This window comes from Sprattus sprattus (assembly GCF_963457725.1).
Source record: "Sprattus sprattus genome assembly, chromosome: 18".
In the NCBI taxonomy this organism is placed as follows: domain Eukaryota; kingdom Metazoa; phylum Chordata; class Actinopteri; order Clupeiformes; family Clupeidae; genus Sprattus; species Sprattus sprattus.
Window position 1 is genome coordinate 25992812 of NC_137916.1, and position 71384 is coordinate 26064195.

Here is a 71384-nt window from a genome sequence, read left to right on the forward strand (position 1 = left end):
GCTTCATTGCTCTGCCTATCCTTATAATAGTCATCTTATGGGGACACTTTATACCCACTAAGCTGTTCTACAACCAACACTTCAAATGCTGGCTCAATAACCTCTATTAATTATTCTGTGTATTTCATGTAGCCTATTTATCTTACTCTATGTGTCTTGGAAATTGGAATCATATGTCTTGTACATTTGCCACTTATGTGCTTATATGTTATATCCTCGGATACGAGTATGAATCCATCCGCTTGCTTCTCTTTTCCTTCTCTGCCCCCCACCCTCCCCTCTTTCTCTCCACCTGGCCGGCCCCAAGCAGACCCCCCTTTAAGCTGAGATTCTGCTCAAAGCTTCTTCCTTTTCAAAGGGAGTTTTATCTTACCCCAGTCGGCTAGTGCTTGCTCTCTAGGGTTCAGGCTCTGAGCACTGTAAATCGCCTAGAGACAATTTCAGTTGTTATTGGCGCTATATAAATACACTTTCATTAAATTGAATTGACATACGGATGAATTGGCAGTATTTTTGAATACTTTGACAAATAAACTGGATTCTTATGAATGTCATGAATGTGTTATTATGAAAATGGCTTTTCAACTTCTAATACAGCATTCAGGAAATATACTCTGACTGCCTGTGTTTTTAAGTCAGTATAGAGAAGTTTAAAACACTGTGTCTGTTAATAAAGAAGAACATGGGAAATCAAGTCAGTCACAAGTCAGTCATAAATTATTCATAAAAGATTAATAACAGTTTATCTTATCTTATACAACCTTGTGTCTTGATCCATCAGTACACCGTTATTTATCAAGTATTCAATCCATCTACTTCCCATGATTTAACTGCTGAAATAAGTATCAAATATTAGTGTGACACCAATCACCTTTACTGTTAATTAATCAGTTGTTAGATTATTTAAGCATTCTATTTGTATATCTATTTCTCTTTGAGGAATTTATTTGTTTCTTTTCTTTTTTTTTAAAGAGAGGAAACGCAGAGCTACCTCTTCAATCAACCAGTTAACAGCCACAGTTGTGTGCTGGTATTTAGAGCTCTCTAAACTAATATCCACAAACATAATATAGTGTTTTGGTCATTTCAGCTTCTGTTGGCTGTGTGTGAGCTGTTTTGAAAAAGTAAACAGTGAATGGTAAAATGTGCCAAAGCAACTGAGAATAAACTGTCCACAGTGCCACAGTGTGTTACCAGCTATTTAGAGCTCTTTAAACTAATATCCACACACGTGTGGCATATGGCCAGTCCTGGCTGAGCCATGTTCAGACTACTTTTAATGAATGGGAACATGTCATTCAAGTTCCCGATAACGAGGTTGGTGCCGGATGCAGACTCCAGCTCCTGCAAATCAGGGTTGCTCTGTATTTGGCCCCTGATGCCTCGCCTCGTTGTACAAAGGCCTGTGCTGTTTTCTGCAGCTGGTCGTAATGTGATCTGTGCCGAAAGGCTGACTCAAACACGGTCAATCACATTTTAACTGCCGCGGGGGAATTAGCCGTAAGCAGGTTAAAGAGACGCCCTCCAGTCTTCAGCAGGGACGTCACATCTATTATTTCTCATCAGGGGCGGAGTGGCCATCGGGAACACCGGGATTTTTCCCGGTGGGCCTGTCGGCCAATTATCTCTCGAGAACCAGCCTGCAGGCCGGCCTTCACAGCCGTTGAGTCAACGCCATGAGCGGCCCATCGAATTTGAATGTGCGTCGATTCATGGTCCCGTGAAAATCTCTAAATTCTCCGAAAGTTACAGGATTTGGCCGTCCAACCACTATTTATAGCACTATTTGTCTCTGTACATCACACCTATGGTGGCGTCTGTCAAACTCCCATTAATCCAACCTTCTGATTTTTGTTTAGCCTCCTATATTGATGTAATTCTTTTTATTCAGACGCTCCATTACTTTCATGACCACAAATATAAATTGGCCAGCGATTTAATTCGTTTTTTTGTTGAATGTAGAATGATCGAGCAAAGCATCATGGGAAATGTGTATCGTTCTGCCTTTATCAAGTGAACCTAGGGAGATAAATTAGCGGCTATCAGGGAGAGAGAGCAGGTGAAGCGTACCTGATGGAGGGACATAAGAGAAAGGAGAAAGGAGGGGGCAAAAAGGCCAGACTGAAAAAGAGGCGGATGCAGGAGGAAAGTGCATCAAAATGTACAAGAATTACGGATTTATTCAACCAGCCGTCAACTATGCGAGTGAGTTGACAGGACACATTGTTGCGAATTAGCACAACATTTGAGCCAATACGGGAGTCGATTTGTTCCGTATTTCCATAAATGTACTTATACAAATACACTGTCACTGTCACTGTCATGTCTGTCACCCACACATCAACTCTAAATCTAACAATAATGATCAAAAGCCGCCCGTTTGTTTCTGTAGTTGATATATGGGAGGTGGAGGGGATGCGGGTTGGGCCAGTTGTGGGCACGTTGTGGGCCGGTGGTGGGCCGGTGCAGTTAGAATTGTCCCGGTGGATTTTTGTGTCCCACTCCGCCCCTGCTTCTCATTCACATGATGTGAGACAGCAACTTAAATGGACAGGTTTTGCCAACATCTTTGGACATTTAACTCCACAATAAAACTATTCACTCAAATATAAGCCTGTGATGGACTTACCTTGCCATTTTCATGTGCTTACACTGCCTGGACAATTCATAAACAGTTTCTTTAAAAAAAAAAAAAAAAAGTATGATAAAATTCAATCCTTCTAATAAAACGCGTTTAAACACACAACCCATTTTCACCCCATCAGGATACCATTTAAATAATTGTACCTTTTGAGTGCTGTAATAACAAATACACCAAAGACACAACAATTGCAAAGTTAAGATGGAATTTCATTCCACTGTTTCCACAAGAGGTGTGTAGTTTGCACCTGACTGTCTTATTGTCTGGCTTTTTGTCACTACATTCATTCATCATTTAATGCCTGGTCTCTATGTTACAAAGTAATTCACAGTAGGTTGTGCCACAGGTGGCATATCGGTCCATTGATCAGGATATCGGTCCATTGATCAGGATTTATGAATGCACCTGGGGTAGTTGTGCTGTGAGGCTGTGTGGTCTAATCACAGGGTCTGCTTAAGGTCAAGAAGAGAGTTCACAAACTGGCCTGGTTTGGCATCTTCTGAGATCCGACACAGAGCTGAGCCGACCTTGACTGCACACTCCGCTCCGCTCCGCTCCCACCTCACAGCAGCTTCACCATGCTCCCCTTGGTCTAGGTCCCACATCTACCGACAGACAGACGTGATAGCCCAGGCCCTTTCTCTAGTCACAGAACACACAGGGGAGATGCACATCTACCGACAGACAGACGTGATAGCCCAGGCTCTTTCTCTAGTCACAGAACACACATGGGAGATGCACATGCAACGACAGACCTATGTGATAGCCCAGGCTCTTTCTCTAGTCACGGAACTCATAAGGAGGTGCACATGCAACGACGCAGTCACAGAATACACAGGGGTCCCACATATACCCACAGACATACGTGATAGCCCAGGCTCTTTCTCTAGTCACAGAACACACGAGGAGGTGCACATCCTGATCACGCCGCTCATCACACTTCTTGTACACTCTGAGGAAATTGTAAGCTCAATATAAATAATGCTGGATAGACAACCCATGATGCCATTGTTGAGCCATAACAAAAGCACCCAAGCAAGTGTGTGTGTGTGTGTGTGTGTGTGTGTGTGTGTGTGTGTGTGTCTGTGTGTGTCTGTGTGTGCATTACAGCAAGTCTTTATCACATCTGGTATCTGGAATATCAGATGCTTTCTTCCTATTACAACTCCAGACCAGTGTCCCTGCGTAGCCTACTCATTCATTCTGTGTTCTCCCTATTTTAACTGGCCTGATGTTTAACATACGCCCTTCAACCTCGAACGTGTATGTGATATTTGTAAACATGATTGATAAGAAAGGGGTGATGACTTTTGTGAGCCGGAGTAGGATTGATTTGCCATTTTATTACCGCCAATCTACTACCTCTCTTGAAATATAGGACTTTTTTTAACCTTTGTGCTGGTCTAAGATAAACTAATCATACTAGATTATGCTTTGACTTGATGGATGAATAGTATTTCCATTCAAGGTACACTGGTGTTTCTAACTCAAGGAAAACTAACATTTCTAAATTACTTTTGTGCAATAAAGATATAAAAAATGTATACATATGTTTATGCCTCTGTTCTTTACATTCTAAACAAGCGCACGTTCACATAAACGGAGCACCCAAGGGCACTGTGTTTTCCTTCTTACGGCAGTGTTCCTCACACCTTCGCTCGGCCCTACACAGTGACGTCACCTGTGTGGACCTGTCTGCCGGCACGTAGAGTAGATTGGAGTGCACTGGACAGGCTTTTAGCCCTAAAGAGATTAGCCGGTTTACGCTAACACTGAGTGGATTAGGGGGACAGATTACCCCTCATGCTGTTAGCAGCCTAGACACCTGCAGTGCAGATGCTGATACCGTTATCAAGGCCAAAACAGACAGCAACAATTAAACAGTAGTGGCCGCTGCCAGTGTGCTCCATTAGGCTGTAGAAATGAATTTAACCTTAATTTATGCTGATGTGGAACATTTTGATGAATGTATCATTATCACTCTACTGAATTACATATTTCAGTTACAGTTTGATAGCAGGACATATTACATAAAAAATGATATATATGAAACAATCTTATACAATTTATCCATAGCTTTATTAGTTCACAAATGTCCAAATGATTATAAAATACAGCATATCGTCACTTTTCATTCAACATCTACAACTGTACAAAAAGATCCACGTAGAAACAAAGCGCGAATTATGTGACTGCTGTAAAAACAATTTTCAATGACTGAGAGGGGAAACCAGTTAGGCCTCAATACCCAAACAATGTCAAGGGCAAAACTATCTTTTGTTCAGAAGGGCATTATGTCGGTTAATGTCAGTCTTCTTCAGTTTAACATGATTTCACCGCTTTTTTTTTCTTCAAATGTTATATTAACACCTGAATACGGTCATTTACATTAATTTAAAATCCCCATGAAAGGATCCTCATGATTTTTTTTTTATACACATCATTCAAATTTTACATTCCTTGTTTTAATTTGAAGTACCTTCATAAAATTTCTGAAAATGTAAATGTGTTTCTAACTGCATAAAGATATATTTAAGTTAACAAACCTTATGGCCAAAATGTTACATTCACTTACCAGCTTGTAAACTCCCCACAGAATATAGATAGTCTGTGAGTCTAAACCAGTGTATTGTGCAGGTCAGTGTAGGCGTCACGCAAACTAAAACAGTACCACTTGGAAGCCTTCCCCTCAACAAAGTGCAAAGCGGCCGACACAAACACACCCACAAACCATCCCAGCATGCACCCCGCATGAACACACACGGCAAACATCTATAGGTGCTCCTTGTGAAGGCTTTCATCACCAGGATTTCACATCTCATCCCCCTATGCAGCTAACAATGTCAAAGGACGGAGACCCATGAATTCCATATAAAGGGCATACAAAGGACTCATGAATCCCATATGAAGGGCATACAAAAGGATTGAATGAGCTGTGGCTTGGGAGTGGTTTTTGCTGTCCCTGTATTTTGCTTCTGGTGAAAAATATGGCTCCATGGTGTTTGGCCACTGCAAATGTACGGCAAATAAATGCTAAATATAATATTTTAAACGTACAACAAAGTCCACAGCAACTTCCTCGGGGGGTCGCTGAAGACGAATACTTAAATGAAAACTACTCAAGGTGGTTTAAATACTCGGAGAGGGTGATTCCATGTTGTATTGATATGATCTTCACCACCTTTGTCACCTGTATGAACTCCCTAGCCCTCTCGAAAGGTACAAATAATAATAAAGTGACAAAAACAACCTGAGAGTCTTGCGTGCTGCACTTACAGCCAGACTCTGCAGTAACTCAGTGACTGATCCTTCAGATGTGGCTAATCAATATGTCTGGGAAGTAACTGGATTTGTTCGCCCCCCCCCCAGGCTATCAGGCTACATTACAGCAGAATAAATAAACAAAATGATCACAAAGTGCAAAAATGTCAAATGTGTGAGTCTCTAAGGTATGCAAGGTGAGGAAACCTAAACATGTGTATCTTTACTGAACAAAGTGTTTGTTTCAACCTTGCTCAACAAGAGAGAGCCCTTGCTAATATCGGACAAAAGGTAATAAAAAAGAAGAGAAATAGTGCACGTTTGTCCACCGATTTTGGCTACTATGACACTACCGAGACACTGGGTCGTCGTCAGGAGTGCATTGGCGGTGCATAGCTGGCGGTCGGGTGGGTAGGTAGGCATCGGGGTGAGGCGTGCCGGGACTCGGCAGGGACCGCAGGGCCGTCATGTCTGTGCCAGCTGGAGCTCCTCCAGCCCGTGTTTGCCCATGTGGTACCGTGCCAGGTCCTTACGAGTCACCAGGCCCACCACCTATCCACATGAAGGACAGGCAGGGAGGGAGAGAGAGAGAGAGAGAGAAAGAGAGAGAGAGAGAAAGAGAGAGAAAGACAGAATGATGGAGAGAGAGAGAGAGACAGAATGATGGAGAGAGAGAGAGACAGAATGATGGAGAGAGAGAGAGCATGAAAGAAACATTATTTGAGTCTCAATGTAAGAGAATCAGCCGGGTCACAAACAGAAGGTCATCTTATTATGTCAAACATTCTCTCCAGTTCCTAATTGTAATCATTCCACGAGGCCTCAGTTCTCATTACCTTGATTCTGCTACTACACATTATTTTGTGCATCACAATCAATTTCTGCAAAGACACAAAACTGACTGGACTGTCAGCTGTGTTTTAAAGAGAAGCAGTGTTCTGGCCACAGTGGACTCCACGTACCCTGTTCTCACTGTCCACCTCTCCTCACACGCACACACGCACACACACACACACACACACACACACACTCCACCTACCCTGTTCTCACTGTCCACCACCAACAGATGCCTCAGGCCCAGGGCTCGGAACAGCTTAAACACTCGGGGAAGAGAGGTCTCCTGTAACGGGCACACACACACACACACACACACACACACACACACACACACACACACACACACACACACACACACACACACACACACACACACACACACACACACACACACACACACACACACACACACACACACACACAGACACAGACACAGACACAGACACAGACACAGACACAGACACACACACACACACACACACACACAACACAGAAACAGGAAGGAAGGTTCACAGGATGCAGATGATGCACTGACCTAAACTGTTTACTAATAAATAAATAAAAACACCAGACCGGACAGGGATGTACATGTGTCTTTCCATGGGTGCTGAGATCTGCCACGCATAATCGACTTGAAACTGGATAACTATGTGAGTAATGCAAAGATGTGTGTGTTCTACATGGGGAGCATGTTCATGTTGGTGGTCAAGGGACTGGTCAGCTGAGGCTAGCCTACACACAGGTTAGTGTGGGCTGATGGGAGTGGTCAGCCTTGGCTGCCTACACACAGGTCAGTGTGGTTATGGGAGAGGTAACCTTTGGCACGGTATAGGTTAGTGTGGTTATGGGACTGGTTACCTGTGGCACGATATAGGTTAGTGTGGTTATAGGACTGGTCACCTGTGGCACGGTATAGGTTAGTGTGGTTATGGGACTGGTCACCTGTGGCACGGTATAGGTTAGTGTGGTTATGGGACTGGTCACCTGTGGCACGGTATAGGTTAGTGTGGTTATGGGACTGGTTACCTGTGGCACGATATAGGTTAGTTTGGTTATAGGACTGGTCACCTGTGGCACGGTATAGGTTAGTGTGGTTATAGGACTGGTCACCTGTGGCACGGTATAGGTTAGTGTGGTTATGGGACTGGTCACCTGTGGCACGGTATAGGTTAGTGTGGTTATGGGACTGGTAACCTGTGGTACGGTATAGGTTAGTGTGGGCTGAGGGCACTGGTCACCTGTGGCACGGTATAAGGCGTGGGGTTCATGAACTCGCTGAGGTCCATCATGCACTCGCGCTCGTCCTGTGACACGTGGATGGACTGGATCGGGGGGAAGCGCGGGTATGCGTCACGGAAGTCCTTCAGCTGCAGCTTCCTCTGGCTGAGGCGCGTGCGTGCCCGCTCCACAAAAACCTACATACACAACACAAACAAAGACCAAGAAGGTGGACACGATACACACACACACACACACACACACACACAAGTGCGTTTCAATAATAGTTCTATTAGCGTAGCTATGTCAGTTATCGGAGAGTGTCAAACATAGGCCATTCTGTTAAAACAATTAAAATGCTAAGTTTAATAATGGATTAACAATCTATAACTTCAGTTTAATAATGGATTCTCATGACAACGCAAACATTTGCTGATAACACGCGCCGTCCGCCAATTTACACCGTTACGATAAGTTTAATAAATTATGATAATAAGTAATAGTTATAAATAATCAGTTAACTATAGTGTGTGACACTAAATGTTACCTGCACAGTATTCTTCTTAGAGACCATGCTGGCTAATGAGCCATACTAGTGATAATGCCACTACAGACCCAGAATGCACCTCACCTTGTGCTTCAGCAGCACTATTAGCTGGGAGCGCAGAATCAAGCCACAGACCTTCCCAGGCTACGGGGAACAGGGACAGGGAGAGAGAAGACAACATTAACTGACAGAATCAGAGGGCAGAACTACCCGGTCAACTGACCACGACTGGCACAGTTCAATTAGACGGCCACAGACATCTGACTTCTAAGAGGAACTGTGCATTCTGACCAGTCAGTCAGGAGAGCTCAACATGCTTTCACTACGGTTAAGTGCTCTTTGCTCAGCCAAAATCCTCCAGTTAAGGGTTCAAATTTTTTTTTTAAACACAGAAATAACATTTTCAAATGTTCTCTAAAAGTCTACTGTTGTAAAAACAGACAACTACTAGCAGCGCAAGAATTGCAGTACAAAACTAACAGAGCAGAGTAATGCTACTGAATTGACTCCAATTATATCCAGTTGTAACATATTGCATACCTCATCACTGTCTGGGATCTGAATGACTACAGGGAAGCCGTTGTGATTGGTGGAGGTGTTGCTCAGGGTGTTCACGATGGTGCCAACCTTCTCCACCCTGTTGAAGCAGGTGACTGGCGAGCTCATCACCTCCCTGGGGGAATGAACCATCAAACATCAGAGCATCAGTCTCACACACACACACACACACACACACACACACACACACACACACACACACACACACAGACGACACACACACACAGACAGACGACACAGACGGCACACACACACACACACACACACACACACACACACACACACACACACACACAGACACGACAGTCTTCTACACAAGTGACACAGTACCTCGCAGTTAGCCAGTGAGAGGTGGCGGGAGCTTCATAATGAAGGAAGGGAACACTCTGTAGCTTGATGTGGATATCATATAAGCCCTGTGGAACAATTGCAGACAGACGACACACAGACAAATTCAGACCCCCATATTGTGTACAAATATATAACACAAAGTAAGTAAGCCTCACAGTGGTATAAACAGCACTACAACTGCATCCTCCACTGTTGTGTGCTCATATGTGGTGTACCCTGAGGTACGCCCCTGGTTTCATATAGAAGATGTTATGCAGAGTAATGTTTGAATACATTAAGGATCAGAGGCCAATTTAGGAACAGAAGCAGCCATTTAACAAGCAATGGAAGTGTTTCTGGAATGGAAGACCAGTTCACCTCTGCAAAGTAATCTCCCACGATCTTGGCCGTCATGAGCACGAGCATGATGGGAAGACCGAAGGTGACGTTGCCAGTCGCCTCCACCATGATGACGGTGAGACTCAGGGTCATCCTGACGATGCCACCTGTGTTTGGAAGCAAACAGAAGATTCACATGAACAACCACGTTTCAACAGCAAACCAACGATGACAACAATTCCACCGTCAAAAACCAGTGCTGGAAATAATAATATTAATAATAATAATAATTCATTTTATTTTTAACGCACTTTTCATTCAAAAGAATCTCAGAGTGCCTACATATTAGAAATGACTGGTGAACAAGAGCAATAGTGAATCAATATATGAACATAAAAAAAGGTGTTGCATTGCCACATCACTACGGCTGATCCTTTGTTCCTCAGGGTGGGAGGATCTGTTACAACAAACACGTACACATTTATCACCTCCTCCAATGGATCTGGACCACAGTACAACAAACACGTACACAGCACTTATCACCTCCTCCAGTGGATTTGGACAAGTGTTACAACAAACATGTACACAGCACTTCTCACCCCCTCCAGTGTATCTGGGTTGGTGCTGTGAAGTGACTCATCCCGACAAACATTATGCAAACAAAAAAAGGAGGAATACTATTTTTTTATTTTTTTTTAAGAACACACACACACTACACTCACCCACCCACTCACCCACTCACCCACTCACTCACTCACCCAGCTGTGCTGCGGCTCCTATCAAAGCGTACTTGCCAGGACCTGCCCATATCTGCTGAGGAGAGACGAAACATGGGGACATTAGGGGAGCAGAGATGCCTTTATTCATCACAGTGTGAGGACTCTGCATTTAACCCACAGAGGAGACGCTGGTGTGGGATCAAACGGAGACCTTCAGAGTATAATGCACCATGTTTACGTGTCAAAGTAGGGCTCTTCCAAACGACCTTTAGAGTATAGTGAACCATGTTTACGTGTCAGAGTAGGGCTCTCCCCAATGAGACCTTCAGAGTATAGTGCGATAGTTTACGTGTCAGAGTAGCACTCTCCTAAATAAACCCTTCAGAGTATAGTGCACCATTACGTGTCAGAGTAGCACTCTCCCAAATGCAGCTCTGTTGGGGAGGCTCAGTGTTGTGGTGTTTGGAGGTTTACCCAATAACCCAAAGTGTGTGTGTGTGTGTGTTTGCATGCATGTTTGAGTGAGCGCGTGTGCGTGTGTGTGTGTGAGTGAGTGCGTGCGTATGCGTGTGTGTTTGGAGGTTTACCCTGTGAACTCCTTAGCAATAACCCAAAGTGTGTGTGTGTGTGTGTTTGCGTGCCTGTGTGTGTGTGTATGAGTGAGTGAGAATGCTTTCCTGTTTTATTCAGGTTAAGCCTTGGGATTAATTAACTTCACAGAGATTTCACTGTTGATTAACAATGAGGCCTCTATAGGGCTCCTAATTCCATAGCAGAGAACTGAACACTGGATGTGTGAGGGGAATCTGGCATATGAGCTTATATTTCCTCAATGTGGGGTCAGTGTGAGTGTGCGCGCTCACATGTGTGCTGCATGTATGCGTGCTGCATGTATGCGTGCATTGTGTGTGTTTGCTTGCAGAATGCACCCGGTCAGGTCAGAAAAAGAATCAAACTTGGTTGGCTGGACACCAACATTTACAGTAAGACTTCTGAACATGTCTGCTTTCCTCATAATGTAATGTAAGTCTGCTCAAGGCTAGGAGTAGGTAACATGCATATGTCTGAATATGAGGGGAAGTGTGTGTGTGAGAGAGAATGTGTGAGTGTGTGAGTGTGAGTGTGAGTGTGAGAGAAAGTGTGTGAGTGTGAGTGTGAGTGTGAGTGTGAGTGTGAGTGTGAGTGTGAGTGTGAGTGTGTGTGTGTGTGTGTGTGTGTGTGTGAGCGTGAGCGTGTGCGAGTGTGTGTGTGTGTGTGACGCACCGAGCTGCCTGAGGTGAAATAGGACAGCAGGATGCCGAAGAGGCGCCCCCATGCCGCCCCGATCAGCAGCGAGGGGATGAAGACCCCCGCCGACACGGTCAGCCCATAGGTCCAGCAGGCCAGGAAGAAGTAGGTCAGAGTAAACAACCCCAGTGTCAGTGGGTTGTAGGAGCCTGAGAGAGAGAGAGAGACAGAGACAGAGAGAGAATTAATTAGAAAAATAGAGGAAACAAGAATGGGAGCATTCAGAGAATGCAAACCTCCGCCTTGTGACCTTGACCTTTGACCTTGACATCTGAAAATCTAATCAATTATTTCCATTATATTACCCAATCTCCCCACAAAGTTTGATGGAAATCGGTCCATGCGTTTCTGCGTAATCCTGCTAACAAACAGACAAACAAACATACAGGGGCGAAAACATAACATCCTTGGCGGAGGTAATAACAAGACCCTGACAGGCAGTAGAAGAGAAGGAATATGGGTATGATAGAGAGAGAGAGAGAGAGAAAGAAAGAGAGCGAGAGAGAGAGGAAGAGAGAGAGCGCGAGAGAGAGAGAGAGAACAACATGTGAGCCACACTGTGGGTAGCACAGGAAAAAGCACAAGCTGTGTAGGCAGCAGTACGCAGCACATGGTCGGACAGGGCAGGAACTGTGCAAAGCAACCTTCCTTCTGATTGCAGTCACTTCTCACCTAGACAAACGCAGACAACTATATAAGACTAGTCAAGTTTCTTTCCCTCTGTCAGATGAAAACAGTCACTTTCTAAATGAGAACTACCTCTGTGTGCAACAGACTAGGCCCTTAAGAGCGGAGAGCTCTCCAAACGACTTCATGCTAAGCAGACACAGGATAGCGACACGGTTCACCATCCATGTAGAGCACCTTTAAGAGTCAGAACTGCAGTGAGCTATAGCCTCTTCAAGTGGTCCCACCTTCTGCACTCTCAAGGATCTCATCAATGTGCAAAAAAGCAGCAGTGATCCCTGTGATATGAGTGATAAGGGATGCTGTCATAAGGACTTTAGGGGTAGGGTGAGCAGTCCATCCAGTGTCCACAAGAGGGCAGAGTGTCTGTGATCCATGACCTGAGCAGCCATGTAAGAGATGGAACATGGGCCACATTGACAGCGCAAACTCGAAATAGGACATTTATTTATGATAACGGGTAAAAACATTCATTCAGGCGGACATGTTATGATAGTCATTCCCACGACCTTTATGTGGGAATTTATCTACTGGTTTACAGGCAACGCAGAAAGATACTGGGCCTGATGGCGGAGCTCCACCGTGGGGACCTATCCCGAGCCTGATGGCGGAGCTCCACCGTGGGCCTCTGGCAAAGCCATCAGGGTCTCTCCTGCTCCCTGCCGTGGGAGCTCCTGAGCGCTCTGGCATCGGCCCCACTTCCTCCTGCTCTAAACCAGCTGGAGTGTGTGTGTGTGTGTGTGTGTGTGTGTGTGTGTGTGAGAGTGTGTGTGAGAGTGTGTGTGTGTGGCATCCACTTTTTGTTGAGCATCAGCGTCTGGTGGTTTACACTTTTTCTTCCCCTTTGCATCTCACTTACAAACACAGCCTAACTCCCCCAACACAAGCATGCTGACATACAACATGAGCACTAACGCAGATACACCAGTGCACACACACAATCCTACTCATACAGACAGGCAAGCAGAAGATGCACCCTGCACATAGGCAACCAGACCAACACTCATAGACATAACGCTTCACATAACTCACATACTAATAACACTTCACAACTAAAGCAATACACTCCAGTGAAAGTTCCGGAAGTAGAGCGTGGCAGTCTGATGAGTCCACAATGCCTTGGACCAGCAGAGCCAGACTTCATCCTGACACTGACGTGATGACAGACAGACAAACTCATAAACAAACAAGCACACACACACACACGCGTGCATGCACACACGGTCCAAACACGCACACACACAGTCAGACACACACACACAGTCAGACACACACACACAGTCACACACACACACAAACGCACACACACCTGGTGGGTTGTGGAACAGGCTGCGGACGCTCCTCTCCGGTGTGTTGAAGAATGCTGTGGCCATGGAGTTGTACTCGCCATCTGCACAGAACAGCTGCAGCAGACAGACACAAGGGGAGTCAGGGCTATCCAGTCTGCTGAAGGACTCCCAGACTGATCGGAAATTCCCCTCAACCCCCCCACACACACACACACACACACACACACACACACACACACACACACACACACACACACACACACACACACACACACACACACACACACACACACACACACACACACACACACACACACACACACACACACACACACACACACACACAGACAACTCAGTGACTTGTGCCGGACTCACTGACCTGTAGAGGGTAGTCGTCTTTGGTCTGGTCCTGACCCAGGGGCTGGCAGTCGTTGGAGAAGTAGATCATGGTGAAGGAGACGGTGGCGGTGACGGCAGCCACAAGCATGGCCTCGATCACCTGAAAGCACGGCCGGTGAACGTACCTGCAACACAGGGGAGCTTCAGACAACACCCCTGAGGAGCACGTTGGGACAGCTGAGAGAGAGAGAGAGAGAGAGAGAGAGAGAGAGAGAGAGAGAGAGAGAGAGGGAGAGGGAGAGAGAGAGAGGTAGGGAGAGAGAGAGAGAGAGAAAGAGAGAGAGAGAGAGAGATACTCCTTGCCTCTGAGGGGGAACTATGATGCCTCTACTTCAAGAGGAACCCTCCTCACCTGATTCTGAAGATTGTAAGCCAGTAGTTAAGGAAGTTAAACAGCGCCCCCAGCAACCCTCCTGTGTCACAAGAAAAGTCATTAAACCATTATGGGAGATTATGGCTCATTGTATTTTCTAAAACGCTTGACAGAATGTATTACTTTGTGTAAATAGTCATGTAATAGAAACACAACTGTTGTTTATCTGTTGTGCCTGTGCACTTTATATGTTTCACTGTGGGGAGAGTGGGAAACGTTCTTTCGACTGGTTTGTATGTTCACATATGAAGTAGTTGACAATAAAGCTACTTTGACTTGACTTTGACTTTGACAACTCTGTGTGGAAGCATTTCTAACATTTGATTGAATAAACACAAAGGCCTCTTACCGATGGCTCCCATAATGATGAACAGAGGAATCTCATAGAGGTTATAGGCCACAGTCTGTGGAGGGGAACACAGAGAGGACACACACAGAAGGCACACATCACATCCAACTGGGTGTTATTTTTCAATATGTAACAATCTGGCTCGCTTCAAATAAAGATAAAACAATGGACTCAGATGATAGGTGTATACGTAGAATGATAGAAAGAAAGACATGAGGAGTAAATTAGAGAGAGAGGGAGAGAGAGAGGGAGGGAGGGAGGGAGAGAGAGAGAGAAATGGGAGAGGGTTAGATCACAAGTCTGAGCAGGGAGGATGAGAGAGATGAAGAGAGAGAGAGAGAGAGAGAGAGGGAGGGAGAGAGAGAGAGAGAGAAATGGGAGAGGGTTAGATCACAAGTCTGAGCAGGGAGGATGAGAGAGATGAAGAGAGAGAGAGAGAGAGGGAGGGAGAGAGAGAGAGAAAGAGAGAAATGGGAGAGGGTTAGATCACAAGAACTGAACAGGGGGGATGAGAGAGATAAAGAGAGAGAGAGAGGGAGGGAGAGAGAGAGAGAGAGAGAAATGGGAGAGGGTTAGATCACAAGAACTGAACAGGGGGGATGAGAGAGATGAAGAGAGAGAGAGAGAGAGAGGGAGAGAGAGAGAGAGAGAGAGAAATGGGAGAGGGTTAGATCACAAGAACTGAACAGGGGGGATGAGAGAGATGAAGAGAGAGAGAGAGGGAGGGAGAGAGAGAGAGAGAGAGAGAGAAATGGGAGAGGGTTAGATCACAAGAACTGAACAGGGGGGATGAGAGAGATGAAGAGAGAGAGAGAGAGAGAGAGAGAAATGGGAGAGGGTTAGATCACAAGTCTGAGCAGGGAGGATGAGAGAGATGAAGAGAGAGAGAGAGAGAGAGAGAGGGAGGGAGAGGGAGAGAGAGAGAGAAATGGGAGAGGGTTAGATCACAAGTCTGAGCAGGGAGGATGAGAGAGATGAAGAGAGAGAGAGAGAGAGAGAGAGGGAGGGAGAGGGAGAGAGAGAGAGAAATGGGAGAGGGTTAGATCACAAGAACTGAACAGGGGGGATGAGAGAGATGAAGAGAGAGAGAGAGAGAGAGGGAGGGAGGGAGAGAGAGAGAGAAATGGGAGAGGGTTAGATCACAAGAACTGAACAGGGGGGATAAGAGAGAGAGAGAGAGAGAGAGAAATGGGAGGGAGAGAGAGAGAGAGAGAAATGGGAGAGGGTTAGATCACAAGAACTGAACAGGGAGGATAAGAGAGATGAAGAGAGAGAGAGAGGGAGGGAGAGAGAGAGAGAGAGAAATGGGAGAGGGTTAGATTACAAGAACTGAACAGGGGGGATGAGAGAGATAAAGAGAGAGAGAGAGAGAGAGAGATAAAGAGAGAGAAATGATGACGCTGGAGAGAAAGGCACCACTCACATCACTGTCAAAGCGTCCGAAGTTAATAAGGCCAGGGTTCGAGAGGTCTCCAGTCTTGTTATTGTAGATGCTCAGGAAGAAATTCAAGGTGAAGGTGGAGATCATTGAGGCAAAGAACTGAAATACAAGGAAGAGATAGACAATGTAAACAACAACCCCAACTTCATTCATTCTTCCAAAAGATCAAAAGTGACTCCCACCCTCTGAACTGGCGACAGTGGTACAGGAGGTAGAGAAGTCGTTTAGTAATCAGAAGGTTGCTAGTTCGAAGTGTCCTTGAGGAAGTCACTGAGCCCATAATTTCTGCTGATGTGCAGTGGGCCATCAGTGTAAATGTAAGTCGCTTTGGATTACAGCGTCTGCTAAATGACTAAATGTAAATGCAAATGTAACTCACTATTCTCCACGTCAACATCTGGTTCCAGAAGGAGGCCCCCTCTTCTAAACTGAAAAGCACTCCACCTTGAAATGAAGCAGGGAGCACACACACAGAGAGTCAGAGAACCGGACCCATCCGTGAGCAACAACCACAGCACACCATCAGCCCTGAGGCTTCTACTGATTTAAAGCTGTTGGCAGATCTCTGGTCAGTCTGAGCCAACTCTGCACCTCAATCAATCACATATAGGCAGTTTGATATCCAGCCAACCATGCTGTGATGAAGGCCAGCTTCCTGGAGTCGGTTCTGTCCCGATCCCTGGGGGAAAACATTTCGGAGAGGTGCCCATTTCCCCCAAACAGAGCTCCGCAAAACCGAATGGTTCATAGTGAAACTATTTAGAAACTATTGAGACATCAACTTCTGGAAGCAGTTCTTGCGTCCGCACATTTTTGTGGTGGGGTTTGGGGGGCTCGATGTTTGCAATCTAACATCTATGTTGTGGTTTGGGCAGATTTCCGATGCTTACCGACGGGGGCTCCGAAGGCAGCCGACACACCAGCAGCGGCGCCGGCTGAGACAAAGTCTCTCTTCTCCGTGTCTCTGCGGAAGTACTCGAAGATCTGCAGACACAAAAACAAATAAAACAAATAATCACAACTCTCTCTGACCCTCATCACTTTTCTCACCCAATACTTCCCATATCACCACCTGCACCTCAATAATTTTACTTCAATGAAAAGGTAAGCTTTTTGTGAATATTCTGAGTAAAAGACCAAGAGGCTAAACAGCAAAGACATATTTTATCATAGCCTGTTTTGGTCACATTCACTAAGGGTGCCAATAATTGTGGAGGGCATTGTACTTCCCATATTACCATCTGTGCCTCAGTGTGAAGCCTGTGTGTGAGGCTTTGTTTGCAATGCAGTTGCACTAGAGGAGGTGGTGGTACTGACCTTGAAGTCTTTCTTGAGGGACGTGCTCCTGCCCTGGGACACCCCAGCCGCTACCACAGCCCCTGAGTGGATCATGGGTCCTTCCTGCGAGGAGGAGACACAAGACGAACATCACAGATAAATCACATCATTACTTGATCTCACGCTACAGAAAGTACATTTTAAGCCATTTTGAAAAAAATAAAAAAATCAATAGTGAATGGCAATTCTTTTGTATCTTTACCTTTAAATTATCAATAAAACAAATTGATAAAAAATGTAAAAATAGTGAATGGCAATGACATCCTCTGCTCCTATGCAAATAAAGGAACGGCTGCACTACCATGTTCAAACCACTGTCCCTCTCCGACTTAAACCATCACAAGGTTTTGGATTTGTTTAGAATTTCAGAATACGTGTCCGGCACTACAAAATATGAAATCAGACCCGGAACAAGGGAGCAAAAGGGAACTTATATTGTAAACATGTTTTTCTTACCTTTCCGACCGCCAGTCCTCCAGCCACAGAGCAAATCACTCCAAACACTTTCACCAACAGGGTCTACCGAACACAGAAAAGCAGCAGGGATTGAGCCTACACAAGCATTCTCCTTATGCGTGTTTATGGTGAAATACTTTTCACTTTCAGTTCACTTGTGATTCACTGACAGTCTCTCTTAAGAGTCAGCTGAGCTTAATGCCTATGAGACACTGCAGTCAGGGAGCAGTGGGAGTTGGTCTCTTACGTGTCGAGAGCCAGTGGACTGTGTGTGTGATTAAGATAGAGGAGGGGGGGGGGACACACACTACCTTCAGCCGCACCACCCGTGGGATCTTCACTCCGTTCAGGTAGCACTTAATCTGAGGGATGCCACTGCCTGCAGCGATGGGCTGAGGAAAATACATGGAAAGAAAGAGAGTGTCAGAGAGAGAGAGAGAGAGAGAGACAGAGCAAATTTAAATACAGAAAGGTAGATTCTGTTCTAAAAAAAAAGATTCTGTTCCAAATATAGACAAAGATGTTCAGTATGACATTCACCTTCTGAGATGTGAGTCTTTGCAATCTTGACATGAAAAGATACATTTAAGAAATAAAAAAAAAAGTCAGTACATAACATTAGAGGAGAGTGCATAATTACCTCGATAAAAGCCACTACGATGGCTCCTATCATTACTAGCGATGAGTTTAGCACAGCCCATAATATCAGCGAGATGGAGAGCCCACCGACCTCAGTGTATTTCTCAATGTCTACAGGAGGAGAGTCAAAGGAGTGCTTCCATGGCAACCAGAAGACAGGGACAGGTGGCGTGTAGGTATACGAACCAAGCATTCAAGTCTTACAAAACAAATTGACATATAATGAACCTAATATACATTACAGAGAACACATCAAACTGACTATCCTTTTGTTGAACAAACTATCAGGGTTATAAAGTTTAATATCATCTAGGCCAGAGGTCTCAAACTGAGGCCCATGGGCCAATTCCGGCCCCCCAAGCGATTTTATCCGGCCCGCAAAGTTCCATTAATAAAAAAAAAAAATAGGAAAGTTCCATTGATTTAAATGGACCACCCCAACGTTAACCATAAGAATCTGGCCACCCAATGACCAGACTGGACGCTTATCGGTCCCCGGGTTATTTGAGTTTGAGACCCCTGATCTAGGCTAATAGCTAACTGTAAGTCACAAAGCATTCTTTGCAAAGGATACTCTGTTTGACAACAATGTATTTCATCCCAGCCAATTTCTCCACAACAATGTCAATAAAGCAAGCGATGAGTCCAGTGAGAAAACCAATGAGCCCACAGATGACCCAGCGACTGATCTCCAGACATCTGAAGCCCTGTGGATGAACACAACAGCACTCATCACTAGGAACTAAACACATCTGAAGCCCTGAAAAAACAGAAGTGAAGGAGTCACAGAGTTGTACTGACCATGTGGCTCATCCGCCTCTCTTCTTCTAGAAACAGCTGGTTCTCAATGTTATCATAGTCAAGACTCTGGAACGCAAACACAAAAAGGAAATGAGTCTACTTTTCTTCAGCAAAACAAAATGGTTTACTTATTATCAAATGCTATTTATTATGAAATGATCGTCAAGCCTTTCACAGCTTGTGAAAGAGTTGTGTGAGATGTGTGAGAGTTCTGGGCTTAAACTTTCCTTGGTAATGTTGAGACAGAACACAATTATCAACAGTCATGGAATCATTACTAATGTCTCTGTTTAAACCAATAAAACCCTTTCAGACAAAATCCCTGTCTGACTCGTGGGACAGGAAATGATTAGGGTTGGCGTGTGCAGGGGGTGGTGGGTGTCATGCCTCTTTCATTACCTCGTATTTGAGCGAGAGCAGCTTCTCATTGTGGGGGATCATATTGGGTCTGGTCCTCACAGAGTCCTGCTCACAGCGTTGAAAGACAAGGCATAGGTCACTCACAAACATAAGCACTCTGGGCAGCCAAAGGCATCTCCAAGGTGCAGATGTGCTCCAACACATGCCCATGCACATATTACTGCACACATATCATATCTGCACACATCAACATTCTGCTAACAAGGGTAACAGATTTTGACTGTAAATGTCAGAGAATATGCTTCATGTACATGCACTGGGGAACCGAAAATTCAACCCAGAGAAAACAAAGGGACTGTGTCTACTTAAAGAGATAGGCCTGTAATTGAGTGAAGTCGTTGTTCTGTCCTACATGGCATGAGGAAAAAGGGTTGTACGGGTTGTATTGAACACGACAACAAGAGTTCCATCATGAAAGATGACCTCTAAGGAATTACCTCTTCTGATGTGATTTCTTCTTCCAGGTCCACCGTACTGAGTCTACTTATGTGAAATAATCCCCCGGATGGCTATGGACCAAAAACATCAAATGGTTGACAGAATCTACTCTTTGTCTATGATAACATTGATATCAGACAGCTCTCATTTTGGGTTAAATTCGGCTACATGAAAATGTTGCTGTCTGTCTGTCTGTGGAATACTAACTGTGGACAAAAATATTTACCTAAAAATGTAACGGGAATCAGTCAGTTTGGCTAGAATAGGAAGTTGGAAATCCCAATGCTTGAATAATGCAAGACCGGACAGATGACTAATAGAAGACTCTAGTAACGTCTTATTTGCAATACTAAAGGCTAGAAATGCAGTGTTATATTTAACAAATATTTCAACATTGGTTAATGCTATTCACTCTATTACTGAGTAAAGGATTTGGAGTCTGCAAGAAATACTAAATCCTTCAGAATCTAATTGTACATTGTGGGAACACCTGTGGGTAGCACAGACGATGCTACTACTCATATCTATAGTTACTTGCGTTATAAGGCAATGTTATATAGTTACAAAAATGTATAACGTTAGTTAATACTACAAGACAGGTTTTTCCAAACTTCAGTGCAGTATGCCAAAATAAAGTCAAGAGTACATAACTGCTATATCCTTCTCGTGCCTCAATTCACAATTAGCGTGTGTTCATGTTCATTACGAGCTATCTGGTCAATTACATTTAGGGCTTAATTATCTTCAATAAACTGTTGTTTGCAAGCGGTCTCAGTCTATTAGAAACATTATTCCACACTCATTCACATCATTCAGTTGCATGCCAATTCAAGAAGTTCCTCATGCACAATGGAAAATGGTACGCACAATTCTATATGTTATGATTTCCTATTGATGCAATTCAAGCATAAAGTCTATTGCAATACCAAATGCATTATCAAATAGCTTACCAGCCATCACAGCCTGCTAGCTGGCTAACTTACCTGTCTTGTGTATCTGACTTCCTCGGATCCGTTGAGTAACGGGGTAGCCTCTCCACGAGCACTGTCATCGCCCCGGCTAGACCAAGAGACTTTTTTTGTGATGTTTGCCATATTCATAGACAATAATTTAACACTTTTACAACTGAAATATTTGTAAAAACCTACAATTGTAGCTGGCAAACTACCCCGGACAGCTTGTACCCATGACTAACAATCATAAAAATCTCGTGACGATATCTACGGAAAGGACAAGAGACCAAAAAGTGTACCATGCTCGAAAGGGATTATGGGCAACGTAGTCTTTTGAGCGGGAATGCCCAGTTGTTTACTTCATCAGAGCAATTGTTCCTCTCAGTTATTCAGACTATTTGTTTTAGCCTAAGTTATTTTTATTTGACAATGATTTATAGCTCCTAGATACAATTTTAGTCTTTTAATGTTAACAATACAATCTAGATAGATTGCATAGACACAGAATAATTCTGTACATTTAGCCTAATGTTACAATACAAAATTGATATTAAACAAATTAAAGAAAAATAGGCCTTCTACAAATATTAAATCCATCAAAACTATGATATGAAAGTGACAGTAATAACCTGTTATCATAGACTTTGAAATGACCCACACCAAGTCCATAAAGTATTGGTCCTCAGTCATGTAAGACAGTCAACATTAAATATATCAGAGCTTTATATCGTATCAACATTTCATATATTATCAATAGAAGCTTTTCAGGAATATTATCAAACAGTAATAACTTCATCATTTCTTGTTATGAAAACAGCTGCAAGAAGCCATTTTCAAGCTGGGAAGGACGTGTAGTATGGAAATTCAGGACTGAAAGAAATATTACATGTGGAATGAAAGGTTAATTTACTGTAGGGCCTACATGAAAGAACATTGAAAGCAGGTACATTTTATAATATTGACTTTATGGGTTTAAACTTGTGGGGGCATGTTCCTTAGTGTATTAGTATCAGGGACAGTGCTCCAGACATTCACACATGACTCGTTGTACAGATCCTCTCAGTTTGCCCACATCATCAAGGCTCAGAATAGCACCTCTGGGAATCCCTTTCCCTGTAGCGATCCAGGAGATCTCACCTGGGCTCAGGACCCGTGGCCACATGGTAAAGCCAGCCAGCCTGCCCACAAAAGCCTCAGCCGGGTCAAAGTCTCCACCCACGGAGTCCTGCTCTTGACCCAAGATCAGAGTGCCTCCTGGTGGTATCTCGTAACCATTTTGGAACCTGGAGCCCGTAGAGATCAGGCGCCGGTCGACGTAATGCCAAAAACGGCCCTCGATGGAGGACCATATGACACACATGTGATGCCACCGGTTGTCCAGGATGCTGGCCACAGGTAACTCCCGGAATGCCGGGTCCCCGATCACGAAGTCCACACTGCCCGCTGAGCTTGTGTTGCGGCCGTAGAGAACCAGCTTGTTGTCGTTGTCCTCGGTGGCGTAAGAGAAGAGCGTCCCCATGTACCTGGTCTCAACTCTCACCCAGGTGCAGATGGTCAGCTCATACACACTGGTGGTGAAGCCCTTGGTGAATGTCACGTAGTTCTCAGTGGACGCAGAGGGAAACACTAGCATGGAATTCACATTGCAAACTGTAAATGAAATCAAACAGAGGCATTAATCCATGACAAGAAATGAGCTAGAGTAAACATTTCACCTTTTATAAATACTTAAAACATACAAACATAAAACATTGAAAATATGGACAATGTAGATGTCATGTGGAAGCTTGAATTTAAATGGCAGCTATAACTTTTTAGTGTCACACCCTGCATTGTTAAAAAGTAAAACTGTCAACCTCATTATTTGTAAGGTGATGAATGTATTATAAGATGTGCTCATGTTTAGTTGTATAACCAAACTCAAGATCAGATGCATTCATTTCCCAGATGTCGTAACTAACTTAAAGTGTCATGGCGAATGTGCACAGCTGCCTTGGAGACTATACATACTTGTGGCTTGCGCCCTGGGAATGTGATGGTGCGGAATCTTGTGTCTCAGTGGCAGTTGGAGAGCTGCTTTCTGAACCAGCAGCTCTTCTCCCGCTGTATCCTCCTTCTCCTCCTCCTCTTTTGGAGGCACTTGAGGTTCCTCCAGGAAGTCAGAACGCCTGGCCCCCTGCCTCCTCCTGTCCCCGGCCTTCCTGCTCCTCTGAGTGGGCCTGGGGGGCGGGGGGCTGTTCCTCATCTTCCCCTGTTTGGGGGGTTTGGGTTGGGGTTTCACGTTCCGCTCAGCAGTCTGATTGAACCCTGAACCCTGAGGGGTCTGATTGGAGATGAGTGGTTCTCCAGGGAAGGATAACCCCCTCGTGGAGAGGGAGCTAGGCTGCCCTACGCGTTCCCTCGTGCGCTCCTCCAGTCGCGTTGTATGGATCTGCTGCTCCCTAAGCAGGCCCTGCAGGCTCCTGAGCCCGTCTCGGACCTCCTCCTGGTGGGCCTTGACAGAGTCGATGTGGCTCATGTGCTCCTGGAGGTCATCTGTGAGTTTGGACAGAGCCTCCCGCTGCTGCTGCACCTGCTTCTGAGAGCCTCTGTTGTTGTCCCGCAGGGATCTCTCCAGACTGGTCATCCTCAGGTCCAGCCTCTTTGTCTTCTTCTGCAGCTTCTTGGTCCAGGCCTTCAGCGAGTTCAGGTCAGCATTTGTGGCTGCTTTGAAGGCCTTCAGATCTTTGGACAGGCCCTCATATTGCCTGGTCAGTATCTGGAAGCGTGTGTCTATGCTTTGGGAAACGTTAAAATTATCCGCAATGCTTTGAAGGTGGTTTAATGTCCTCTCCTGGAACTTTCTGAACTTTAGAGTAATCGGAGAAAAAAAGATTGTCAACATTAGTCAGCACAAAGAATGGAATGTAGTGGACAGACAAGGGCCATTGCGTATACAATTCTCCATCAGACCTATCTATTCTGTTTTATCCTGTAACATGGTGGTTACTTCATTAGTTAGCTTGAAGAGATGTGTCCACAAAATGCTACGCATGCAAATATAGACCATAAGAATTTGCCCAAACCTGTGCATCCAGCTGCCGCAGCCTCTGTGACAAAAGCTTGTCGGATTGCCTCGTGCCTTCTTCCCAGGTAAGACTAATCAAGAGGAAGATTATAACGAGGATCAGGCCTGGCCTAGCCTTTCTGCCGTCCATGTCGGAGACGACTCTGGTAGAGTCCGTTGTGGAAGGGGCTTTTAGACATCTGATGACTTGGTTTAGTGTGATGTTTTTTTTTGTTGGTTTTTTTAGACACAGGAGCGATGTCCCTCCCTCTGTCATAGTTTCCAGTTAAATCCTCTGCGCTTGAGGCTGTGCTGTTGCCAACAGGGAGAGCAAGCTTGCGAACAAAATGATGACTTTAGCAGACCTCATGTTAAGTCGCACACATGCAGGCACACACCAACACACACACCAACACACACACCAACACACACACCAACACACATTCAAGAAGTCAGTGACTTTACATCTTTATGAGCATGTGTGATAAAAAAACTTTCAATTTAAAGTGATAAAGGGCATAATACTCATGAAGTATAAACATTTACACACTGTAAATATACACAAAAGTGACATGGACTAAAGACCTGTGAGACTTTAACTGGATAGTGGTTGGTCCATACCACACAAAGATATCTTCTGTTTCTGTCCTATCCCTGAAAATAGCTACAAAGAACCTTAATTTACCAACATATTAGCTAGTAATACAGCAAGTTTGAGATCAGTTTGTGAAGTGTCTGAATTAAATTGTTACATTACAATATTTGACTGTATTTAGCCTGATCATACTGAGGTTACTCTAGTGATCTACAATTCACTTCTTCTAACCCCCCCTAGAGGTGAAAAGGAGGAAATCAATCACTTTTATTAAACTAAACTAAGTAAACTATTATTGAAATGTAAAGTCCTTAGGTACACTTAGTGACTGTGTCACAGCTACTTTTATTAAACTAAACTAAGTAAACTATTATTGAAATGTAATGTCCTTAGGTACACTTAGTGACTGTGTCACTGTAACTTAATTTTGCAGGCTTGTTAACATGCACATGCTTCCCTAGTGAGTAGAGGAAGCACCGACAGCCTAGCCTGGAACAGGGCCATGCATAGAGAACAGATCCACTTTCACTAGATTGACAGTGTTGTCATACTACACAGCCCAGTCTGGAACAGGTTCAAATATAGCATAGTTCCAGTTGATTGTCACTGCAGTCATACTACTCATTGTGCATAAAAAAAAGTTTCATGAGAGTGCACTGTCTGTGTCATGCAGTTGTGTGGATGCCGCCCAGTGGAATGCTGTTGGAATTGCACTGACTGCAAAATCTATTGCTATCAAACAACTTTCTTTGTCAACCTGCCTCAAACAGAAGACAAGTTGGCCTTACACTCCAGAGGGCATTGCTTTCCTCACTCACCTCTTGCCACGCTGAAAACCACTTTCTGTGCATTGTTAAGAAATAAGACTAGACTGCTGTTGTTTTCATATAACAATGCATGGTATAATTTCTTATAATTTTTTTCCAGTTGTGCTCAAGACATATACCACATATCAGTATCCTGTGTGTTTGTATTTGTACTTGGAAAAACAATAAACAAACTAAGGAGAAAGAAAAAAAAGAAATGAGACTAGACTGAGAAGAGACTGATGGCACACTGGTACACTGAAGTGCGGATGTTAAGGGATCGCTGACCAATAAACTATGGGTCAGCGCCTGCCCCAGTCCGTGCACACACCATACTGTATTCCTACACCTGGGACAATGCAGACATTATTTAAGTCATAATGCAAAGGATCATGCAAAGCAAACCTGAGCTGCAGGATCTAAAATCTCAGGCGCTGAAGAGCCGGGCGGCTTTTTCTGTAATTACAAGGGAGTGGTGGGGCCCATGTCTGCCTTAGCCCATGTCTGTCATCATGACTGTCTTTACCAGCAGGTTCAAGAACAGCTTCATCCCTGCGGCTGTCACCCTGTTAAACTGTGCTCCGCGGGGATAGCCCCCCCCCCCCCCCCCACCCCTTCATACACCTCCCCCTGTGACTGTTCTTTCCCCCTCCAGCAACTGAACATTTGTACTATACTCACTTCCCCCCCCCCCCCCCCCACCCCCACCCTGGCTTGACTGCCACACACCCTCCTCCAGCCACTGGACATTTGCACTATACCTCACTCTCCTCCCCCCCCTAAACCTGGCTTGACTGCCACACACCCTCCTCCAGCCACTGAACATTTGCACCATAATGTCTTTTTACTACTGTATCCACTTTACTGCATTACCTGTATTGATTGTACTTTTCTACCTCATTCACTTGATTTCACTTGTTACCACCTGTATACTGCACCTGCACTTTATATACTTATCATACCTCACTCCTACCTCAATTGCTGCTAGTCTCAATTCAGTTTATATTACAATTCTGTGTCATATTCTAACTCTTACTGTACATATCATATTTATTCACTTATTCCAATTTACATTTGCACATACTCTGCACTTTTATTGCTATTTTGCACTTCTGGTTAGATGCTAAACTGCATTTCGTTGTCTCAGTACTTGTACTCTGTGCAATGACAATAAAGTTGAATCTAATCTAATCTAATCTAATCTTTACCTTTCTACTCGTCTTCGCCACTCTTCATCTTCTAATGTCCCCTCTTCCCTCTCCGTAGTTACCCAGTCTGTACATACATACATCAAAGACTCCGGTGTAGTTATTCACCTTTTGAGGAGCAGTACATGTGTCAGAGAAAGATAAAGCAATAGTAGAGTGTTAATATCAGATGTAGCAAGATGTCAGTGGCAGTGAGTAGGCTACTGTGTGAAGTGGTTAATCTTCTCATTCAGTAGCCCTGGCATCGGTGATCCACAGGTGATGCCAGTTAAATCATGCAGGTCAAATCAGATGACACAGATTACATTCCTGAGAACATTACTTTTGGATGAGATCAGTGAGTATCCCTTTGTAAACTATTGATGGCTACCTTGCGTGTCTGGATCAAAGTAAATGAATGACCTGTTTAAACGGCCATCAGGCCACATCAATAAGCAACCACTCTAAACACTGGACAAATATTTGGCACAGTGTATCCTCCCCTATTACTGCCATTGATATAGACAATAGTATTCACCTGACGACCAGCCAGACTGAAAAAGGAAGTATCCAATGACAACGCCAAAACATGATGTTGCTGAGACCAGACAGTCCCAAAGCCATTCCCTTGGGCTGGGCATGGACATACTGTATGTGTACGTTCATGTGGTTAGCATGTTGTTTGGCCAGTGCAAACATGGCAACAGAACACATCGGAGATGAGATGAGTCATTTCAGGTGTGAACCTCTGGCTCTCATCTCCATCATGAGGTGACCAGAGGGACTCTCCTCGCTTGGCTGCTGCTAGAAACTGGGCTGCCGCGAGATGGAATGCAGAGCTGAAGGGAGAGGGAAGGGTTTGGTCTGAGGAGCTGAGGAATGTTGTGGAGCCGGTTCAGCAGTCAAGGGGGTACATTGGTGTCAAGCCTACTGCCACAGCTGACAAGACCTGCCAGCTGTGACACACACACACACACACACACATGTCGGCGGCGTCACCACACCCAGACACACCTTTCTCAGGCCCAGCCATGTCCCACGTCCAAAGGGTGGACACCCTCCATAGTCTGTGCCCCAGGCCCTTATTACCACCCTCCAAGCTCTGGCCACTGCCTGGTCTCATCACCAACCCATATGGTCTAAGTATTGCATGGAGATATTCAAAAGTACTGCAGATATTTAAAGGATACTATGGAGAGGCAGTGAACCATGAAGACAAACAACATTTCCGTCTGATGCTGTCTTGATTGTCAGTGTAGTGGCTTTAATGACTTGCCTTTGGCACGAAAGCTGAGGCCCAGGGCGAGGCAAAGGGGAATGATAATGTGAGGACTGCTTAGGGCTACTGCTTCTGTTACCTATTTGTGAACTATGCGAACTACACCAGTTCTCAGATGTTTGTCAGTTCTGAATTTCAGTTTAATTTTTTTTTTTTATTCTGATCAAGAAAAATATTTGAACAAATTATTAAAAAATAATGCCCATCTTTGTTCCTAAATGACCTTAAAAAAAAATCCCAGTGTTTGGAGCATCAAGGCTGCTGTGTAAATCTCCCCTCTCAAGTCTGCTGAGAGAAATTTGGTATTTCGATCACATCTACTCTCCGACATGCTGCTACATTTAGCACCAAGACTGCGATATCTGATGATATCTTACCTTTGGGGAAATGACAGTGGCCTTGGGGCAAGACGAGAGAATGCAGTATCAGTTCCTCGTGCTGTGGTCAGCTCAAAATCTACCTCACTGCTTGAGATTTTACCGTACAATCAAACTAAATCTGGTACCAACTCTGAGCTTTGAAAAAACAGGTTTATGAGGTTATTAATGTACACACTAAGGACAGGATTGCATCTTTTGTGAAAAATATAATAAACCATGTTTGGTGTGTGGAATGCTACACTTCATGATTCTGAGGAGCAGGTTTAGGCCCTTGTTCATGAGCAACCGGACGAGAATGTGCTGCTAAGAGAGAGAAACAGGTTCAGCAGAGGAAAAGAGGCAGAGACTAACGCATACAGATCTAATGCTTACTGGTAACATCTGCTTCCTGTTGTATCCCATGAATATATATGGGGACAGGTCTGGGTGGGGCCCGTGAGAAGCCTAAGTGCACCTGGTCTTCAGGCTCAGTCTAGTACGGACGCTGACGGAGAACAGGTAAGACACTTGAATTCTTGCATTTAAGGGATCTGGGCCCTCGATGTGTTGATACTTCTGATAAGTCTTTCTATTCATGTTGATGTTTGTCTTTTGCGATAATCTCCTCTCCTCTCAAAGTTGTTTAAGTGTGGTTGAGCATTTGGCATCACCTAATGGGGTCTTATGTAGCTTTGATTTAGTCTGATGTGATTCATTCAGTGGATGGTTAGGTTAGGGGAATCTTTTATTTCTTTGTGCTGTCTCTGAGACTGACAGAGCAAGTAAGTAGTTTTAGTGTAAAAGGACAAAACACACAAAGACACTAAAGACGCTCCGCTGGAACTAATATACAAATGTGTAAATATTGACGATAGCATCAGGGAGCTGAGGTAAATATTCATCAGCAGAGGGAAATATTAATTTTTAATTCATTTTGTATTGGTCTTTTATTAAGTGTCAAAGAAAATTGTCTTGAAGTAGGCATTGAGTAAGGATTGCTCAACTCTCTATAGAGGCTCGCTCAGGTACAGTGATACAGGGCCGCACCCCACTCAAGGGGCAGGTGATGAATTCCTCTAACACTGGACATTTTTGTCTCAGATTGCTGTCATTTCATTCTCCCCCAGCCTCAGATAACATAGTGACATGGCTCAAAAGGGTGTTCTTTATAGTTAAGGTCACCACAATGTTATGTGTTACTGCCCCTTGTCTTTAAATCACAAAAGCTCTGGTATCCTCAGTATGTAGTCTGTAGTCTGCCATTTTCATGGCAAATATTTATTTTGGAATTGGGAATGGGAATATTGTTGTATATCCATCCAAATCAAAAGGAGGTTCCAAAGTCCGCAAAGGATAAATCACTGAAGGTGTGGCTAAGTTCAAAGGCGTTAGGCTGGACCCAGGCCTTCAAGACTGGAGACATCCACCGTCCCTCAGGGCTCAGGGCTCAGGGACAGGGACAGAGACAGAGACAGGGCTAAGGGACAGCACTGTGAGCTCTGCTGGTATGATTCACAGCACAGGAGAGTATTTAAGTTTTAAATGGCTGTAATGGACTTGGGGGGTAATAAAGCTGAGAACAGGAAAGGGAATTTTGATGGAGACATGGAGACATGTGGTACTGCCACATTCCACCTTCAGGAGGAAAACGCCTGCTTCAGACAAGGGCGAGGCCTGTGCTGCTTTTGTCTTCAAGTGTGTCATCAAGTGTTTTCATGAACAATGGAGCATGATAGATTAATTGGGGTGAAGTCTTAAATGACCTTAAAAAAAAAAAAAAAAAAACAGCAACGTCATAACTGAACATTAACAAACGGCATTCACCAAAGTAATCCTGTTTTGAAACTAATACAGGAAATGTGTGATAATGCAAAACTTGACCCATTTCACTTTCTTTATCAATAATGAAATGATCATAAATGCTTTTGACTTGACTTGAATGGAAACCATTTTAAGAGACCACTGCCCTCTGGTGGTGAAGTTTCTGAGCCACCTTGTGCTCTTTTGCTTCTGATAACTCAACAGTTATCCAGTTGGTATGCCCACGATTTAACCCAGATATAAGGAGCCACCAATTGTTTACCAGCAGCAGGGGACACCTTCAAAATTGTCCCTACTGCACTAAACAATACGGAACAAAGTCACGGTTGTATGCAGGGCTTCTCACATCTACAAACACTGACGCCCCCATGTTACATTAACAGGCACTTGCTCATTAGATGCAGGTGGAGACTGTTAGGGGAGACCCCGCCTTGTTTCACAGCCACATGACACATGAAGATGATTCATTGTCCTAATGTGAATGTGCCTTAACACATATCTCTTTATTTTCCAGTTCTGGTTATAAACAATGAGCACAGGAGGCAGAGGGGATCCGCCTCCCTATATCATCCCAGGTAGGCCTGTCTGTCACAGAGCAGCATATCCATCTTGTCATCAGTATTCAAGATGATATACATGATTTTGGTGGTGCAGTGGTCCCTGGAGAAGTGGGTATACTCTTAATTTTGCAATTTTTTTAAGCAGCCCATACAGCACAGGATAAACGCCCTGTTTTGAGAAGAGGGTATACCCAATGCTGACTGAAAAATAAGTGGATGCGTATACACTGGACTACACCACTGAGCTTGTCATCAGTATTCAAAATGATATACATGCTTTATTTAAACCAATGTATTCCAGTTCAAAGCAATGTGGCGTCATCAGTGGTGTAGTCCAGGGCATACGCAGGTATACGGAGTATACCCACTTATCTTTCAGTCAGCATTGCGTATACCAGCTTCTCAAAACAGGGCTTTTATCCTATGCTATGTATGGGCTGATTAAACAAATTAAGAGTATACCCACTTCTCCAGGGACCACTACACCACTGGGCGTCATGTTATGAGAAACGTGTTAATATGCAGTTACCACAGACACATACTTTGGTCAGCTTTGGTGTGTGTTGACACAGTACAAACAAATCCAATGTCCACCGCACATTTTAAAGCCTGTTGTTTGTGCCCTTAGTTGAAGGGTCTGGAGGAGATGATGGCGTTAAGGTGTATCACCTGCACACGCCTTTCACACCAGGGTCAAGTACAATCGAGCGGTTCCAGCCACCTGGAGAAGACCCTTATGCCGCCATAACCCAGGCCGAAAATGGTAAGTCCATGGATAGGCCCGTCTTTTCGCCATGTAGATATTCTGGAATGGACACAAACATGCGCATTTGTTTTAACACACTCTATTAACCTAAGTGTGTGTGAAATGTGTAAAACCCATTATCAGGACAACTCTCCTTCAACCCCAAACCAACCAAATGTGTGTGTGTGTGTGTGTGTGTGTGTGTGTGTGTGTGTGTGTGTGGTGGGTGTTCGGTGTGTGTGTGTGTGTGTGTGTGTGGGGGTGGGGGGGCCTCATGTAAACCATAATCTCTAATGATGTATCCACGCTGGCCGTCACCTTATTGCAGTCAGCTCGACTCAGGCTGGAGCACCACCACAGGAGGAGGGGGTGAAGAGGTTTGTTAGTGAGGATCGCCAACTAGGCAGCAGCCCAGGAATGGTCACATGCCCAACCTGTCAACAGCAGGTGCTCACTGAGGTCACGTACAAAGTCGGAGCGTACGCTTGGATCATGTGTTTCGTCTTCATTCTGTGCGGGTAAGAGCCACTAGGGCGTGTGCGGTGCAGAAACAAAATGGCCGCCTTTCTCCTCCATGGGCCGGCGGGTTGAGTGACCACTTGTGTCCATTCGTTCTAGGCTGGTGGTCTGCTGCTGTCTGATCCCCCTGTTCCACAAGCACTTCAAAGACGCCTACCACTCCTGCCCCAGGTGCCAACGGGTTCTACACGTGGAGAAGAAGAAATGCTGCCCTTGACCCCCCATCTTGGCTCCTGGGCCTCTTGGCAGAAGCAGCGCGGTGTCCTTGAAGCCTTTGGTTCACTGAAGGCTGAAAGACCTCTGTTGCTGCCAGTTGATTTCTTATATAGGTAAATTAATTGAAGATGGTTATGGGTTATGAAGGACTGTGACTATTGTTCTAGAGTAGTCCACTGCATCAGTGTCTCTGATTTAACCTTGTCAAGGGAAGGCTTGCTATGCATAAGCGTTACAACACATACACTTCATGATCTTTGACCCGGTGATGCTTCAGACCTTGCTTACAATGACAAACTATAGAGCACTAAGATTTGCAGACTGTGCAATAGGAACTAATGAAGTAATGTATTAATATATTGACATTAAAAAAAATCAATGTGTATTTGGTATTGTGTACAATCTGAAGGATGCGAATTTGATTGCCATTTCTTTTCTACGTATAAAGTGCTTCCTGTAAAACGGTCTTCTCATTAATTTCCAGGCTCTGCTGAAGGGTGGGGTTTTTATTATTATTTTTTTTCCTCTGGATCCAAAGATCCTTCCTGTAGGACGTTATGCTTTAAGTTCATAAACCCTGACGCAATACTGAACAAAAACACCTGCCCTTTTACTAAGAGACATTTAGGCTTATGCCAATTAATGCACTCATTTTTATAGAAAATTTTATTCAACATACATTTTCCAGCAAAAAGGCAATATACAGGAATAGTTGTCGTACACTGCTGCTACAAGGAGGAATTAAACTGGAAAAACTCCAAGATGTGATCTGCAGGTCATCTTCGTACTGCACTTAAACAAGACAAAACTGTTGCAATTGGTTAAAGAAAAACAAAATAAAAAATAAAACGGAAAAGTCAGGATCCAAAATAAAACTACACACAATGAATATGAACATCTGAATCAATCTGTACCCAACAAAATGTTTTTTTTTTTCTTTAACTTTTTTTTAATTTTACAGGTTTTTCATTCTTTAAATATACAATTTCATCGTTGTCTTTACAAAGCCAACTATGCACTAGGGCACCTTTCTGCACTTGGAAAAAAAAGAAAAAAAGGGTGTTTGTATTGGTTATTGGTGCTGGTTTGATATTTCTATGGCCTCCACCAGTCCTATGTGCCTGCAGATTCCCTGTACAGTGAATGTGTAGCGTACGAAGGGGCCGGGTGGGGCCCTAATCCTCTGATAAAAGCCAAACACAGCAGAGAGTCAGAGGCAGACGAGGGGACACAGAGGAGTCCGGACAGGCAGAATGAGTATGGAGGGCAAGAAAGAAAGGGGGGAAACCCAAACAAGAAAAAATTTAAAACAAAAAGCTTAAGACCGAGTGGGGGGAGCAACCCAAAGGGATATGCAAATCATACTACAACCAAAGTTTACATTTGACAGTGCTGAAAAATGTAAACCCTTTGATAATAAGTGCCAACGTGCAAGATGAAGTACAGACAAATTTATTTATTTTCTTTTTTTTTTTTCCATTTATTTAAAACAGATGCTGTGGATCTTTATTGTTATTTTTTGTTTGTTTTATTTATTATACAAGTTTTGCAGAAAAAAAAAACTGAACTAAACTGAATTCCTCCAACCAAACTAAGTGAGAAAGAGTTGTGTAAACATGAAAATTGACTAGTTGCACTAAGGGACCAGGAAAAAAAAAAAATGACAACCAGTTCAGGGCAACTAGCAAGCTTCGACCATCCGCAGTGAATTTGTTTTTGAAGGATCAGCGTCCTTGTTTTCACGAATGGCAAACATCTCTTCCCTCCAACGCTATGCACCAGCCTTATCACCATAACAATTCTTTAAAAAAGGAAAAACAAAAACAAAAACAAATCTACAAGTTCAAACCATCCTCCCATTTTTGTTAAAATCCAATTCATTCTTCCAGACCCAATAGGCAGCCAATAGTTAAAGAGAAGCCAAATTGAACAGCCTCAGAAGGAGGAACAAGGGGGAGAAAACCAAAAGAAAAAACGCATCAGCAGCAAATTCATTTGCTGAAGACTTCCTACATGGTGCCTGTGTACCCTGTCAGCAGGTGTTAAAACGTGGTGCACACAAGAGAGGTTTGGTTAAAGTCTTTAGTATGGGTGGAGCTGTGGCGTTAGCGTGGAATCTGCTCAGTTGTGGATCTTGATCGCTTTTTCCAGGTATGTGTAGCGGCCTCTCTTTGGAGCTTTGTTGAAATGGTCTAGTCCTAACCAAGGCCTTGGGTGTGACATGTTTCCTATGAGGACAGAGAGAGACAGACAGAGAGAGACAGAGGGAGAAAGAGACAGACAGAGACAGACAGAGATAGACAGACAGACAGACACAGACAGACAGACAGACAGAGATTGACAGAGACAGACAGACAGCGAGAGAGACAGACAACAGAAACAGCAACCATTACTTCCACTGTCTTTTAGCATTAGAAGGGACACAGAGCAGAACTAACCCCAGGGCCCCCCTCATGGCCTGGGCCAGTTATCCATTTGCAAACGGTGCATCTGATCGGAGCAGAGATTTATAAAAAAAATTAAACAACAACAATAATAATAATACCTGGCTGAGGCTCGAAGTCCTTCAGGTTGACCTCGTACTCATCCTCGTTGATGTACTGATGTCGGCCCATCATGACAATCGCGAATTTAAACTGCAGGGAAGGAGAAATCAGGGACAGATCAGACAGATGATTCAAAGATGCAGCCGGCTACGTGAGCCAAAGGATGCTTTGGGCTTTCGTCTGGCAAGGTTGCATCAGACAGTCAGACACTATCTGGGGCAAGGAGAAATGTCACATGATCCACATCTATTTTACCTTCTCAAACTCCTTCTCTTGGATGTCGAGCATGGTCTGAATCCTCCTCATGACGTCTCTGAAGCACTCACCCTACAGAAAAGCAGACACACACAAACAGGCTCATACTTTGATTTCCATTACTTGCTGGCATGCACTGTGATCAATGAGCAAGACTGTAAAGAGTTGTACTGGAGGAACTGTGGAGGGATTTGAGGAGAGATCCTTCCACCACTAGAACCAACCCGATGCTTCCACCGATCACACACACACACACACACAAACTGTCAGATAGGTCCACACATATGTAGAGACATGCTCACACACACACCTGTCGGATTTTCAGCAAGAAGGGAATGCCGAATGTCCCAAAGACTTCTTTGTGGAAATGTGCAACAGGAATCAGCATCTCGGTCTCTTTGTCCAGGTCCACCTGGTCCAGGGGGAGCTCCTGCAAACAGGCAGACACAGGGCATGTTAGTAGGAAGCTAGCGAGGGCCGATTCAACAAGCGGGTTTAGACCCCGTGGTGACCCTGACGCATACACAAATGCAACACAAAGGCACGCCATTGACAGGAGCTTGTTTCACAATGGCAGAGATGGTAAACAATGGAAGGGCACGGACAGCAGCTGAGCCACGGGCTGCGCTCACCTCTATTCTGAACGTTCGGCTGGCCGCGGGAGATAAACATTCTAGCAGTTCGTCCTCTTGGTGAACGCCGATTATTTTGTAGCTTACGATTTCTAAGAGCCTGAGAGAGAGAGAGAGAGAGAGACAGACAGACAGACAGACAGACAGACAGACCGAGAGGAGAGAAAGAAAGAAAGAAAGACAAAAATAAATAAAAACTGTCAGGAAGGTCGGACCAGAGGGGCAAGGAAAGGTCGCCTTTCTGGAGAGGCGAAGCGAGTCCTTGACCAAGCTGTGTAATGAAGTGAGTCAGAGGCAGATAGAGAGCCTTGCTGTTGTGAGGAGGCGTGTGGCAGTTACCTCAGCTTCTCCGAGCCTTTGTCAGAGAGCTCCACAGCTTTTTTACATTCCTCCAACAGGTCCCTCACACAGCCATGCTTGTCAGGGTATAGTGTTATCTCCTGAGGGTGGAAGACCAAACAAGGATGGAGAGAAGAATGGCATCAATGTGAGGTCATGTAAAAGAAGGCTGTATTTACACACACACACACATCTGCAAACCAACTTAGGTATTGGTATGTTGTTTTTACCTCTTCACGAAACTGTGTGTTGAGCCATATGGATTTGAAACTCCGCCTGTTCTCGAAGTCTGTGATCTTCATCTTCAGCTGAGGGGAGAGAGAGAGAGGAAAGACGGTCAGTCAGTGGCACAAACCAAAGAGAGTCCCTAGAAGCTGAACACCAAACCATGTAGACACACACACACACACACACACACACACACACACACGCTCCTTCTAGAGGCACTCACCTGCTGGTAGTAGAGCTTCTTGGGCTGCCGGGGCTTGAAGAACTGCAGCAGGTCTCGGAGAGTGCCTTCATAGTTGTGCCTGAGAGGGTTTCCTGGGCCATCTCTGTACCTGCCAGAGACGTGGGCAATTGATCAGTACGGCAGAGGGAAAGGTGGAGAGAAAGCAATTGCATTGTAGAGAGATATCGATAACTAGACAGAAGAATGAAGAATGCAGCACTGTTGCAGATAGAGAAAGACGGGCCAATACACCCACAGAAAGACTGAAAGACAAACAGACAGCAAGAAAGAGGTAGAGGCAGAGATGTGTGACAAACGCACCCCTGGGACTTGAAGAACTGCAGGAGCATAGGGTCAGTGTTTAACCTCTGTGCTACAGTCTTAGCCACCTGCAAGACAAAACCATGACGACCAGTGAGATCACACACACACACACACACACACACACACACACACACACACACACACACACACACACACACATCAACATTCAATTGCACCAGACAAAAACAACTATTTGAACCGTTTAAACCCTACACTTTACCTGGAAGTAGTTCATTCTGTTTGACAGTGTGACGACAAAGCCAGGGTCATTGTGGATGGTTTTGTCGCAGAAGATAACGTCCACGCGGTGGTACAGGTCTCTGAAGTAGTCCTTCGCTGTGGGAAGCTCACTGGTGTCATTCTCAGGGTCATCCCTGTAAATCAAAAGTGAAAAGTGTAAGTGCGCGCCCCAGGCAAGTCTTGTCAAACTCGTTCTTGTAACAGGGAAGAAGGCCATCCTTACTTCTGGAACACAATGATGTCTCCGTCCATCAATTCATCCAGAGCCTTGTCCAAGGAGACGTCATAGTCTTGTATGCGTTCTGTTAAATTCGGTTTAACTTCCTGTAAAGGACACGCACACACTTTAGGCTTAGCTGACACTGGACCAAAAGTTTCAATCATTTATACACTACAATTCTCAAACTGCTTAGCATAGCAGAAGAACTGCTGTCGCCAATTCCTTTCCTTTTTACATCATTTCAAATATGCACATACATATCCCTGGCAGCATGCACAAAAAGTAAGACAATTCCCGTATGCATTCTCCCACAAATGAACCCCTGAAGTGCAAGCCATGGATGCGTACCTCATAGAGGATAAGACTGGTTCCCTGCTGGAACCCTGCTCTCTCACACATGACGGGCAGCAAGTCTCCTGTAATCAGGCAAAACAGTCATGGTTAAAATCATTTGCAATCTGCAATCATTAAAGAAAGCTGGCTGGGTGTGAAAACTATTTTAACTTGGGTCGACCGACTTACGTATTTTACAGGATATAGGTGTGTAGATATGTCCACAATAATTTAAGCTTCTGGTTTTTGGATCATACATCTTCAAGAACAACATGACATCATCTGGAAAGGAAGAGAGTGGCCAACATTAGAGAGGTAAGTTATGGTGAGATGTGCTACGGTTAACAGACCTCAGTTTGACAAGAGGAGGGAGATATGTGACGCATGACAATGTGGATGTGTATATAATCAACATCAAAATCCAGAAAATCCAAGTGGAATGTGAACAAGGTGGTGGGTCAGCTTGGAACAAACCACTTTCTTAACCACTGAATAAACAGTTAAATACTGAATGAATACTGCACACTCCTTTTGGCACACCACACTCTCATATATCAGATGCAAGGAATGACCAGGGACTTCATGAAGGAGGACTGGCTCTGGGCGGAAATGAGAAAAATAGCACAGCAGAGTTGGTCACAAACACTTACGGTCTTTGTCGAACTTCGGTAACGTGGCACCACTGGCAGCCATCTCTGGATCTACTGTTTCCAGAAATATTGTCCACGGGTTTTCATTGTCACTCAAGTCAATCATCTGTATGAGCAAATAGCAAGTGTTAGCGTCCATCTGTTTTTAGTGACGGGAAACATCTCGTGTATGCTAACCACAAAAATAAAGTGACACTAAACAGCGAACATGAAGGGCTTTAGTAGCCGACGCAGCGAGGAACAAACGAATGGACGGGATTATTTATAAAAGGTTAATGTCGTCGCCATGATCGCAGGATATGTAAACAGGATTGGGTGGAACAGAAAGGATGGGTGATGGGCACGTGCTATTCCAAAGTACAAAACTCCTGCTTGACAATAAGTTATTCAGACAAGCTAGCACAAGGGTGACCAGAGGCTGCTGCACTCACAGACTTGTTGCAGTCGGCCTCGTAGTCGAGCATGGCGGGCCTCTTGGTGCCGTTGCTCCGGGCCTGCATGGGCCACAGCCTCATCTGGTCCTGTGGGAAGCCCTGCAGAAGATCAATACAACAGTAAAGCACCTCAGCAACAACAGTATGCAGCGCACAGAGCTTCAGACTGACTGCACATTACTGCATCAAACACCACAATCCAGACTGAAATGTAAATGATTCTTATGATAAACAATTCATTTAAAATCAGAAACTAAAAATACAAGGGACATGGGATGATTAACAACAGAAATGTTTAAACTATGAAGCATGTTAAAAGGAAATGAGTATGCTTCAATATCATTTGCACACCTTATCTGTGGAATGAAGCCAAAACACTATGTGTGCATTTACCACAGTTTATGCAATGTTATGTCAAACTTTGCTCCAACGGTGAAGGGAAACAGTCTTTCCTGGTTGCTATGGTGTTACAGCTGCTATGCTAGTTAACTAGCTAGCTAAGGACACTTTTAAATAACCTAAAGTTTAAATGGCCCATTTGCATGAAACGATAGCTATGTATACAGCTGATGTAACAGTCTCCTCAATCTAATAATACTAATAATATTATAATGGGAAAAGATAGAACCCCTTAGAGTGCCTGTGCACTGCAGCTTCATATAAACATGAGTTAATTTCCACTAAGCTAGATATAGCTTGGGTAGTTCATAGCTAGGTAAACTTGACTGTTTTGCACGCCGGTTCATCCCGTTAAATACAGTCAGGTGGGAATACACAACACCTTTAACTCTATCATTATGGAAGACGGAGTTAAATGAAAATGTGTTATCCGTCCCATGTTTTTACCGGATACAGTAATGGGATTCGTATGTGAAAGAGGGAGACCCAGTCACTCTTTACCAGACTCGCTTACTGTTCATGGTACTATCTACCAAGCGAAAAAAGATGCATTTCCATGTGCGGTGAATAGTCGGCTAAATATAATGAGCAGAGGTACTTACCATGGTCTGTGACAAGTTTTGGACAAACTCAGCCAGGGTGGAGCTCTTGAGCACCTTGAACACGGTGTACTTGACCTTCTCTTCGTCGTACATGTCATTGCCCTGGTGACCACAGAACTGGTCCTCAGTCACTATCTGGGAAGATCCAAAAAAAAAAAAAGTTGTCAAAACACGGGGCCAGTACATCAACACGTGGTTCAAATCTGCTTGACCCAGAACTCCAGAGCTGATCCAAGAGTGGGGCTAGTCACTTGCCTATACTGCTTTAGATTTCCCTTCGTCCTTCAAGGCCCAGGCTCAAAAAGCCCCCCTCTGGCTAGAGACTATTGATACTGGGCCAGAGACAAGGTCACATTGACCTTCAGACCCTTAAATGCCTTCAGTCTTCCTGCCCAGTTCATAATCCTAAACCAGGTTTCATACCCATCGTCACTGACATTTCTTTTCCAGGATCCTTAATTTAATTTTCATGACCTTCCAGTAATCTACAAATACACACAATTGTAAACTTTACTCCGCAGGCTGGGCCTGTTTACTGAATGAAAATAAAAACAACATTTTCCATTCCCTTTCTAATAGAATAGTTAGGCCGTGTCAAATCAAGTGTATACCGTATGACACAGCAGCAATGTATACAACGAAACATTATCCACAGAAGAGTACCATAACCATTTATTTCATTATACCAGCATACGGCAAAATCAAATGTAATGGCTCTAAACGTTTCCCAGGCTTTCCATGAGCGTGGGAACCCTACTACACACTGCACCATGAGTCATATAGCTGAGTATTTGGCATACCCACAGCATAGAAACCTTTTGAGGATCATTTTTGATAAACATCAGGTACCAAGTCCTTCGTAATAGAGTAGCCTCAGCACTGGTCAACCAGCACGGCTCTCACACACACACACACACACACACACACACACACAATCAGAGGCAAAGAAAAGAACTGTTAGCACGTCTGCTTCCCCTCACTGACCTGCACTTGCATGTAGAGATGCGCCTCTTGTCTCTCCTTCCTCTTCTGGGCCTCCACACGCTTCTCCTCCTGCAGCCGCTCCACCAGCTGCTGGGGAATGTCCACGTCTGTCACCGGCAGCAGCACCTCACCTGGGACACACACACACACACAATTAAAACACAGAATCAGCCAGGGGCAACACACACACACACACACACACACACACACACACACAATCAAAACACAGAATCAGCCAGGGGCAACACCCACACACAGAACACCAATCTGTTCCCCCTCGAAAGAATAACATATTTCAGCCTCTCTCTCGCACACACACACACAGAGATAAGAGTCACACAACACTACACTACACAGGACAACAGCCTGTTTAATCTTCGAGTAGTATCATTTATAGCAGCACTCATGCATACAATTATGCGAGTTGTATGCTAAATTCATGTAATGTCATTTGTTTGACAGATATCACACGAATATTGTCCCTTGCAAGGATGGACGGAAGAAAAGATCCAATCCATTATTGATACAGAATGTCAAAGCTTAATTACTTAATAATGACTGACAGAACATGCTGCCATCTAAGGAGTCGATGTTACAAAGGCAGGATAAATATGATTGGGGACACACAACACAAACATTCAAGATATTCTGAGCGGCCTACGCTACTAGTTCTCAACATTCATCATGACCTTATGAACGTCAATTAAGGGATTCTGCTGATATGATTCGTAGATATACCAGGCCGCAACGAGTCTATGCGGACAATAGAAGTCACACACATAAGGCAACAGTCTTACTCACACACACACACACACAAAAACACCACTTGTCTGTCTAACTAATGCTAAAAGAACTCATGAATCCACCCCAACCAGTAAACAGAGCTCTCAACTCAAGACACACACCATGAAGGCAACATGAACATGAGAACACTATGACAAAATGTACCATTAAAATCACCAACGCTGCTAGCCGTGTACGGGTTCTAAAGCCCTGACGCATTAACACCACCACAGAGAGCATTACAGAGAGAAGCCCAAATACACTCTCCTAAAATCTGACTAACCTATTTGCCATGACTCAGCTGGGAGTAATGGAAAACTAAAATATCATTTGTGTCACGAGAATCCCGGGCCTGAGAGCCGCTAGAATGTGTCAAGGGCACGAGAGAGAGAGAGAGAGAGAGAGAGAGAGAGAGAGAGAGAGAGAGAGAGAGAGAGAGAGAGAGAGAGAGAGAGAAGGGGGTGTAGAGAGAGAGGTGCACTCACTGAGCTTGGACTCCCGGATGTACACCAGCATGTAGGCGTTGGTGCAGTGGCGCACGGACAGGTCGTCGTCGTGGCCTCCGTAGTTGTGCTCGATGGCCTCCTCCTTGGTGCACCGGGACACCACGTCGTCGTCGAACTTACACCACTGAGGCAGGGACAGATGAAGGGGGTGTCATTTTTTTAAACAACATAAACAACACGATGAGCCCAGCATGATCAGTTCCCACACCAGTGCAGTAGACATCTTATCTAGGCACAGGTCAATGAAAATGTGGCAACTACATATTTGGTAGACTCGATAAAACATGTTTTTATTAGATGTAGCTTCACACCTAAATCAAGCCGTACAAATAGACTTCAGTTCCCCCCCTCATTAAAGTTACAGAAATCCAACAACTGACCAGTGTATATATAAGCAGATTCATTCTATAATTTGTCTTATTTTAAAAGGCAAACAAGAAAAGATAACAATTTCAAATATAGCTGCAAGCAGCGATGGCGGTTTCCTCCTAAAAACATTGCGAACCAGGGGGAAATGTACTTTTGTGACAATTTGTAACTGTATAGAAAAATTGTCCCTTCTTTATTCACACAAAGTGTCATGTCTGTCAATAGATTCATGCTATCAATGCTTGCCAATACTGTAACTTGCTTAAGTGAATGGCAAATAGAACATAACATTTCATAATTATTTCAGTTAATTAAACAACTGCAATACCCAGTGAAATATTAAATACAACTAACTGACGTTAGTTATCAACAAAATGGCTAGCTCACAATTGATGGGCTGTCGTTACAACCATAGATATATAGAATTACTAGATAACTCACGGCGGAGTCTAGAACGTCCGCAGAGGTCGGCCATCTTACCCCGGGCAGATCGCTCACCGTAACATTGTGGTGGTAGTGAAAAATGTACTTTTTAAATAACCATAGCTTGCTCAATTTTCAACCGATTTTTAAACGGGTTGGTTTGTTATAAACGTCAGAGATGTAGCTATGACATTTTATACGTATGAATAAGCATTTAATGTTCTAAACAATAGAATAATTATTCTAAGTATGTACAATATACGACAATTCAGCATGATGTCACAATAACAAATATCTTACTTCCGGGTGGCAAACTTCGCCCCTGCCCATAGTAAACCTTAACAAACCAATAGGATTTTCCATGTAATTTAACAAAGGTACGAACGAGTTTAATCATAATTATGAATATGATTACAACACGTTTTATGCGGATGATCTTGTCAACTGAAAAAAATAGACGTTCCTGATTTCGTTGCTGTTGATATTTGTTAGCGAATAACGGTAATATTGCATCGACCAAGTCATTGAAGAACATTGAAGTAAAGTCGTAGTGACTGAGATCGCTACAATATCCAACTTAACATGAACGATTTTCAGGACTGTTTGTAGCTTTCCAGCTATTTGTGTGGACACAAGAATTTGTCCATACAGATATAAATAAAAGTAGGCTACCTATCTATTTCACAATAAATTATCGTATTATAACTTTACATACTTTAACTGTAATAATCACAATATCATGTTGTAATGTAGAATTTACTGTGAAATCAATAGACACAGTAAGTTACTGTGAAAAAAAATGATACAGTGATTTCACAGCATTTTGTTATTCCACAGTAATATACTCTATTCAAATCCTCCTTTGAGATAACCCAATACATTACTGTAAATTTGAACAACTGCGCTGCATTGTGGGCTGAAGAAGAGACAGTTGAACTTGGATCCACGGAGGATGATAGAAGAGCTCGAAGGTAAGTTTGACAGACAGCTTGTCACAACTTTATAATATTGTTTGTTGTCTGGGTTAGTAAATGAACGATGTTTTGGATCAAGTGTGCGAGTTATTCGATGAAGAATACGCGAATTAGCGTGAAAGTTAAAGTTAGCTAACGTTGGCCACCAGCTGCAGTAACCAGCTAAGTCATTTTAAAGGCGTTTCCCCCCGCGAAGCTTTGCCTCATATCTTTGGAAAGCTCAAATTACGTGTTTTCGTAATGGTCCCCTGATGTCTTTAAGAAGCATAGCGTGCCAGTTATTTGGTCGAGAATACGCAGTTATTAGTGCAAATATGCGCAAATATGCGCAAAAGTGAGCTAATGTTAGCCTCCAGCTGCAGCAACTAAGTAATTTCAAAGCTGTGTTTCTCCAAAAAGCTCGCATCACAGACAATACAGTATTTTATATCTTAGGAAGGTGCAAACTATGTGTTTTCATTTGGTGGTCTTTACATGTCAATAGGAAGGATATGCATGAGTATTTGCTAGACTACTATCTCTCAGTATCTGTCAGTAATTGCTCTCCATTCTTTTTCAGAGGCAGTTAACAAGAGTGGAGCAGGCTGTTGAGGTAAAAAGAACACCTTGCCAAAGGGGCAAAAAACCGATTTCATCTGATGGGGAAAATAAGTGTTTCTCTTTTTACTATTGTACTTTGATCCGTCATTGAATGTTTCATCAAACTAGCCAATTACATTTTGATCAAATTAAGCTTATATTCATGAATCACTACAAAGTTGCTATAGTTGATATTTATATTTAAGGATGATATTTTCTTAAAATATATTTATGAACTGTATTTTAAGGTCTTTGCCCTACGATGGAAGCCAATTTCTTATATCAATCTGGCTTGGCTTTCAATACTAATTTATTTGGTGTACGATTTGGTTAAAGGGGAAGGGGCACCACTGCATGTGCCTTTAAAAACAATGCAATATAAAATCTGTAAAACTGAAAGTTGTCTTTGCTTATTGTTTACAGGTGCATCTTGGGCATTTACTCAGAACAAGGCTCGAAGGAGAGGCGTGGACTTTGAGTGGTCTTTGTAAATGTGAATTTGTCGTGTGCATTTTTATAAATCACAGTTTACAAGTCAAATTTGCAGTATTTTGCAGAGTTATTTAAATTGTAAATGTACAGTACATTTCTGGCTACTAGTTGCATTACCTTTACAGTAAAAAGCATAACATAACAGACAAATACTGTAATTTATATACAGCAAGACGATGTAATTCCACAGCTACATACCGCTATATCACAGTAATCCAATGGCATGACAACTGTGAAGTTACAATATACCGCTGTAGTTGCATTGCATTTTGCTGTGAAATGTTTACATGTAATTACTGTGAAACATGTACAGTACTTTACTGTGAAATATTTAAAATAAATAACTGTGAAATTACTGTGAAAGCAATGCAACTAGTAGCCAGTAATTTACTGTAAAAGTACAGTACCCACAACCTCTCCGGTCAGCCAGGTCTGCCTGTGTCTGCCTCTTTCGATGGCGAGGCGGTGCTTGTACATTGTCATGGTTTTCCTGAGTTTTTGTGTTTTGTTAACTGTCTTTTACTGTATTCAGGTAATAAAAACACCTTGTGCATGTGTGTATTTATTACACCTATCTGTTCTGTTTAATGTTATTTTCACATGAAAACCCATGGTTATAATTATAATTATTCATAAGTATGCAGTGTCATAAATACATCTCTGTACAGGGTGGGGATTTCAACATGCATCATTTCTTGATGTATATTTGTATAGGGAAATATTGTACCTACTTTATATCATTATTGTCAGTGAAGCACAGTTGCAAGCCAGTTTAAAGACATATTATGACGTCATGATGTCCCAATGTAAGTCAATGGGAAACATTTTATTAGTTTTTCTTTAATGTTTTAAAAAGTAACGTTTAAAAATATGAGAAATACATAATCCTAGTGTCCTTTACAAGACCTACACAACACATTTTGAATGAAGTTTCTACGTTAAGGTGTTCGAGCTGAATTAAGCACAGAAGTCTGTACAAAGAATAATAAGTATAAGAAACGAAGGAATAACAATACGGGGCATTTCATGCACTGTAAGTATTTATATTTATATAGTGTCATAGCTACATCTCTGACGTTTATAACAAACCAACCCGTTTAAAAATCGGTTGAAAATTGAGCAAGCTATGGTTATTTAAAAAGTACATTTTTCACTACCACCACAATGTTACGGTGAGCGATCTGCCCGGGGTAAGATGGCCGACCTCTGCGGACGTTCGACTCCGTTGGCCGGCAACGCGGATAATGTATCTAGTAATTCTATATGTCTATGGTTACAACCTTCAAGCTGCCCATAAAACCAAAATGGCATTTTATTTTGTTTGAGTTTTACCTTATCTAAGTGGGCAAAGACCATTTCTTTTCCACTTGGCCTAAAAAAACATATGTCCAAAAGAAGCAGTCAAACCGTAATAATGTCAACCGCTAAAAACCATACTGGTCTGATATTGCCATTCCATACTGAATATTCTGTCAAATTCAAAAAATGTTGCGACATAGCATGCTATTTCAGATGAAAGTTGTGTGGTAGCCTGGCTATGTAAACATTACAAAAAAGGTGACCGATTGTTTGACCGAACGCGTTAATTCACTGAACAAATACTTTCAAATTACTCTTCGACCACTTGTTAGTCATGTCATCCATTCAAATAGCTGTGAATCAATCAATATTTATACAACTTTAACTGTGATGTGTTTTAGTTTCATTTCACACGTCATTTACTGTATTATCAAGCCATAGCCGCTTGTCAACATTCCACATACAATTTGAACTAGGCCTAACTACGTCACTGCCATATACGCTGAGATAGTTGCCCCCCCATGGATAGAGAACCTGGAAGATTATCTCTGCTTTGCAAGATATTAATTATAGGCTAACATCCACAACACAATACGAAACCACATCTAACATCCACAATACGAAACCAAAAAGCGATGCTGGAAGATGTCAATAAAGCTTTACTTTTCATTCATCAACGCAAACGAACTGTGTCAAAGTTCTATCCTTTGGTTAAATCACTTTCTGAACACATCTAGCTATTGCCTCTGTTAATTGCCTTCTAGTCGAGCCCTGCAACTATGCTAATATTTAAAGCTTACACAATTACCTCTGCAAACACATGAACATCACAGCATGAACGGGGCCGAACTTTTCTGTCCAAGCCCAATCAGCGTTCAACAGAGTAATAACCAAGCCCAGCCCAAGTCCGCCAGAAATTTGAACAACACAATTAGTTACATGACGAACAAATAACCTAACTGTACATGCACATACATTACATTAACTTCACTCGCCGTCCCACAAGTCAAAATGTTTTATACCTTGCTATGCTAAAAGACATAGCCCATTGCTTACGAACACACATTAATTCAGCACCTCAACTTTACACAGCAACCGAGAATACAAACACAATTCAATTGTATTGAATTGAACATACAAATTAAACAGTAGTAGACATGCTTCCATTACTTACGGTCAAATGTAAATGACAATCTTCTAGACTCCAAAAAAATCGTGTACATTGCTCAGTGACAAAATGGTTGTCTGTTCACCTTCCAGCGTTGTTATGGGTACCATGTGTCGTCACTGTGTCTAAACCACGCGGCGCAAAGGCACACATTCCTTTGAGAATCACCCTAGCTCTTACTCAACCATGCGTATTTCAAATATTCACCAAAAATCTACTTTTCATCTTACAGTCAATTTTTTTTTTGATTTGTGTTCTAAACATTCTCAAGTGTCTTCACATGAACTTGTGATTCAATCAGAGTATCACTTTTTGACCTGTTGATGTGTAAAGCATTGTTTTAGCGTTAACAATTTATCCAATTTGCTTTAAATCAATCATTTTTGAAGATATGAAGTTGCCTTTGCACATGGCAACATGTTGTAGTGTCTTCTAGTGACATATCAAGTTTGGTGTTGATTTGTCAAAGATTTGCCAAGATATGACTTCACTTCCTGTTTGGCGACTTTTCAGCTGAATTTGAGTGGCTGTACCAGACAAACGGTTGTGAGGATCAAAATTATTTCCATAACTTTTGTGAGGCTAGGTCTGAAGATCATGTCTGGTGATTTTGAAGAATATTTGCCAAAAATTGTAGGAGGAGAAGGCTTTCAAAGGTTTTTGATAAAACCGGAAATAGCGGAAGATCTATACACCGGACGCTTTCGCGGAGCGGGGTCCGATTATTCGTCTTGATCCAGGGAATCCAATGGTACCTCATTTTTGAAAATCGGTCATACGGTTCAAAAGCTGCGTGTGTTAAAACAAGTCCAACTTTGGCCTGTTGGTGGCGCTAGAGTGGTCTAATGAGAGCCATGAAAATTGGTGTGAATGAAGAAGGGACTGTCCTTAATGAGTGTGCCAAATTTCACAAAAAGTTACCATATGGTTCTAGGGGCTGCCATTGACTCCCATGGTACAAGAATTTTTGCCTACAATAACAATAGGTTACCTCCCTACGGAGGAAACCTAATTAAGTAAGTTGCCACAGCTACCGCAAAAAAGCTACATTCTCCTGAGTTAGAACAGAGTTAAATGACAGGGGGAAGCCATTAACAGGAAAGCAATTGTTCAGCCTACTTGCTGACCAGTCTGTTCTTAATTATTTCATTACTATTATTACTATTTACAATTATTCAGAACATTTTCCCAATTTCAGAAGAAATGTCTTAGTTATGTTGACAATTTGTAGAATTATCTAATGATACGGTCAACATTGATACATAGATATACATATATGACCAAAGACCTCCTTGTGAGGTCCCCCCATATAAACAATAATCATTACAAAATCTTATTACAAACCCAAATAAGTGAAACACCATCAGCCAACAATGCATTCTGCTATTGTTCTGTCAAGCTCAGACAACAATGCATTCTGCAACTGTTCTCCACCATTTCATTAACTGATCTCAAGGAAACCCCTCAGAGAATCTACACCAACTGCTTCTCCCGCCCCCCCCATGAAGGTAAGTAAAGATCCTCACTATTGGCTCTGTGACACTCGCTTTGCCGTCTCCTTTAGGGTTGAGATAGACGACATAGTGGCCGCCGTGGTTGTCCCCGCTATGCACCAGCACCGCGTGAAGGATGTAGTTGGCCGGGTCCTTGGCGTCAGTCTTCTGGAGAAACTCATCCAGTGGCAACTGTTCAGGGAACTCAAACCTGCAGGCGAAGGGGTAAACAATGTGTCTGAGACCTCGAGCAACCTTTAGCTAAAGGCATGTGCTACTGAAGGTTTCAGATCCAAGTTCATTCTTCCATGAAGAAAATGCAAACTAGCATCGGAGGCTTGGTATTAGTTCCTTGTTTGACTCAGTAAAACAAGACACTCTAGATTTTTTTTTTTTTTTTCAACAAAGAAACAATATACTAGGCTAACACAATTTCACAAGTGAAATTTCTAAATTCAAAATGAGCCTGAAAGGCGAGATGTTTGTCAGTCTAAGGGCCACAGTGTGGGGACCATAAAGTCAAATTAAATGACTAATTAACTTAGCCACTGGCAATACATATTACATGAATTTAATCCATTGAGTCTCGTCTCATTTTTTTTTTATTATCAGTCATCACATCAGTGAAGGAACACAAAGCTCTGCAACTTAGCTTAATGCTAGCAGCCTTCTTGCTACACTTTCTGCAGTGTCATATTAGCCAAATACAGTTCTTCTTTCCAAAGAATGCACATGTATTAACCACAGATAGGCCTATGCATGGATTTCTTAATATACTACCATGTTGTATTCATGTGTTATTGCTTGTTGTTTTTACCCAGGACAGTAACTGAATTATCCTGTTGGCCTCACAGAAACGAATAATAACTTCGAATTGAAAGTGAATTTTTTGTAGAAGTTGTATTTACAATGCAGTAGGCTCCAAAATATTTTGTATTTCGACATAGGTCTGCTGCTGGGTAATCTTAAAAGGAGTTTTAATTTATTGCGAGTAATTGTACAAAACCGCTGTTTGATCAAAATTTTAAAAGAAAAATACCATGAAGGACAAGATGCATCAAGAATAAGCACCACACAGTATGCACTTCTCCACTGCAGCCTTTAGGCACGTTTCCACTGCAGTAAACCTCCTGTAGGACCTTTTTTGGGGGGTGAAATAAGTATGTACTCCGGGGTAAGAACTTCTGTGCGTTCCTGAAACTGATGGTTGACGCCTAACGGATACACGCGACGTGAATGGAAGACGACAACAAAACCAGCTAGATTTAAATTAGAGGTTGTGCAGCAAATACAACTTAATACAATAAAAACATACAAAGTAAGGGGTTTGTCACTGAATGAACACAACCAAAAAGTTTAAATAATCATAAGTGCTGATGTATTCATTTATCAAGTAATTACAGCTGCAATAAAGCCATTTAAATTGAGTATTAACAACGTCAGAGCGAAATTCAACTGTAGTCTCTTCCTGCCTACCCCCTTCCTGTAGTGGAAAAGCACCAACCAAGTTCACTCAACAGAGGGCCTCAATGCAGAACACAGTTCTTTCAGCGGGCCTCAAGGCCAGCATCAAGGGCCTGAGCAAGGAGCCGGAGATTACAAAAACACAAAAAGTGCAATGTGTGCCCTTTTTAGCTGCCTGCAGAGCAGCTGCTAGCTCATCTCCTCATTCTTCAAGGGATTTTACTGTACATACTAGTTTACAGCCTGCACCACTGAGCACATTCACACGAATGTAATGGTGAGGACTTTTTGTACCAGGAGGTTTCGGAACGGTCACCCAGCCTAAACCCCTGTTCAGAGCACGCAGATCAAGGCAGCGAGGAGCCGAGGCATGCAAAAAGCCTGCAGGGCCGCAGCGGGGGAACGAGAGAAAACAGACTTCAGCTGATCGGAGGCCCATCCGTGAGTCACACTCTCTGAGCCGGGTATTTAAAGCACTGCAGCAGTGGCGGCAGCAGCAGCTCCTGCTCTCCTCGGTAAAGTGGTGTGATCTAAACGGGCCCTGGGCGCTTTTAGAAACGGCATCAGAACCTGCATCAGAACCGGTGCTGGCCAAGTGGCCCTTCCAGCAGGACAGGCAACGGGTTTACAGTGAAACATGCCCCAATTCTGATGGCTGTCCTCTGGCTTGTAATGGCGGACGAAGAAAAGGTTGCTGTGCTGAGCAGTGATATTGATGGCTACCTGTCGTTGATCTTGATGTTCTGGTCGGTCTGGGGGTCGTACATGAACCTCATCAGTTGCAAGTGCAGAATCGGGGGGAAGGTGAGGAACTTCACACCTTTTTCTGCCTCCTGAAAGGTGAGAAGAAAAAAGAAAAATTCAATGGGACAGAAAAAAAAAACGTATTGTAGATGGAAATAACCATGTAAAAAGGAAACGGTGATAAGGTCAGGTCAGAAAGTGGTTAGTATTTGTTTGTGTGTGTGTGTGTGTGTGTGTGTGTGTTTATTTGCCAGTGAAACAGTCAGAAGGTGTGTGTTTGTTTGCCCACCTGGAGCCCGTGCTCTCCGGCATCATACTTGTTATCTCCGTCCAGCTGCTCAACAGCCACATAGTCTTTGAACGACTCAAAAACTGCAGGGAAAAGGGACAGGCAGGTGAGTCCCCAGCAGCCATCAGAAAGGCAGTCCTTCCCTCCCCCCGCCGACCCACTCATCCCAAAGCCTCGTCAACCCCCAAACTCTCTTAGGCTAAACCAAACTTCAGCCAGAGAGAAATACTTTGTAGAGAGGTTTGAGTCATCAAGTTTAAGATCAATGAAAATCAAACCAGGGGGCCTTGACAAGACACTCGTTTAAAAAAAATGCAGGCACCGCCTTTAGATTTAAGTGTCAGCAGAAATAGAAGTGCACTTGATAGAAAAGTACAGGTCATGAATACTCACTGTTCTTTTTTCCTTTTATGCTGAGCTGAATGTCGTAGTAGTCCTCTATTCTCTCGGACCGGTAATCGACATGCTTACACTGGATATAGGACTGGAGGAGATGAGGGGAAAAGGAGATTAGGAAACGTGGGCAAGGTAGGAAACTGTATGCAGCAGAGGCGGTGTTAGAAGCGAGTGCCGACACGGAGCGGGACACTTACCACCATCTTTCCTCTGAAGAGCTTTGGGATGGTGCCCTCCACACAAGTGCCTTTCATTTTGTTCTCCACATTGTCCAGCAGCTAAACAAGACACCACATCAAGGACAAAACAAGACACCACATCAAGGTCAAAACAATGCCCATTCAGTGCTCTCAATGGCCTCCCTGTTTAGACATTTGATGATTTCCAGAATCAGGATTTTGCTCAAAGAAATCAATCAGGCACAAGGCCTACTGCTACAAAAAGGATCTAGACTTTTTACAGTTATTCTTATTCAAGTGAAGTGGACTTGAGAAATATCAAGTTGTGCTGTATGTGGAAGAAACACAAACCACTCACCACTCTGCACAACTCCTGCACATCGTGCTGCATGAAACTGTCAAGGGTCTCCCACCTTTGAAAAACAGACAAGAGGCTCAAAAAAAGCACCATGGCATCATGGGAATGCCATCACTAAGACAACAGCTATATGGGTGGCAACCAGAGAGCAGATAGGACCCAGTGAGACAAATCGACCAATTACCAAGTGGTTTAATAATTCAAGTATAAAACAAGTTAAGCCACATCTCCTGTTAATACACAAGCACACCAACCCGAAAGACTTGGTCAGCTTCTTTGTCCCCACTGGCTTGTCACTGTGTTGAAGTTCATAGAAAACCCTTTGAAGAGCCAGCGGGACACTTTTGGAGGAGTCGTCCCCTTCGGTCGGCATCATGTACACCGCCTGAAAGCAGTTGGGGGAGGGGAGGGGGGGTTGGAATGGGCAACTTTACAAACAGGCTGACACGGGCAAAATGAGTACCAAAGTTCAGACCACATGCATTGCTTTGAACTTGTTCAGAAAGCAAGCGACTGGTAAATAATTGTCATCTCAAAACATTATCTTTCCAAATGCCACCCTGAACTGTGGAAAATCTTTGTTATCTCAAAGCTTTAAAAAAAAAAAAAAATTAAATGCACACTGGTCTTGGTGGATCATGCTACACTTTGTATATCCCCTGCTGTGAGAAGCCAGAGCAGTGCGTTACTCCCAGGGGGGAGGTGATTGCCTCTGCCTCTGGTAATCTGATGTGCAGGCCTGCAGCACCAGACACCAGGGCGCATTTGAGAGTGAGTGCCGCTTGTAACCTCACCCTCCGGAGCTGGTTGGTGAAGAACAGCGTCTGCAGCAGGCTGTTCATGTAACATGTGGCTCCCTGGTTCTTGAGCCCCACGTAGCCGGTGTGCTTCTTTGAGTCCCACCTGCAATGGGAGGATGACGCATCGTCAAGGGGCTGCTTTCGTCAACAGTGACACACTTGACTGTAGTTCACGCTTGGGTATTTTGACAGGAGTGCTGAGAAATTGCCAGCGGTGTGGAAAGAATACTTACGCCACCCCATGCGGAGCGTCTGCCTGCACAAAGACTTCAAAGGTGACTTTGTCATCCTCTACAAATCCCCTCTCCGGATCAGTCACGTCCTAGAAATGTACAAGAATTGGAAAACAAGTATGATGCACTGTACTGAGCTGAGCGCCTGAATCCAAATGTCTGCTGCAGTTTTTTTTTTTATTACAGTACAAATATTTTATCAAATAAAACACTATACACAAAGACATAACACCAATGTGAACCAAATAGAAATAATTGCAAGTAGCTCTCTTCGTAACTCAAGCATGTCTCAAAACAAAGGTCGTAAGTGAACCGCATAATTTCACAGACGGTACAGGCACATCAGATGACTGCATAGTCTTGCTGCTCTGTTTCTCCAACAGGCACAGCATGAGGAGAGAGGGGTTGGGGGATGGTGTTGAGATGACGTGACTCAGGTGCAGCACTTACACTCCAGGACATGAAGTTGGAGAAGCCCCAGTCGTTCTCCTTGTGGAAGAAGAGATGGCTTATGCGGCGACTGAAGGACTTCTCGTCATCTTTGTAGTTGATGATCTTCAGCATCGCCTGAGCATGGCATGACCACGACCTTCAAATTCAGAACCATCACAGTTGGTCAATCAGCCAACCACTTTTACTCCAAGTGATCTACAATTCTGAAAATGTCATCTTGGTGAACTTCCTTATTGGCATCAGTGACTGCATAAAGACTCGTCACTGAATCTACTGTTCAAAAGTTTGGGGTCACTTAGGGTTTTCACTGAAAGCATACATGAAATGAGTGAGTAGGAAATAAAGCTAAATGAATAGGAAACAGGTAATTGATAAGGTCTGAAATAATGATTTTTAATTGAAATAATAATTGTGTCTATCAAACTTAACTTTCATCACATAATCCTTAATTTGCAACAATTACAGCCCATATTGGACCCTATTAGGTCAAGGCCCTCTTTTTCAAGCAAATGTATTATTCTCCATCTAAACTGGAGCCTTTGGTTGCACTCACGTGGAATCGGACTCTGCATTGCACTGCAGGAAGAAGCCAACACTCTTCTGGTGAGGCCTGTCTGGGTAGAAGCGTGGCATCACCATGATCTTCCAGGGCAGGTTCCTCACAAAGCAAGAAGGGCTGAGCACAGACTCACTCAGCCGGCTGAATCGCTCCACAACAAACTTGAAGGTAGCCTCGGACCGCCAACTGGTGTCTGCCATCACAAAAAGCAAACAAGGTTAAAACATTGCCTGCCGATACCAAATAAAAGCTCCTTGGTTGATGAGAAAAATTGACCCGAGTCATTTAACTGGCAGCTATGTGAAATTATATTATCTGCTGATGATGATGGTGGTGCCTCACCGTCCTCCATGTCTTCCTCTGTGTTGTTATGCCCGTCTGCTATGGCCATGTTCCCGTTGATGACAGGGTTCTGGGGGATTCTAGGGGGATCATCTGTGTCCCCAGCTAACAGAGGCCGAAACAGAGAGAGGGAGATGGAGAAAGGGAGGGCATCGCACAAAAACAAAATATTAGACTGACCAATGGACATGCCCTACCTTTAATGAAACTGGAACATTCACAGCAGCATTTTTTTTTATGGTTTAATAATTACAATTGTGAACTTCATACAAAAATGTCAGTTGATTGTGAGGACATGAGCTTTATAAAAAAAACTGAGCAACTCTGCAACACATAATAAAGTAGGCCCAATACTAAACTCAACCAAGTCTGACAGAATTCAACTTCAGGAAGTTCCAGGAAAAATACTCAGATGTGCTTTGTAAGCTGACCTCATTTTGTCAAGTGGATTACATACTGATGATGACAGGTGCCATTCATCTCATTTCCCATCTCCATTTTAGTAGAGACCGACCAGATCCGCAAATGCATGGCATAATTATTGTATCATATAAAATAAGTGTCATTATTATAGTTCTTGTCAATAAACACTCAACCACAACAGAATGATAATTTAGTTTTCAAAACATATCCGGCCAAGGACAAATTTGCTGATCATTTAATTTACACATGATCACAACAGTGTGTTTTGTAAAAGCTTGCAATTGGCCTTATTTACTTTCGCTGATCAACACAAACAAGGTTAATCAGATTTACACCATTTATAAATCAGGCGTTGGTAAACAAACCTCATTCACATATCCATAGTACACATCCTATTCAATATATATTAGTGCATTAATATCAATCTGCGAATTAAAGGTTACACAGGTACAAACCAAGCAGCCTATGAAAGACAGATAAGTCCTGCGAGCTATGTTCATATAGGCCTACTGCATCATCTGCAGGCTATTTATTTCGGACTAGGCCTGAGACCTGACCGGCTGAAGGAATAATGAATTAAGTTAGGTACTTACGCCCGTTTGTGACTGGCATAACTTCAAAAATAAATGCGGATTTTACCAAGCGTAGAAAAAATGAACTTGAAACGGCTTAACTGTTGTGAACTGTAAATACGGCAGGCTGCAAGACGTTGATTAAAAAAAAATGTATCATTAAATATGGCGAAGTTTCATGTATCGAGGGCGCAAATCCCCGCGCTGTGTCGATGTCTGCACATGCAGGCCTTGCCGCAGCCTCCTCCTAAGCTCCGCTCAGTATTTTCGCATCACCATAATGGAGCTACCTAAGCCAACAACAAACTAGGGCATTAGAAATAAACAGGCCTGCTGCCCCTGTAAACGACGACGGTTGATCGAGTTGGGTTCTCAACATATAATACTGCGATTGTCAAATAGGACCCAATCGGCTTCTTTGGCTTGTAATGTTCTCAAATGGGGTAACGTTACCCAACTGATTTAGTTAGCTATCTGGCTAACTGACTTAAAACCGCAAAATGTATAGGTAGCTAGCTAGCTAGCTGGCTAGTAAACTAAACTCGATTACAGGTTAACTAAAAGTGATATTTCTGCTTTACAAACACTAATATAGCGCTCAAGTGAGTAATCGCTGCAGTGTAGTAAAAACTGTCAATGCTTCATGACAACATAAACAAATACATACGCACGCAGGCCTGGCACAGAATTGATCATTGCAAAATACGGTCCTCCATCTTGGAATAAAATTGCCATACACTCCCCCTTGCTGCAACTTTTGGATGGAACTGGCCCTCCAAATTAAGCTAACTGAAAGCTAGCAGAAATTGTGAATATGGTCAATAATCAAATATGACGTGTCCAACACCCATATTGCATATATAGATTTCCAAGACCTGATCAATGGCATCTTGATAATTTGTCGGAATATAATAGGCTTAGTTTGTATACCGGCCGGGCACCGCTAGCACGAACGCTAGCCGTGTAACGTTTACTTTCTAAAATAAAACAGAATAGGAACGTAAGCGTTTACGTAAGTTATCTTCTTATTTTATAAGTGAGCGCTGGTCACAGTCATCGAACTCAAATTTGAGAGCGGGGAGCGTAGCATCTTCTTTAAATAAATGAATGAAAATGGATGCATAGACCAAGGGTCTGCGACAATCTGAACGGCGATGGCAGTCATATTTGTTTCACGTTGAAAACATTAGCCAATGTTACTAGCTAGCTGTTAACGTTATCGGACTAGTTTACAAATGTAACGTAATTTGATATAGAGTTAACGATAACCCACAGAGTCTGTTTGTTGCCAACGTCATGTGTCCATAGTGCCAACAACGTGAAGTTATCTGGAAAATTAACGTTGATGACCATTCATCAATATACCAATAAAGGAAAAAGAATGGACGAAATGCCATTACTTATCGTGTTGCTCACACTGGTCCAGATATGTCAACTTTCTTGACATGCTAGTTTAACAAATTGGTTTAATGTTGATTTCTTACAGTGATCTGATTTACTTAAAATGGTTAACTACCCAGCTAAATTATTTGTATAACACTTTCCCACCTCCCCAACTTCAGTTAAATATTCAACATACTTCAATGGCTCAATAACTGGTCTGGCCTATGAGCTAACGTTAGCTCAGTTATCTGCGCCACGTTTATTGCAGTCAATTCCGGTAATGTTAGCTAAAACATCAGCTTGAGCAATGTTCGCATTTGCTATCGTTAATGAATTATTCGACATATGTATCTGCATCATCATCGTCTGGTTATGTAGGATGTAACATATATTTCAGTTGAACAGATACGGTGAAACACTGCTCGTCATCTGTCATCAAAAACACTGACTAATGCAGCTATGCTAGATAATTTAGCCTGCTAACGTCATGAGCTACTGCAGCTAGCTGTCTGACTAGCTAACTAGCCAGTAGTTGCTAGCACACCGTTAGCCTACAGATAATTGTTTAGAGTTAGCTAGCTAGTAAATTAGCTAGCTAGGCAAAACGAGGTCAAAACATCCACACTGTTGTTAGCCATAAGGGAAGCAACAACACTTTACCGTGTAATTCACCCTCATGTTAAAGTTAACTGTGTATATTGTGTATAGCTTGCAAAGCATACAAACATTTAGGCTGCAAAAACATTTAAGCTGCAGGAGGCCTTGTCCTACCTTCCATCTCCATATCCTCGGGTTCGCTAAGCTGTTGCTCGCCGGCTTTCTGCTGCTGTTGCTGAGTGTGATGGTGGTGGTTCATGTTGGCAACTGTTGTTATGTTGTGATGTTTGTTGTTTTTGTTCCCCTCGACCTTGTCTGGTGTCGGTTCCGTGGAGAAAGGTGTCCGGGGAAGTTGATGGGGTGTTTGAGGATGCGGAGGAGGGGTAAACAGGTCGAGCCTTGGCGGCTGGGCCTGTTCTACAACGACCTCGGCCTTTTCTGCAGTCAGCGCCGGGGACTGAGGAAGGGAGGTCGGTGGGGGAGCAGGCAGAGAAACGCGGACGTATTTGCTCGCTATTCGCCCAATCTCGGCGCCTTGATGGGGATACTAACACTAACTGGGATAGATGATTTGGGCTCCTGTGCAAGGAGGCCCGCTGAATTAAATCCGACTTTGCCCCTATAATATGGGGCAGAAGACGAAGTGAGTGAAATTGAACTCGCACCACAACCTGCAGCCGGAGAAAACAAATACCTTGTTTATAGCTAGCTGATGCTAGGTAGCTAAGCTAGCGAGAGTGACAAAGGATAGAAAATTCAACCAAAAATCTCTCGAAACAATTCTAAATAGAACTTTTCCTGCAATATGTCCAGTCCGTCTGCTCCTCCGATTGTCCCTCTTCTGGGGGGGAGCGGAGAAAAAAGCTATCCATTCAAACCAGATTCTAATTTGAAATCGCACTAATTTAGAAGTTCAAGCAGACATGCATACGTTTTGTCTCGATGTTATGTCCAGTAGAACTATTAACGAATCGAATGGCTAAATTCATTAAGCAGTTGCATTTCAAATGTATACTCTAAGTAAAATATTTTGCCCGGTCACGGCCAGAGCTCTCTCACCCGCTCCCGTGGTTTGTGATGTTCAGTTGAGGTAAAACTCAAAATGGCGGTCGCGCTCCTCTCTGAAATGTCACATCCGCATGGAGATCTAAACACTCGGCGGACACAAGTAGTCAGTCCCACATATATTAGCATTACGCTGGCTTCAGTGATTGTCTGTATAGCATGGTGGCATTGGAACTGTCTGTCACCAACTAATTAAAGCAATTTTATATCGTCATTATGAGCATAACTAAGTTATTAGCCTGATAAACTTTTCTTCCTCCGCTTGCACCAGACAGTGTTGTTGTAATTAGGCTTAATGTGAACTGGTTTTTAGACCACAGGATGGGCGCTTGCCCACTTGATGGTGATACAGAGAAAAGTCTAGTGATATTTATTTACCATAATATACACTTGTCCGCAGTCTGTGCGCACTTCCTACGCTTGTGCTTAATGGAATTTGAAGACCTTGAGAATCTAAGCATGAAAAGCTCTCTTTCGATGGGGCCTTCAGGTAGGGAAGTTGTCCTATTCTCAGCGTACAAAAAAAAAAATCCGTTTTGCCCCAACTTTGCCCCAACTTTGCCCCGCGTAGGCAACCGCTGTGTAGCACGTACCCTATAGCTTTTGGGATATTGACAGATAGGCCCAATGATCTATTTAATATACATAGTAGCCAACAACGTAGCCTACTGTAGGCTTGTGGGATCAGCAATTCAGCAGCCCTGTGCAGCAGGCTGATTCATTCGAGGCTGTTCTTCCACCACCTAAAAAAATGGTAAACTATTTTCTAAAGCTAGAACTGATGTTACAACTGATTAAGAAATATTTGGTGTCCATAGTTTCCATGGCATACACAAAGGCTACCCGTAATGGAACTGCACATAAAAGCTGAATGAATATACAAAAACATATGTATTCATTAGGTTGCTCAAAGAATTCAGGGAGGGACATATTGCATTGCAATTCTCTTATGCACAGTTTATAGAGTACAAAGGGCCACATGTTAATTTCATGGAAAAGCACGTCAACAAATACTGCCCTCTGCTGTCAAATAGACATGATGTTGGCCTATTAATAGAAGTTTTTCTGTCCAAATTTTGCCTATACATACAATTAATACAATGAATAAAATGTTTTTTTTTTTAACAGACACCAATTCATTTTCAAAGCAGCCAAGTAAAAAGAAGGTATCCAAGGACACATTTTAAGTTGTATAAAAGAGTCCGTTTATCTGTAATCAGTGACTTGTTCTTTCCAAGAGACCCCATGCTAATAGATTGGAGTACCAAAGGCTATAATTAGCATTGAATACAAATATTTGTATCCAAAACAATTAATTCAAGCCCAAGATGCATTAGCATCTTGAATATGCCACACTGGTTTATGATAACCATGACAAGTGCTGTAAACAAACAAGGAAAATGGCACAGTGAAGAGCCTTTGGTTATGTAGTCCTAGCCCCACATGTTTGATTACTGTACAATCACTTCAGGGCTTTCATCTCATCACATTACAGCGATCTGGATACTACTAAGAGTAAAAGAAATGAACAGAATGAGTAGCAGTAGCTACCATATACCTCTGGGATGGGAAGACTGCTGAGAAGTAATAGCTCCAGTGACAAAAAAAATGACATTTGACATTGATATGTCATACATGTTAACAAGTGCTTTTCATTTAGCTGCAATTTGATATTCTTCCCTATGGTTCAACATTTATTAGGCTAGTCAGATGGACATTAATGGTAGATAAATAAAGATGCATCATAGTTTTAATTCTGTCAAACATCTCTTGTTTTGAGAATGGTCACACAAATTTCACTTGAACATGCTCTGAAGTATTGGTTGCGTATCTTTGTGGCTCTCTACACCCAAAAATAGTTTCTTTACTAATTTATGGTTTAACTAATTTGGGTTATTCAGAACATAAAGGAATACGTCATTAATTCGTCACATCAATAGCATTATTTTTTCCTCAACACTGACAAATTACACAAGGGTTGATATTGACCATTTAAAATGGATGAGAGACCAATCGAAGTTCCAAATTAGACAAGAAAAACCTGACAATTTTTGTTATTTAATATCTATAATTAAAAGTTTTCTCAGTATCTGATATTTGTCAGAAATTTGCATCAGTCCTTTCACCTTGTTGAATAGCCAGGAGTGTTCTGAACTTAACATCGTGCTCACAGACTCTGAGATGTGGTGATTACATGTGGTGATTCTAGGCCTTTCCCAAATGTCAACCTTGATGTAAATTGATTTATTTTGATCCGTCAGTTAATTAAAGATTCAGACCACAATTTGGTTACGGTTTTGTAAAAGGTAATTCATATTTGAGATCAACAGCCAAACAAATGACACCCCTACCTTTCATGATCCCAAAGCATTGTTTTGATTGGCTGGGTGAAACCCCTGCCTTTCATGATCCCAAAGCATTGTTTTGATTGGCTGGGTGTAGCAAAAGGAGAGAGCAGTCACCCCACCCAGCCTTGAACTCTGGTCTACAGAGTACCAAACCTGCACCCTTCAGGAAGGGCACCCATGCGCTTCACGCATACAGGCATCCCTCACGCATCCACCAACCGTAATTCTTCCATCCCAGGGCGCCCCACACACTATAGTGCTTCACCCATCTCAGGGGTTCCTCACACATGGTTCGACCTGACTTGGGGGTCCCTCATACGGTTCACATACTGCCTCCGATGGCCTCACAGCAAGTCATCCCACTCCTGACACCGTTTGTAGTAAAGGGAAAGAGCAGGTCTACAGGGTACCAATCCTGCACCCTGACCGCAAACATTGAACGCACAGCTAGAGGAGTGCAAGGAGCAATTCGCTGAATTTGACATAACGTGTATGGAATCGCAGACTGCACCTTCAAGTGCAATTTATTTATCAATGATAAAAATCTTCCTATGGTTGTTGCGGGGAACTGTGGAATGTTTAGTGTCATATTTATAAATGCTATAAAACTCTAAGATAGAATAGGACTGATCAAAGAGAACAAACATCATGCATCCAGTGACTTATGTGACACTGCATGATGTAAATAAAATGGCAAAATATCAGGAGTCACAACTGATTCTCACTAATGCCATTGATTATTTCTGTGTTCTGGTAACCAGGAAGATGCAGAATGTTTGATTTTCTCCAGGATTCTCAGTTGGTGTCATGAGGTTTCTGTTCCAGGTTCCCCCTCTTCTTGGACCACAGAAACGAATTTTTCCATTTACCTGGCATACAGCATCAGTAACAATTGCTTCTCAAACCCCTTCAGTCTATTGCATGGTCAGTTGTTTCCCATCACTGCTAGGCGATAAATAATTATAAATCTGGTTTATTCTAACCACATATAATGTTCTTACATCATCCCCTAACCCTAACCCTAACCCTAGATCATTTCACTAAAACCTAATTGCTTCTAAACTGATAACATTTTCATGTCTGTACCAAATTACCTTTACCTTGACATTTTTTTCATCCCTTTCACCATGAGCCAAAAACATTATGACCAGGCACTCACTGATGAAGTGAATAATGATAACCATGCAACACCAGTGCTTCTCAAGGTCTGGCATATATTGTAAGGTATACACTCCATTCACATGAGCTTCATTCAGGAGGCGGTAAAAATAGGCAGGAGTAAAGACCTATAAGCAACTCTGGTGATGGCTAAAGTGTTAAGATCAGGTAAATGGGTTGGAGCATCTCTGAAATGGCACAAGGCCTGTGGAGGGCTCCTCCTCCAGCAGTCTTGAGTAGGAGGGACAAACCATGCAACAAAGCCTATCCTGTCTAGTCTGAACCAACTGAGGGGAATCTGTAGGGATCCAAATCACAAAACGTTTTGATGATGGACATAGGATATTTTGCATAATGTGGACTGTTGGCTATGTGTACAACAAATACCTGGGGAAGCAGAGCGAGTGCGAGGTTCTGCTGCATGGGACACTCTGGATCAGGGCAGTGGTTGTCAAATTGAAACCTGTCAGTGCCACCTGTACCTAAAAGGTTTGAGGAACATGATGAAGTATTCAAGGTGTTGCCATGACCTCCAAGTTGCAGACCTCAATCTGCATCTGTGGGATGTGGTGCAAAAACAAGTTGGTGCCACTTCGGAACAAACAGTTCTTAAAAGTATCTGCTGATGTCTTCGTAATTCTAACCAAATACTTTTGTATTTTTTACCATTTTGAAATCTCCTCTGAACATATATAATGATAAAATGATATATGTCTCATTATGTCTGAATAGTCATTTCTCAGCTTTACCACCTTTCAGAGAGATTTGACCACATAATTGACATCACATCTGTGCACCTTACTGGACCTCAGACTTAAAACATGTCTCAAGTCATCAAAGTAGGCCGAGCTAGTTATTTGTCTATGATACTTAGATAGAGTATTTACACTGGATATGTTGGCAGAGGTCGACAGTCCATGTCAAATGACTCCAGACTTGTTCTACACATTCTATATTCACTGGATCTACACTTGTTTTGGGCCGTTCCTCCAAGAGATTGAAACTGGGCTAAGGGAATAGCTAATGAGCATCAATCCAAAGATGTGAGGGTGATTGGATCAGCTTCTGCCTTATGTCATGAACACTGAGATCATGGGAAGATAAATCAAAATGAGGTCTTTTCGAACTTCAACAAAGGCTTGTATTTTCTGTATTTATCGCGATAAGTCCCAAATGTGGTTTCTTCCCTGGCCCCGGAGACATCTCAAACAATCTTAACCCACTGCAATATTGTAAAAAAGATCAGGTTTTTTTGTAGACCAAAATGGCAGTAATGCCTTGTTATGTGCTACCAGACCCCCCCAGCTGAGTTGTAGCTGAGATCAAGAAATAAGTTACTAAGAGGAGCTTTGCCAGTCCATCTTAAGGCTGATTTATGCTCGGGGACGTAAGCGCAAGCGCAAGAGGCCGCGCAAGCCCCTTGCGCGACTTTTCACGTCTTGCGTGCGTCGGCCCCTTTTTCTAGACTAGCGTCAATTTTTGGGTAATTCTTAGATTAAGGGCCAAATTGGGTTGCTGAAATTTTGAAAATTTTAATTCCAAATTTGACTAATTGGTATACATTAAACTATCAGTTCTTTAGTCAGAAGCAACGTTATGAGCAGGGTTGAGACCAAAAGATAAGGGAATTTCAGATTTTTTGCCATTTTCTTAACTAAATTTCAAGTAAATGTGTCATTACCATCACATCATTGAACATAGTCAAGTAGTCAAGTAAATGCCATATGTCTCAACTTTTTTTATACAGTGATCATTTAGATTGTCCAAAATATATAATTGTTGGATGTTTTGTAATTTATACATAATATATTGGCAAAAATATGTATGTGATGGTGATGACATTACAGTTCTGGTAATGACAGTTTGTGTTGCGGTGATGACAAATCACTTCATAACCTATAGCAACAAGCTGTAATGTGCTAATGACTGTGCTGGTAATGACATTTTTGCCAAAAAACTAGCCTTACTAGCAAAGAGGATGGCTAAGCAAGTGTAGCTTACTTTCTACATGTAATGTACACCATTTTAACTATTAAAATCATAAAAATAATTTAAAAAAATCAAAAATACAGAAATACAACACATATGGTAATGACGCATAATAAGTGCGCATGCCCCACACAAAGAATAAAGAGTAGATTTACTTACTTTTCTGGACATCAAGGCTACAGTCTTGCAGCTTGAAATGCATGTGCTCCACTATGATATTAAGATATGGCTACCAAATAAACATTTGATGAAAAAACTGTAGGAAAGTGCCTTTATGCAGAGTGTGATGGTAATGACGGCTAAACCATGGGACAGGTAGAAATGAACCCAAATAAAGTACTAAATGCATATATATGCTTAATCTGTGCATGTAGTGTATTAGTTCAAGTAACATTAAATTCATTATGCATATTTTTATTTTTAATTTGTGATAAATAATGCTTGAGATATGGCACGACATGTGAAAACTATGGTGGCGGACAACACCAAAACACAGATATTGTACCACTAAACACCAATAAAATGTGTGAAAATCATTAGTAAGAGCAACCATAAAAAAAGTCTAGGCTTGTTTTTGTCTATACTAATTAATGGGTCTAAAATGTATTAGATTTAATTCATTTTTAATATAATTACACCCTGTGGACTGAAATAGGCCCCAATTCTAAGAAATACCCTTTTAAATAAGGTCTTACGCGAGCCTCGCAGCCTGCATTCTATCAACGAATGTTACGAGATGAGGTTACTAAAATATTATGCATGTCTACTCTGTTGTACAGTGCTTCCCAAGTAAAGAACTTCAAGTTTCAGACTTTCTGTTAGGGAACCTGTTATCTATCTGCAGAGCAAATGTCAGGCTCATACAAAAACATTAACGTGAATTAATTGATGCTAATACCTAGCGCGGTCTCTATAGGATTCCCCATATACGTTAGCATTAAGCTAACGTATTTTCTACCACAGTAAAACATGCAATACTATGTGATTGTTTTTAGAAAACGAATGTTACGTGATGAGATTACTAAAATGTAGTCTGCACGTCTGCTCAGTTTAACAGTGCTACCCAAGCAAAGGTTTGAAAAGAACTTCAAGCTTCAGACTTTCTGTTAGGGAAACAGCTTTCTATCTGCCAAGCAAATGGCAGGCTCTTGACAACACGCGCAACCTTTGGGAGCATGAACTGCACTGAGTAAATTTTGCGGAACAATTAACCCCAACGCTGAACCAAGCAGCCGCCTTTAGACTACCACTAGCTAGTGGTTTAGATTTAGCTATCTTGTTGTAGTTGATGGAGGGTGAGAAGAAAATACAGAGAATGAAACAGAAAATTGCAAATAAGCAGAAAAAATATTCCAAGAAATATAAAAACAAATGGTCAGAGTGTCAAATATGCCAATTTTACAAGATCTGAAGATCTTTAAGTGGACTTCTTCACAGTTAACTGAACTCAAAGTTTAAGGATACAGATTAAAGTTTTTTTTCAGTGTTTTGTATTCAGTTAATTGTAATTTGGTTCATTTTCTTAAGCATATTTCTTACATGAACATTGACTTTATGATCACAGCTAGAACCAAACGCAACACAGTGTGAGTACCCAAACTTATACAGTGATTTGTACGTGTTCAATGGCCTGTATTTTTTTAATAAATCAATTCATCTTCCATTTTCTCACTTCTGTGGTGTAAATTGGGAACAGTCACGAATGCCATTTCACATGTACATTACAAATGCATAATGAAATAGAAACTATTGTTATACAGGCAGTTTATTTGTGTTATGTATACGTTTATTTGAAAATGACAGTGTGTGCATTGATAAACATTTTCCAGAAAAATGTAAATGCACTGGAATTAGCTAGGTTAGATAGTTTTCATCCGTTGTCTCTTGGCATGGCTTAGATAGAGTGAGAGAGATACAGAAATAAAAGAAAAAAAATAATATAAATAAAAGAAATAATAATAATAAAAAAGATAAGCAACAGTTTGACAAAACAGTGCAGTAAGGAAAACAAATTGTAAAAACAGACAGACAAGGTTTTAGACATAAAAATAATTTACGGTGTGAGTAATGCAGTGGCCTAATTATGGTTGCAGGTTTGGTTATTTTTTATCCATTTCTTAAGATGTTTAGTTTTTGAACACTGAAATACTGGCGCACTCCCTCACAGTGTTTGGACCTGTGCAGTCACTTTTTTCAGGGGACACTCAAACCATTACCATAAAGCCACTTGACAGCCTACAGGACCATCAAATTCAAGTAGCCTCCCAACCATATGAAATGGAAACAGAGTCTGATTATAGGCTAGGGTGTTGTAGCTGTAGAACAATAAGATGACTTGTTTAAGATGAATTATTGAAATGATACACACCAGAAGTTAAAATAGAATTTAATTTTAAGCTCACTTTGTTAAGTCACATAGTTCTGTGAACAGAGCTGTTGGCTTTTATTGGCATCCAAGTACAATTGCATTTTCCAATTTACTCTTTCACACCGTCGTGTTCATGAAGGACAATGCAATGAAACCGAATTAATCAATTAATGAAAAATGTGTACTATCTCCATTATATTATAACCTGCCTATCGAAGGAATGCATATAATATTACTGCACATACTGCAACCAACTATCTAACCCATTATATTATAACCTGCCTATCGAAGGAATGCATATAACTGCACATACTGCAACCAACTCATCTTCGGCCCTTATCGCATGACAGACACCACCAAATGCATTTGATAAAAAAACTTCCCAGCCTTGCTGACTACGTAACGACTAAAGAATTTTCATCGTGGTTTCTTTGTGTCGTTCCACTGACAGATGTATTCTTTGTCCAGTAAAAAGTCGTCTGCGGCCCCATGGTAAACGATTTGAGGTCACAATAGCCAATCGTTCTTGTTCTTTCTAGCAAAGAGGTGGAGTCAAAAACCCAACACGGTAGTATGATTTCTTTATAATCCTTCAGCAGCGCCGCTAGTTTGTTTGGGAGTTGGTAGAAGTCGTCGAGGCAGACTTGTCTCGCAGTCAAAGCCGTAACGAAGTTGACATAAATACACATTCGACGGTATTGTATTTTCAGGTCAAAGTGTTAGCAATTCACCACCTATTATAGTCATATAGTTCGGAAATTCAGTGCCATTATGGAGGATAAAAAAGAAGAAGGGGAAGCGGAGATTCAGGAACACGGACCCGAACATTGGTTCTCAAAATGGGAGCGGCAGTGCTTGGCTGAAGCCGAGCAGAGGGAGCCAAGCGAAGAAGAGGCAGATCAAAATCAGGAGAAATTGTGGCATCTTTTCCAGAATTCCGCTACAGCAGTTGCTCAACTTTATAAAGGTCCGAATTGGGATATTTTTATCGTGTACTATCATTGTCGCCATTAGCTTGTTTGCTAATTTCGCTAACAAGCTACATGGCTAACTTAGCATATTTTCGCCAAAACAACAGCTGACGTTGGCTGGTTAGGACGTATCTAGCGAGCTAGTTACATGTTAGCTACCAATAGCTACCTTGCTATCGTTTCGTAGCACGCTGCGTTCCAGATAACTCGGAAGTCGGATATATCCGACTTAAGTTTCTCAGTTCTGACTTAAAAGTCGAGGTTGATGGACTAATCTCGAGTTCCCAAGTAGCCACTCCGACTTTGAGAGGGAGGTCTATTGTCTTTTTTTTCAAGTAGAAGGTCGAACAATCTCGTCTCCCGTGTTTGTCTGGAACACAAATGGGAAATTTCAAATCGGAAATATCTGGCTTTCGAGTTGTCTGGAACGCAGCATTCGCTAAGCTAAAGTTACTTGGCTAGCAAATCGGAGGCCGATTCAGTTTGTCTAGCGAAGTTAGTCCATGGTTGTTGAGTTCAATTAAATGCTTTTGGCTAACGTTATTGGTGCAATATTGCACGTTAACTAGGTGTCGTTGGCTAGTCCATATTTCAAAACACTTTAACAGCAGTTTGCTTCCAAGTAGTTCGCTAGCTAGCAAGTCATCTACGTTCAGGGCAAGGATCGGATTGAGGTGCTAGCTATCACAGTTTAGATAGTAACAGTGTTTGTTAATGGACACTGGATTCAACGACTACTTGGTGGCCCTACATAAATTATATGAATTTATGTTTATGCAATCACCACCTTGTACATCATAACAATAATGTTAGTTGTAAGTTAGGAATGTCTGTTCGGAATCTAAAGGGCTTGAAGTGTCAGCTGGTAGACACTTTAGCTAAGTAAAGTAGCTGGCTAAAAACAAAATGGCGATGGAAACAATAATTACGGCAACGCATTCTCTTGTGACATTTCATGATAAACGTCTATTTCTTGAATAGAGTGGGTGAAAAATACTCTCGGATTGGTATGAAATATGTGTTGATGTATTGGTCATATGAAGTGTATACTCAGACGTACTTGCTCTTGACAGCGTAATCCAGTCAAACAACTAGGTTTCTCATGTTGAAGTCCTTAGCACTGATATCCTAGCTCGCAAATGATGGCTATCTTAAATTACACAAAATGGCGAAGATCATGGTGAAGCTATACCTGTAATATACACATAGATATTAACATTACATGTTTACAGGTTAAACAATAAGCACACTCTTAAAAGCCTTTTTCGAAGGTTATGTCAAATAATAATTTAAGCTAATGAATAGCCATGTGGCCGAAGGAGTAATGTTTAAGATTACATAGTTGGCTAAGGAACAAGCAATCATTGTTATTTCTTTGTACTGTAAGCTGTTGCTAACAGCATCATTATTATGAGATTCTTATAAAAAAAATACATCACTGCTGTTTGGCTCTTTAGACAATGAGTTGTGGTTGCCGTAGCTAGCGAGTCTGCCAGCATCTTGCTAGCTAACGTTAGTTTGGTTGGTTAAGACGCTGGTTAACCTTATGTTGTCGACATTTAGAAACAAGCTTGTTACGTTGCTAACATGAATAACTGAACAGTTTTGTCCAGTCCAAAGGCAAAAGACGATAACAATCTAGCTGTAGTACTGTGTGAATTTGAAGTTATGTTACAATAGTCATGTGTAATATGTGTAGTGACAACTTCAGATATTTAACAAAATGGCGCAGAGACATTACCTAACGCAACCTCGAGTCATTTTAGATGCCAGTTTGTATTGCCGTTAGAACGGCAATCACGGCAGGCAACGGTGTGTTTATATTGAAATTGAATTAATAAAATACATGTGTACCGTCTTTAAAAGACTTCTTCATGTTTGTTCCAATTGCAAAAGCTGTTAACAAATGGATACCTAATGATTCCAACAATCACTTCAAGATATAATTTTTATGTTTGCAGATCGAGTTTGCCACCAGCAGGGAATATCACTCTGGGTCCCCTTTCAAAATGCTGCAACAGCTGTTACCAATTTATATAAAGGTATTTGTTTTATTTCTTGTCAATATGGTCATCATAATAACAACTAAACACAGAATGCTCCATGCTGGCCTTGCACTTTAACAGCATGGTCTTTCACAAGAGTCAAGAGAACGCTTATTCCTCTGCTCTTGATGAGCGCCATCCATAATGCTTGTTTTATTTCCTTCCCTTGGTGAACAGAAAGCGTAGATGCCCGTCAAAGAAGTTATGACCTAGGAATTCAGATCGGCTATCAGCGACGCAATAAGGATGTTCTGGCCTGGGTGAAAAAGCGGAGAAGAACTATTCGCCGGGAGGATTTGATAAGTTTCCTTTGTGGCAAAGCTCCACCGCCAAGGACTTCCAGAGCTGCGCCCAAACTGACTGTCATGTCCCCAAATCGGGCTTCCTCCACAGACACGGTCTCCTCTGTAGAGGCTGATCTACAACCCTTCCGTGAGGCCATAGCACTACACGGTAAATATGGCAAGCAATGTTGAATGATGGTCATAATGCCCCTTGTTGTTTTAAATGTGTGTCTTCTTTAAGACCACGACCAACAGAGATGTGTTTCAATTTTAGTGCTGTGGTTTCTGCCAGCTATTTTTGATTTTCGACATGTGATCAGTTTTGTGAACAGCTCAGTTACTGTGCTGGATTTGGACACTTCCTGTGTCGGATATAGCGGCTAAGACACAGGTAGTTTGTGTGGCAATGGAGGCCTAATGTGATGTCTCATCAAAACTACCCCTAGAACATGCCTACGGTGTGAATGTGCAGGGTTTGGGATTATCTGGTGCACAGCATGAGTTGCAGTACATGGCAAAGTGCTAATAGTAGAGACTTTCCTGGCAAAAGGCTTGGCTTCTGCTGTACGAATTGAGAATCTTGCCCTCTGATGATTTATCTCACAAGCCACAGTTTGCAGTGGACTGAAGCACCATGAATTGCACTCATGTCATATTTGGAGAAGCATCTGATGACCTGTCAAAAGCACTCCTTGTGGTATCTGATATTGGCTGCAATTCTGAGATTATTTGGGCAACGACTAGCCATTAGTTTGGTGTGATTCTTGCTGGGCCTTGGAGAAGTTGCTTCAGAGTTGGCACAATAGTTTTTAACAGTTTTTCATTTTTTTTTTAAATATATATACTGGAGGCTACTTTGCCTAAAGGAGGGTTTTGAATTATGAAACACAATCAGCAAATTCTTGCACTAACTGTGAGTTAGTTAATTGCAAATGCAAGGGTTTTTTTAGTAGACATTTCCCCCTGTAAGCTCTTTAAAATAACACACTAGTGGCCTTGCTGACTGGCAGTGTGATGCAGGGCTGTTACTTGTATCTGGTTGTGTACACATTGGGGATGGGACGATTATTCGTTTTGTATATAGTTCTTTAAAGTTTAAATCAGAAGGGTTCAATATTATAAGACTGTTTTCACTTGAGATTTTAGTGAAATATAAAATCCATTCTATTTATTTGTCTTGTCAGATAAGTAGACTAAAACCAAACTTCACATCAGGTGGTCCAGTAGTGTCTGCCAGAATAAGAAATTGTCTCTGCTGTTCTCCATATCATGGCAGTAGTTCAAATCAGTTTGTTGTGTTTGTGGTTTGGTTGTAATATCACATCAAGCATAGTCTGAATGATATTCAGATTGAAAACAGGGGGAAAAAGTGGCCTCTGAAAGGTCTTTATTAATTATTTTCTTACAAATGGATCC

General features: G+C 42.6%; 5 protein-coding genes across 9 annotated transcripts in view; 2 read left to right on the forward strand and 3 right to left on the reverse strand.

Moving 5' to 3' along the window:
- Positions 1-4727: 4727 nt before the first annotated feature.
- On the reverse strand, positions 4728-21556 carry clcn7 (chloride channel 7). 3 transcript variants are annotated; one of them, XM_080855972.1, is made up of 25 exons: positions 21351-21556; positions 20367-20438; positions 19909-19974; positions 19510-19575; positions 19283-19415; positions 18710-18819; positions 18381-18461; positions 18070-18132; positions 17593-17676; positions 17166-17259; positions 16655-16719; positions 16258-16374; positions 14835-14889; positions 14465-14525; positions 14093-14237; positions 13734-13827; positions 11714-11886; positions 10490-10541; positions 9771-9898; positions 9393-9478; positions 9045-9177; positions 8589-8648; positions 7978-8154; positions 6942-7022; positions 4728-6454 (listed from the first exon to the last, which is right to left on the reverse strand). In XM_080855972.1, the coding sequence occupies exons 1-25, from the start codon at positions 21465-21467 to the stop codon at positions 6368-6370; spliced, it is 2400 nt and encodes a 799-aa protein (XP_080712098.1). In that variant the 5' UTR covers positions 21468-21556; the 3' UTR covers positions 4728-6367. The 3 variants fall into 3 exon arrangements, with proteins under 3 accessions (XP_080712098.1, XP_080712099.1, XP_080712100.1); XM_080855973.1 differs by lacking the exon at positions 20367-20438; XM_080855974.1 differs by lacking the exons at positions 18710-18819; positions 19283-19415; positions 19510-19575; ... (1 more) ...; positions 20367-20438; positions 21351-21556 and adding an exon at positions 18610-18676.
- Positions 21557-21775: 219 nt separating this feature from the next.
- On the reverse strand, positions 21776-24643 carry ptx4 (pentraxin 4, long; the record flags this gene model as incomplete). 2 transcript variants are annotated; one of them, XM_080856085.1, is made up of 3 exons in its annotated part: positions 21776-22970; positions 23331-24168; positions 24386-24643. In XM_080856085.1, the coding sequence occupies 3 exons, from the start codon at positions 24641-24643 to the stop codon at positions 22330-22332; spliced, it is 1737 nt and encodes a 578-aa protein (XP_080712211.1). In that variant the 3' UTR covers positions 21776-22329. The 2 variants fall into 2 exon arrangements, with proteins under 2 accessions (XP_080712211.1, XP_080712212.1); XM_080856086.1 differs by having other exon boundaries at positions 23331-24163; positions 24386-24435.
- A 6299-nt stretch (positions 24644-30942) lies between these two features.
- On the forward strand, positions 30943-32454 carry litafd (LITAF domain containing; the record flags this gene model as incomplete). The annotated part of the gene is made up of 4 exons (XM_080856356.1): positions 30943-30988; positions 31602-31736; positions 32047-32236; positions 32337-32454. 4 exons carry the CDS (start codon positions 30943-30945, stop codon positions 32452-32454), a joined length of 489 nt encoding a protein of 162 aa, XP_080712482.1.
- A 647-nt stretch (positions 32455-33101) lies between these two features.
- usp7 (ubiquitin specific peptidase 7 (herpes virus-associated)) lies at positions 33102-58793 on the reverse strand. 2 transcript variants are annotated; one of them, XM_080857234.1, is made up of 31 exons: positions 57915-58793; positions 54766-54870; positions 54418-54616; positions 53862-54000; positions 53412-53500; positions 53173-53281; positions 52633-52763; positions 52379-52433; positions 52039-52119; positions 51839-51929; positions 51446-51528; positions 51136-51245; positions 48982-49159; positions 42131-42275; positions 40863-40993; positions 39879-40013; positions 38875-38976; positions 38444-38549; positions 37983-38075; positions 37809-37876; positions 37464-37564; positions 37221-37374; positions 36998-37065; positions 36677-36779; positions 36456-36533; positions 36226-36326; positions 35887-35986; positions 35565-35684; positions 35255-35326; positions 34999-35089; positions 33102-34681 (listed from the first exon to the last, which is right to left on the reverse strand). In XM_080857234.1, exons 1-31 carry the CDS (start codon positions 57997-57999, stop codon positions 34575-34577), a joined length of 3330 nt encoding a protein of 1109 aa, XP_080713360.1. In that variant the 5' UTR covers positions 58000-58793; the 3' UTR covers positions 33102-34574. The 2 variants fall into 2 exon arrangements, with proteins under 2 accessions (XP_080713360.1, XP_080713359.1); XM_080857233.1 differs by having other exon boundaries at positions 36677-36785.
- An 8500-nt stretch (positions 58794-67293) lies between these two features.
- Positions 67294-71384, forward strand: part of hapstr1a (HUWE1 associated protein modifying stress responses a) — a 7130-nt gene continuing 3039 nt past the window's right edge. Inside the window, exons 1-3 of the mRNA XM_080855961.1 lie at positions 67294-67635; positions 69601-69681; positions 69862-70137. Of these exons, the coding sequence (XP_080712087.1) occupies positions 67440-67635; positions 69601-69681; positions 69862-70137 (553 nt within the window). The 5' untranslated portion in view covers positions 67294-67439. The remainder of the gene's footprint in view (positions 67636-69600; positions 69682-69861; positions 70138-71384) is intronic.

Coding starts and splice junctions, on each gene's coding strand:
- usp7 (XM_080857233.1), bottom strand. CDS start 57,999: ATGAACCACCACCATCACACTCAGCAACAGCAGCAGAAAGCCGGCGAG. Junction 54,001..54,417: donor AATGCAGAGTCCGATTCCAC/GTGAGTGCAACC, acceptor CTGAATTTGAAG/GTCGTGGTCATGCCATGCTC. Junction 52,120..52,378: donor TGCAGGAGTTGTGCAGAGTG/GTGAGTGGTTTG, acceptor TGTCTTGTTTAG/CTGCTGGACAATGTGGAGAA.
- clcn7 (XM_080855972.1), bottom strand. CDS start 21,467: ATGAATATGGCAAACATCACAAAAAAAGTCTCTTGGTCTAGCCGGGGC. Junction 14,238..14,464: donor CTTACAATCTTCAGAATCAG/GTGAGGAGGGTT, acceptor CCTGTGTTGCAG/GTACGTTCACCGGCCGTGCT. Junction 13,828..14,092: donor AAGACGACTACCCTCTACAG/GTCAGTGAGTCC, acceptor TGTCTGCTGCAG/CTGTTCTGTGCAGATGGCGA.